This window comes from Cryptomeria japonica, chromosome 5 (genome assembly GCF_030272615.1).
Source record: "Cryptomeria japonica chromosome 5, Sugi_1.0, whole genome shotgun sequence".
NCBI classification, from domain to species: Eukaryota; Viridiplantae; Streptophyta; class Pinopsida; order Cupressales; family Cupressaceae; genus Cryptomeria; species Cryptomeria japonica.
In genome coordinates, this window is record NC_081409.1 from 39,199,963 (window position 1) to 39,272,051 (window position 72,089).

Below are 72,089 nucleotides of genomic sequence, written 5' to 3' on the forward strand. Positions count from 1 at the left end.
TTCCAAAAAGAGCATGGTTCACTGAGCAATGTTGTAACTCTTATGTTCTCACCATGAACCCAAATTTATTATTTGTAGAAAGTTTTATATTTCTTGTATTGAAAAGCTACATGTAATTAAAGTAAAATTATTACATTTCTCCTACCAAGATTGACTGTTTTGTTTAATCTCTTAGTTCAAATATAAATATGTTTTATTCAACTATTCCAAAATAATCAATCTTGTTTGTTTAAATTTTGTTCAAATATTTTTTGAGTCGCATTAAGTCCCTCAACTATTGTATCATTCCCTCAGTTACTAGCTTAATTCAAAGCACTGGGCCAAGATTAAAATCCCTCATCCGACTTTTCTACAATAGATCGTGCTTGTTACTCATATTAGAAACAATAAATAATGAGTAAGTGCTAGTCAAATTGAGCCATTGAATTTTATTCCTAATATCTAATCATCAAAGTACTAGCCCTAATCCAAATTTTCTACAAAGCTCATTCTTAGAAAAAATAACAAGTCACTTGCTCTTCAAGTCAAAGAACTCTATTTATATTCGAAAAATCTAGTTATGTTTTTAAATAGCACAAAAGTGAAAATAATTTTAATCAAAATAATGTGATCTAAATTATTATATTAAATTTTATTTTAAAATTAAGGATTACATTACACTGTTGTATTTTTTCTAGATTTTAATTTCGATCTCAATGGAAATGTTTAGATTATATTTACAATTGTGTACAACAAATAGAATAAATATAATATTAAAAAAAAATCTCAAAATTGAATTTCAACATTTCTACATGTATTTTAAGTTCATAAAGATCATTCCAACCATTAGTTATTGTAAAGTGGAAAACTGGATCCTAGTGACTCCCCACCTAGGAGAGAGAAAGGAAACCACTAGGATGATTTTCACTTGGAGGAACTCTACATTCAAAAGAAGGGCTTGAATCCACTAGATCCAAATCGAAGGGAAACAAAGATGTGAATTCCAAATGGATTGCAAGTGGTTGAAGTGTGATTTAACCTCTTTTGTAAATGAGAAAGTTGACTTGTTGACTACGTGGAAAAGAGAGACGAAATGAGTGAAATGGGGAGCTACCAGTTCAGGATCGCATTGTAACTTCGGATCTGAGCTAATTAGACTGATGCGGATCTGCCCTACAAATTTGGAGAAAAGTCGTCAGGACCGTGGTGGGAATGTACATGGTTTGCCACAAAATCCGCGAAACAAAAAGGGTTCTTCCGTCTCTGCAAATGAAGCCCAAACCTGCAATTACAGTTGCGCACCTGCAACCTACACACAGAAAAGAGAGGGAGAATGGTTGTAGATAGGGGTTTGCCTCAGTCAAACCCCGGTTGAGGAATCAACCTTGAAAGAAAGTAATTGCAAATGCTTGAATGTAAACAATGGAAATGTATACCTTGTAGATCTGCAACTTGTTGTTGATGATTGCTTTTCTTTTTTAATGTAACCACAAATGTTGTATGAAATGGCATGTAACATGACAAAACCCTAACACACACACATGCTTGCAAATGAATGTTGTACTATTGCTCCAATGGATGAATGAAGAAGACTTGAATGCTTGAATGCTTGATGATGACCTTAAAATCCTGTATCTTCTCCTTATGCCTCTTATCCCTTATCATCCATCTATCTGTCCTCCATGAATGAGGGTATTGAATTCCTTTTTATACATGCCTCAAGGATTAATTTTCAACCACTGAAGGCCGACAAAGAGGAATTGCAAACCCCAAAGACAAATTGTGCATAGGAGACTGGGCAGACCTGACATAGGGCCACCCTAAGGGGTGGGGACAAGGGCGCCACACCCCTGTCCTGCCCTATTTTGGGGCCCGGACGGGGTCTAAAGCAGACACAGGACATGAAGGAGGAAGGGTGAAAGGGTAAGAATGCAGAAATAGGTCTCAGTTAGAGAAGGAGATGTCATCGCCAAGGTGAGGACCTCAAATGTGGTTAAAATTGCAGGAGGCGCAATTTTATGACACTACAATTATTATATATCAAATTTTCTTTTAAATTCTATTTGTGATTGCGTAATATATGTTTATTGTATTTTCTTTTAAAATCTATTCCAATCCCAATTGAAAAATTTAATTCTATTGACAATTATATAAAATAAATAGAATGAAAACAATGTCCAAAAAATTCCAAAACCAAATCTCAACATTTCAACATGTATTTCAAACCCATAAAAATATTCTACCTCTACTTATTATATTATTGTCATTATAGTTCAAATTCAAATGATAATTAAAGTTAATTCCTAACATTTATATGAAACTAGAGTATGATCAGCTCTTTTATTTTATGATTGCCTTTGTTTTGTTAATATTAATTATGACTCCAAAATTTTCACAAAACAGGTGGAAAATATTGAGAAGTAATTTTTTATAGTAATAATATAATAATAAACATCAACATTGCTAATATTAATTCATCTAATATCTTCTTTAAAAAAATTAATTTTTTACCATATAAATCAAAAGATGTAGAAGTGACCTCTTGCTTAAACCCCAATGTTACAATTAACAGTTACATAACTATTTATTTATTTATTCTATAAAATAATATGTTATATGTCTAAATATAATAATAACAAGTTAGTGAAGGACATTGAGTACTTCAAATAGTTTCCATGTGTGTTCATTCTTAAGTCACATTATTTATTTTTTTTAACTAACAAAAAAAAACCTAAATTTCTTGTTCTCTCTCCAATCCACGATATTGTTTATGAAATTAAAAAAATACATAATTTTTTTTTTTCTCCCTACAATCTTCATTGGTAACCTTAAGATAAGATGGTTAGCTTGATTCTTAGTCCTATTATATTATTGTCTTCAACTAAGTCACTAAATTTTCTTTCAAAGGATTTGACCATACATTTTTTCCTAAAAGAAGTGCTTATCATAATAGTTCAATAAATACTTCAATTATTGTGATTTTTAAACTTCAAATTAGAATAATTAACTTTTCATTTACTTGTAAGGAAATGTTGCCAACTTGGTTGATAAGATAATTGCCATATGAAAGAATTCAAGTTTTAAAATCTCTTCTTGATATCCCTTAATGCCTTTTTGCCTTACCTTTCCGAAATCATTTAATAGAAAAATTTATAGCAAATAAAACCTCAAGGTATAATTCAATGATTTGAGTAGGTTCCAATAGGAATTCCAACCATTCATACTACAAAAATTAATCTCTTAAATTTTCTAAAAATATTTTTATCCAAAATCTGTTCAAATTCTATTTATAATTCAAAAAGTCTCTTGCAAGTTTTTTTTCTTTCCTTCTTTCTTTTTTATTAAAAAACAATAATATTTGATCTAATAATATAATTTCTTGTAAATTTGAATTCTACATTGAATCAATTGTTTGAAATAGAGTGATTTCACTTCAAATTCCAGCTTTTAAGTATATGTTTAAGCATCTAAATAAATTAAAAATAATTTTTTATTTTATTATAATCATGTTTTCAAGTATATGTCTAAACATGTAAATAAATTATTTATTCCACTCTTGTTCAAATTCCAGTAACTTTTTATCATTGATTGATTGGAGTTTCAACTATTGATGTTATGCAAACAGTCAGATATCTGAGCCGTTATTAAGTTAATAGAAGATTATATGCATCAAAAAGCAACTTGAGAGACCAGGTTATGGAAAGATTGTAAAGTATTCGATCGTGGTAGTTATTTATGCGAATAAACAACTAAACAAGCTTTGATGGAGCAGTCCAATTAAAAATTATGGAGAAAACAAAATTGAAGAGAGATTGAAGTTAAGGAGATTACCCACGTTTGGATTCCAATTGCATGTAGCATGCTGTAATCAGTATTATGGGTACGAATGAAAATTTGTGTAACAATACCCATCATAGATACTAATGCTTTTATCCAGTGTCTAGCAGATCTGGGATTTTGGCAGATTTTGGACATCATAAAATGTCGTGCATATTCTAAGATGTACGTACATTATGTGCGCAAACAGAGATAGAATAGTCATTATTGTTCATCAATGACTCTTACGGAAGGTAATGAATGCCCAGCAATGTGAAAAGGTAGCTTCCATATTACTGGGGCACTGAACACCTGCTAGCAGTATAGCACTCATATTCAGACAAATCTCTATGTTAAATGTGGCGTTGCTACCATGTAAAGTAGCTAGCAAGGAATTTTCAGTTTATCTGTGCAAAACAATCCTAGTTAATGAATAATCTAGGCATGTCATTCAAGAATTTTAAAGGCAGATTCTTCAATCAAATTTACAGTGTTTTATAACAAGAATATGAATAAACTCTGCTTAACTTGTGTCCAACTGGCATTCTAGAAAATAGAACATAAATCTTGCCACTATCATCTACCACATCAAATCATGTTAATAATTAGGATTCAAGATCCCTAATATTTGCTTTGAACTTGCTTTAAAATTATCCGATAGATGTGCCCAGGAAAAATTCTTAAGAACCCTTGCTAGCTGGAGGTGTCTTTGACAAACATTCTCTATCTACACCATACATAGAAACCCACAGCAGAGAGTCATATGCCGATGCCAGATATTTTTGTAAACCATAACAATTCAAAGCAAACGGGAATTATTCACATTACTCTTAACAAATATTGAAAAAAATAAAGCACCGGGCCATTTGTCAGGCATCAATCTGCTAATATTACTTAGTGCCTAGCATATGGATGAATTCTCTACCTTCAAAAAGATTTTCTCTTCGATGTGTAATCATTTAAAATAACAATGTCTTTGAATGCACTCGTTTGGAAAGCTACTTAGAGCTAGTTGTAAGGCATTTATCTTCCAAGATTAATTAGTTTCTAGCATTCTATGCATTTGCCTACCTTCAAATGATTTGATATCTTCAATTTTTTAACAATTTACAAGAGCAATTTGTCTTCAAAATGGAATTATTCGGGGAACTTTGTGCTTCCAAATAAAATTTATAAAATTGGGCTGTCCCTACATCAGTATTTTTATCCTTGTCTATTTAATGTTTGACGGGATTGACATCTTTCTTGGGGAATGAACGACATTGACGTATAATCCGTACTATTGGTAGTTAAGCAGTATTGTATTATTCATGTTGGTAACCATGTTTTCTTTTTTGTTTTGACTGGAGTATGATTTCTTGAGATCTTTATATAATATACAGTTGAGAATTCGTCCTTTTCCCTTCTAATTTCAATCTTGTATGACTACGGACTTGCTAAAAAGGAATTTTGTTGATATCCATGTTGCACTGTATAATATGTTGCTTTAACAATAACTCACGCATAACCATGTAAATTTAACCATTAGGATTTAGGAACTTAAAAAAGTTGAGAGGTATTCTCATTTGGAAATAGAAAGCCAATTTAAATCATTACTCCTAACCAATTTGTCCACATAAGTAAATACTAATTAGTAAACATCTCCAGAGACTTGTGTAGATCTATTTATATCCGAAATAAAAGGACATCCCTATATAGATGCCCAATTTGAACATATTTCATGACAAATTTTTCATGGAAGCAACACTGCTTTCATCTACCATCTAGTAAATGACCTGTACAATGTATAAAAGTATATGATCAAAGCAACTAGACTCATCTGATTTTCGCTTTTTGTCTTATGGCAGGGCTCCTAATATTGCTTTTTGCAGCCTGTTGGCTGGCAGAGCTGCTAATCTTGCTTTTCACAGATTGTTGGCCAGCAGCACTTTTAATCTTTGTTTCTGCAGCCTGTTTGCTGGCATCACCAATCGTATTTTCAGGTTTTGTGAACCAGGTTGAATACAGAAATTGCTTATTACGGCCAACATGATTGCATATCATGTGCAATTTCTGTCTCTCTTTCATCCATCGCAGCATTAGTTTCAAATGGGATTTGCTGTTGACACCATTTATCCCTGCTTCCTGAGTAAATAAAACTTTAATTTACAACTAGCACAGAAATTATATCACATTTAAATGATTCAGATATCATATTGGCCAAATTCATCTAGACAGCATGAAATGCATAAAAGATCATATCATAAAGTTACTTGACAAAAGCAATGCCTGATTCAAATAATTCGAGCATTGACATATTCTATTATTATTAGGAAAAACAAATAGAAATCTAGACTATATAGAATGGACAAGCACATATATAATAAAGCTGCATAAACACACTAATATTTAACTTCGTTCATTTGGAACTAATCAGCTAAAAAACATATTCTTCCCTGATTTAGAAAATGAAAACAATCTTCAAACTGGCAGATACATTAAATTAGGGACACGATCAACTACATGTAAGATTAAATGATCTTGATTCTTAACAATGGTAGATTGTTTTAAGGACCTAACTAATGTAAGACTTAGTATAGAATGCTCAGTCTATACCATGCAAGAGTTGGCTGAACATTGTAGCCACCCAAGATCTAGGAACTTCATGAAAGTGCAAGAAAGATCAGCTATGACAGAGTAATGCTATTCTATCAAAGGATGCAAATGATAGATTGATAAAACAAAATATAAGATTACAAAGGGAACCCCTTGGTTATATAGGCCAAGGTAATCATAGGATTGCATAAGATTATGACATGTGTCTTAATCTTAGGATTTGAGACATTAAGTGATAATCATCCTATGGCCTATATACAGAAGTATACTTTGGCATGAAAGGTATAACCACTTGAACTATTGATATTTGTCAGTACTAAGTTTAATAGTCCCAAATGGGAAAACAGAGTCAACACTCAATTGATAACAGTAAAGCATGAAAGGCCAAAAGAGTCTTGGATCTGGCTCATGCTGATTTGTGTGGCCCAATGGAAACGCCCATTGTGTCTACAACCAAGCTTCTTGATGATTGTTGAGAACTCTTCAGGAACATGTGGGTATACTTCTTGCTAAAGAAATCTGAGCGTTTCTTTCATTTCCTAGCATTCAAAGCCCTGATTGAAAAGCAAGCGGATTGACCTATCAAGTCAATGAAGTTGAATAATGGGCGGGAGTTGCCTCCAATCAGTTCAAGGAATTCCCTGAGGATAATTGTATACATAGACAATGTACTTAATCTGCACACTCCACAGAAAAATGGAATTATTTATATAACAATGGAAGAGTATGGTTATAGAGATGACTAGGTACAAGGTGCATATCCAGAAGGTAAATATTGGTACTAAGGGAAAATTCTGGATACCGTTCTTCACATCCTTATCCAAGGTCCTTGTTAAGGCATTGTAAAATATCACACCTAAGGAAGCATGTTAACAAGGGCAGAACAAAAGTAAATTAGATGCCAAGAGTAAACGGTATATGTTCGTTGGCAACAAGAAGCAATCAAAGGTATACAAGTTATTTGAGGCATCTATGAATAAAACTATGATTAGGAGAGGCGTGGTGTAGATGAGAAAATGTCTTTCTTCTTGGATAATGGTGAATAAATCTATAAATAGCCTTGTCCGGGAAACTGCTTTTGAAAAATCTAGTGTGAAAACGAGGAACACTTGAAATAATTCATAGAGCTGAGAACATCAGACAAGTGCAGTTCTGATGATAACACTCAAAACCCAAAGAAAGTCGAACACAATAAACCTATCAGTGCCATAATGTAACTATTTTGAGCAAACGATTACACTGAGAGTGGGGGGGAATGAATAAGTATAACAATTTTTACCAATTCAAACTTTATCAATTACAATAGCATTAGTTACTTAATTTTAGCAATCATGCACATGAGAAAAACACAATAACATAATATTTACGTGGATACCCTTACGGGAGAAAACCACGGCATATTACTTGCTTATATAATAATCTCTTACAAATTCCATAGGCTTAATCTACTACAGGCACCAACCCCTCATTCAATTCGTGAGAAGTTTCCCACTCGAGGCACCAAACCCTCACTCAATTCGTGAGCACCTGCCCACTAGAGGCACCAACCCCTCATTCACTTAAGAGGCACCAGACCCTCATTCAAAAATTGTCTTCACAAGAGCTATAACTCTCTTCTTTAAACTTCTATAATTTCCTTCTCAAATCTGCTTTTAAGTCTGATCATAAATCTGCCATAAAGTGATCACAAACTCCACTTGAAAATCTGCTTTAATTTGCTCATTAGGTCTGCAAATGATCTTCTTATCATTCCCTCATAAATCTGAAAATTTCAAAATAATCTTTTCATATATTGCTCTTCCTTAGACCTGGTGTATATGCTTGATATAATTGCTTTGTTCACTCATCACACACACCTCAATCTCACTTCACAATCTCTTTATATATCTATTTGATAGAGGGCAACTTCAAAAAGACACTACTTCAAAAAGGGGGGCGACTTCTATTTTATATGCACCTTTTTAACTTCAGCACTGCTGGGGCGACTTCTATTTTATATGCACCTTTTTAACTTCAGTGCTGCTCCAAGAGAAGCGACTTAAATTCTTAAGGGAGTTTGCCTAATAAATAAGTTTATAACTTCAATTCAAACTTTAATATGATCTCTAATCATAGTCGGCCTTCAAACTTTACTAAAACATGGTCAGCTTTCAAACATTATAATTTAAATTAAATTGTTTTAAAACTAGATTTAATTATCCAAAGGCGGCACTGAACTACGTATTAGTCGGCCAGCATAAAGCATTTGACTTTGATTTATTATATATTCTTCATCGCCCATGACATGATCATATTCTGATTTAGAAGTTGGCTCATGAGAAAAGTTGGTCCAGACCAGTTTGTTTCCTGATTTAGGAGTCAGCCATAATAATTAAAGAAGTCGGCCACATTGTAAGTAACTTTCCTAGCATTGAGGTCAGCCATAGATAAGATTGCTTCACATATCATAGGATGAATTGGTATACAAAGTTGCTAACTGCTATATAAAGTCACTGACTTAGGATTTGCTGTTCACTAATTTACTGTTTCTTTTCTTTAATCACTGTTGCCTTTGTATGTGTAATCGCTGCATGTGACATCAATGATAAACTTTTCAACAAACTATTCATATAGGCACCACAAATAGTGCCAGCTACAGATAGAGAGTGCATGGTATTGTTAACATGCAAGCGTACAAATAGGGATGATAGTGAAAAGACTGTATTTAGGGATACAACGTACTTTGGTATTTTACGATACATGCAACTTGTAGTTACACTATGAGCAAGCCCACACTATAATTGGAGTTGACTGTGATTCTATAAATAGGTTAGACAGCACAAGGGGGCAGGCACCGATATATACCCTATATGTAATCATACAAAAAATGAGATGCTGATGACAATTGAGATATAAGTATGTATACATTGATTCATGAAGAGAGAGATATAGAGAGAGAGGTGTCTGTACTTTTGGTTCAATCTATGCATGCGCTAGCTTAAAGTTACCTTATAGATTGTGATATGTAGGTCATAGCAAAGGGGTGAAGATCTCTACCTGTACCTTAGAGATCATAAGTGCTTATCCATCAGTCTTTGCATGTAAGGAATGGTTAATGTTTGGTTCTAGTGACAGAACCCAATCAACATTCTATTATGGGAGTGAATTGTAGCTATTGGTTTTCCAAGTTCTACACAATATGACAAGGACAAGTGATGTTAAGAATGTTAAGGTTTTACATGGAAAAAAAAACGTAATTTTGGCCACAACATGAGTAATTATTGGTTTCGAAGTTTCTAATGCTTGGCAAATTGAGTTTTTGTGGATGTTATAGTTTGAAGGCATACATGGGCAAATCTGTAAAGGTAGCCTAGGAAATCTGTATATACATGCATGGAGAATATGGAAAGTGGTACATTGATTGTGTGATATATATTTTTCATTTTTGAAATAGCTGCATTTGGACAAAATTACATATAAAAAATGTTGAGATTTGAGCTAAAGCTAATTATAGATGCCCGTGCAACTAAAGATTTGTGATTGCAGATTGGTTGTAATTTCTGGTTATGCACACTTCGCTCAGAAAGAAACTTCTAATTTGAAAGCTCAAGCATGTAGATTGTACTCAATGGAGAAAATAGTTGTATATTAAAGCAAAAGTAACTAATGCCCATCATGTTCATTGAGAATAACTATTGTAATCGATTCAGGAGCAAAGGAAATAAGATTTTTGCAATTGAAGATCTCATGTGCACAATGCAAGGGAATGGCACTAGGGGGCACTATCTCATAATAATGAATTTGAAGGATGACATGTGAAAGGGCTTTAATGGTCATGCACCAATCCAAAGTTATCAACTAAGCATAGAAAATGGACAAAAGTCTCTGATATGCATAAAAGATGAAACAAAAAATATAATTATATCCTCACAATTATGGAAAGCCAGTGTTTGAGTAATTAGATATCACCTAACTTAATTATCTAATGAGGTCCTTATTAATTTATCAATTTATGCTAAACTTAGGAGTGCTTTTCTTTAAATAGATTAGACTAATAATAGCTTGTGTTGTCTCATTCATTATGATGTGGACACTTGGCACAAGCTGATTTAATCTTCCTCTAGTGTTTAGATCTAAGTTTGCATTATCCTTTATATAAGGATTCATTCTTTCATTGTAATCAATCAATCTTTTGTGATCAATACAATTTCTCATGTGGTTAAGCAAATCTATCTTGATCCCAATTTGTGATAGGTGTTTTGCTTGCAGGTGATTGTTGGGCTTGTGGGTTTGAATCAATAACTCCAACATGGTATCAGAACTCCAGATTTGTAAGTTCCTATTTAAATACTCAGGGATCCAGCCTTGAGCAAATTTTTAATGTGCTTTAGGCTCAAACAAGCATTGCCATCGTGTTCAAAGCAGCCCAAAACCTACAAATCGACTTTCGTTTCATCAAAATCCGAGCAATTGACTTTTTGGACTTTTTTCTAATGGCACAAGATTTGAAGCAAGTACAAGGAGCTGAGAAAAAAATCAGCGCATCTTGGGGCGAAACAAACCTTGCCATCGTATCCACAGTGGCCAAAAACATAGGATCACCTTTCATTTGGCAAAAATTTGATACTTCAATTTTTGGGCAATTTTTTAGGTGGGCACATTTTGTGAAGCACAAAATTTGTAATTTTGTACAACTATATGGATTCATATAGTTTTATGTCATACTATGCTGTGCAAGTACTGTTGCGATTAAAGTTGCAGACTTGCACAACTTTCTGACGACTGACATCACTTCGCGGACCCCTGTATCACCTTTCAGTCACATCGTACAATTTTTTTTGTCAACAATTTCTGAGAATATTCCCACAAAATATTCTTCTAGTCATCCATTTAAATCCTGCCACTACCACACCACCACCTACACTCTGCCAACACTCAACCAATGCACTACCCACACCTGGTCAATATTCTCTTGTGCTACCTGCACCCCAAAGCCCCCATCGCGGTCATATTGGCAACCAGGGGCTGACCCCGGCTACATTGGGCAGTTTCAGTAAATTGGGTATACCTCAAATGAACAATCTCCATTTTTTGCTAATGAGATATTGTTGGAAAGCTAGTTCCCAGCCCGATCCAATGTTGGAAATAATTTTTCCAGATTTTTCTCCTGAGATTTTCTGCAAGACACTGAACTCAGATCAAGTTGTTGCACTTTCGAGGCCATTCTTACACATCTGAGCTCCGTTTTTTGTGGTTCTTGCAACATCGAAAAGCTGGTTCCATCCTCTACATAGATCTTAGGCCTACTTCCAAGAATATTTATCATGTACTTGTTATTTTAATCAGATCTCAGATCGTTTTTACACCATCCAAAAAAATCTAAAATCTGATCAAGGAGGGATTTTTTTGCCTTGAAAGGGTCTATACGACTTTATCAATTGAATTCTATACTTTGTTTCAACCATTTATCATGGATTGAAACCTTGTTACTCACCCTCACTCCATTTAGTTACTATAGTTGGAAAAAAAATGGAGATTAATCTAAAGAAACAGGGTTTGTACAAAGTGACCACAAGTACAGAACTTGAACCTACAAGTGCTATTGAGGAGAGAGAGTGGTTTAATAGGTGTAATGAGGCCTTTGGGACATTATGCATGTCTATGTCTCCAAATTTCTCTTTCATGTTGACTCTTGCACCATACCCAATCAAATCTGGACTCAATTGCAGTCCTTAGTTGAGAAGTAGGATACTTTAAGAGGATTTTAGTTGGAGAATGAATTTATTGGCTTGAATCCGAATTTATCGGCTCGAATCCTATAGATTTTGACAACATCTAGGACTTCTTTACCAAACTCAAGTCTCTCAGATTACAATTACAGTAGTGTCGTATTCAAAAAGAGGACTCTCAATTGATTCTCTCCACCCTTGCCAAACTTAATCTTGACTGTTCAGTTTTTGTGTCTACCTTCTATGCCACTAGAGATGCACTTGGTACCAAGTTCACCATGCCTTCACTTGATGATTTTGCTTCATCCCTCACTCGGGAGAAAACGAAGTTGGTTCAGATGGGTCGATTGCAGTCTTCCAAATCACAAGCTCTTCTTGCATCCCAAGGCACCAGAGATCAAAAGGCTTCAAATGGCAAAGGCAAGAAACATAAACACAAGGATTCCAATTTACATGAGCAAGCCAAAGTACCACAATCACAAAATTCTTAGGATTCTTCTTCCTCTTCTAAGAGGTCTTCTCTATTAAGGATAAACGAAAAGTGTCAATATTGCACTACGACAGGACATGATGAGCATCGTTGTTATACAAAGCAAATTGATGAGCCGAAGCACCCTCCAGAAGAATAGCATCTGGCCACCTTGATCTAGTTCATAATCTTCTTCCACTTCAGTACCTGCATAATCCAGGTCAACTTCTATGGCACATAGAGAAGAAAAGATGGAGGGCCATACACTCTTTGCATCGACACATCTCCAATCCAATCAATGGCTTCTTGATTCAAGAACCTCTTGTCATATGGCCACATCTACAGGTATGATCTCTTCATTCGAGCCTTGCACTTTGCCACACATTTTGATGGGTAATAGCACTTATATGAGTGTTATTGGAAGGGGTTCCATAGAGGCTGATGATTGCACATTTCAAGATGTACTTTGTGTCCCTTCATTATCTTCCACTATCCTTACCAAATTACTCATAGTGAGCAAAGTTGAATAGAGTTTACACCCGATTCAATGCTTATCAAAGACCTACATGGTATAGAGATTATTGCAGTTGGGACAATTGATCATGCATCTCAATTGTATGAGTTCTCTCATTTTGCTCCTAATGAGATTGCAGTTCCATTGATTGGTCCTCACTCTCATGCATCTAGAGTGGATCAGATATCTAAGGAGAGGTTTGGTCACTTGAACCTATGTGTGCTTCCCTCATCCACCTTGGTTCCTGAAACTTATGTTGAGCCTACACCTCCTCCTCCTTCAAAGATCGGTTCAGTTCAACAAGATCATACTTCCCTTCCAGCTTCAGCATTGTGTGATGACTTCTTGCCAGAAATTGCAAGGTTATTTATTGACACATTGTCAGCATTGGGGACATGCTTGAGGATATTCACTTCCTCTTTGATGGCAACTTCAACTTTCTTGTCATCTCATCTTCAGTGGCTTATGAGTTTGTTCTACCGGTATCTTCACAATTGTTTGGATTTGTTTCATTTGTTTGGCATCCTTTGATTCTAAATGTGGACAATTGTGCAGTTCTCCATGGCACACATCTTGAGACTTTTCCTCCCATCTCCTTTTATGGAGTTGCTTCTACATTGACCATTGAATTTGTTTCTTCCTAAGGGAACACAATATGCCACTCTTAGATCATCATCAGAATTCATCTTCAAGCATTCACCATTGGCATTGGAGTTGTTCCTATTGGGGTGATACATTGTCTCTTCTTTTCTCTCCTATGGAGGGGATGTTGATTTTACTTATGTGACTAAATCAATCCTTGGGGGGGGACATATTGCGTCCTCCATTCTTAGTCACGTGTACTCATTTTATGTCTTTTTTCTCTCATTTGGAGAGGAGTTTTTCCCCATGTGGTTTTATCCTTTTCCCCAGTTTTGAGCGATTGCATTGATTTGTACATGGGTACCTAATCAAACCTTATTGTCAAGACCCATTCATTCTTGCATTCATGCATTCATGCATTCATCATCAACTTTTTAGAATCTCTACAAGTTAATTTTAAGGGGGGGTGTTAGAGTAATAAGGATATCACCTAATTAATTATCTAATTAGGTCCTTGTAGACACCTATTTCTGGCCACCCAATTCAATGAATTTTATATTTGTTTAATTATCATTCATCTAAATATCAATTAAATTCACATTTAATTAATCCCTTCCCCTTTTTCAACTATTAATTAAATCAATATTTAATTAATTCATCTCAACACCCTTCTACTGTTAATTAAATAAATTATTCAATTTATTTGATTTAATTCACCTAATCAAATTCAAACCATTAACTAAATAAATCATATTTGTTTAATTAAATCCCCCTTTCACATTTAATTAAATCCCCCTCACACATTTAAATAAATAAATATTTATTTAAAATCCAATGCAAGTTGCACATTTAATTGAAATCAATGAATTTTATTTTAATTAAAATCCTATTTATCCTCACCCACTTCATTCTCCTACAATGCCCACTTGCACACTAACCTTTCTTCTAATTTCTTCTAATCCCTTCTAAATTAGCCTAATCCTCTTCTAAGTGTTCGCACATTCCTAACTATGAGATTAGTGAATAGTCACTTCTCAAAATATCTAAGGCTCTTACAAAGCATTAAAGGCCTTCTCCCTTCAACAAGTTAACCCACATGGGTCCTTGACCCAGCTAACCCCCTTTTGACCCTTAGTTAGAGACTTTTTCTCTAACTCAACCATCCATCCAACCCTCAAGTCTCTTCAAGCATTTAATGCTTTGACTAAGGTAACCCTTTAACCCTTGCAAATTCATTTATCCCTTGGATAAAAGTTTTTTCCATTAATCTAATCCTAACCAAACCACCTAGGGTAACCATCATGTCTCTTCAGGCATTTAATGCCCCTTCCCTCTCCTCTCAAGCCTCCTCATGATGCCACTTGTCACCATGGCATTGGTGGAAGTTGCAAACATGGATTGAGGACAAGCCCTCCTCATGCAATCGTAGCCCTTGCTAAGCCAAATCCATCTCAGCCATCCAATTGCTCATTTCTTCTATAAATAGGGCTCATTTGCTCATTATCAAGGTGCTAAACACATTGTGTTCTCATTATCAAGGTTCTTTCATTGTCAAACCATGCAAGTCTCTCTCACTCAAGCATTTTAGAAGCACTGTAGTTTCATTAGCATAGCAATTATCCATGTTAGCTTAGCATTTTCATTATCATAAGCATAAGATTTCCATTATTATAGATCAATTCTAGTAGCATGGTTATCATCATATAAGATCTTTAATTGCACGGCATGTAGATCATTTCATCATAGCACTCATTCTTTAGGTTGTCATTCTGAAAGTTAAGTGCTCAATAATCTGAGAGCAAAACCATAACTTTGAAAATCCTTATAGATAGAGAACAATGGAATGCTTTTGAAGGATTGTTTGTTTAATTTGTTTTTCTTGAATACATCCTTCAATATAATATTTTATTGGTGAGCCACTTTGTGCTTAATTGACTGATCACACTTATGTGACTAAATCAATCCTTGGGGGGGACATATCGAGTCCTCCATTCTTAGTCACGTGTACTCATTTTGTCTTTTTTCTCTCGTTTGGAGAGGAGTTTTTCCCCATGTGGTTTTCTCCTTTTCCCCAGTTTTGAGCAATTGCATTGGTTTGTACATGGGTACCTAATCAAACCTTATTGTCAAGACCCATTCATTCTTGCATTCATGCATTCATCATCAACTTTTTAGCTTCACTCCAAGTTAATTTTAAGGGGGGGTGTTAGAGTAATAAAGATATCACCTAATTAATTATCTAATTAGGTCTTTATTACTTTATTCACTTAAGCTAAACTTAGGAGTTCTTTTTCTTTTATTAGATTAGGCTAATAATAGCTTGTGGGGTTGAATCAGTAACTCCAAGAATCGGATCAATTGTGCTCCACGCATTGGTGAAGGAAATTGTATCAAGGGGAGTACCTTTGGAGGCTACATTATGATAGCGAGTTGCATAGAGGTTTCGAATAGGAACTATCTAGGAATGCATGACCATTCATTGATAGATGGAACAAAGGATTTGCAAAGAAAGATGGACAAATTAGCTAACAAAGGGTGCAAGAAAATAATTATTGTAAAAGTGGTGTAGGGTCAAACAAAGATGGTATAAGCACTTTAAGACAATTGTACAACACTAAAACGTTAAGTCCAGTGCATGGCACAATATATAATTCTATCATTTGAGCCACTTTGTTGTAATAAGGCATATCGAAGGATGCAACTAATCACTTTCCTGTGGAAAAATCAAGGTTCTCCAAATGCAACCAAAATACAAAAGAGGCACTAGGTATTAGGGGGTTGTGCAAGTGTTGGAAGTGTGGCAATTTATGGATGGCACAACCTAAATAGGATATGATGCACATACTATTTGAAAATCAGAATTGTGTTTACTTTTCGCACAATATTTGTAATGTCCACTTTTTGGGATGATCCTCGAATTTGCCCTAAAATCACAAATTCAATTAAAATAAGGAGTGTAATATAGTTAGAATTATATCTTTACCAATAGAATCTTGTTATCGAGATTCAAAATAAATCATGATTTAGGTCTTGCAACCATGTTAGACAATATTTGAAATATAATTCATAAGACCCATTATTTCTATTAGGGTTAGGGATCCGAACAAGAAATATAAATGCATATATATCCACAATCATCTTAACCAATTTAGATAAACCATGCAACAGCTTGTTGAACTTTAGAAATCAAGCATCAATAATTTCATTTCCCATAATCAACCATAGTAGGATTTGGAAAGGGAGAATCACAAAGGGAGTCCAACGACATGTTCAACCCAACTAAGCAAATCCTCTTCCATATGGCATCTCATGTCCTGATGTTGCAACACTTTGATTAAGTTCTGTTGATATTCCTGATTGATTTGCACAATTTTTTTCATCATCTTAAAACAATCTTCCAAACCATCAATAGTATTTTCCATCTTCGACTCTCACCCTTAGGCTGGCAGGATGCACAGCTCTGATACCATTGAAAGATACCTGGTTTTAAAAACTAAGAGATACCTGGTTTTAAAAACTGAGAGATCCCTGATTTTAAAGACACTTGGATTGCATAAAATTTATAAGATAGACTCATACCCATAACTTGTTGATTCTTTAAATTGGTGCAAGCTTAAAAATGAAATACCAAAAATACAAACGCCAAAGATAATCAACTTCTTTTGCAGAAAAGTATCTGATTTTCCTATTATATCACAGGATAGAGATTCACACATATATTCTTGAACTGTGTTAACCCATACATTGAACTGGTTCAGAAGTTGAACTTAGACCTATTCCCGGCTTATCGCATACTTACTTGCAGGTGTCGTAGACACACTGCCAAGCAAGGACACATACATCTGGTCTACCACAGCTTCCAGAACTCTCTGCTGTTATTGAATTGAGTGTGTATATTGCCTCCCACCCCAGAAGTGAAGGATCTGATATTGTTGCCTTTCTGACCAAGAGCACCTGTGTGCTATATCGAATATCTTCCTCAAAGCCTGACCTGAAGTTAGAATTATTATTCAATCCCTTAGCTAGCTCGATTACTTATCTCTCCAATCAGTTGTGAGCCCTGCGATCTGCTTAGTCTCCTCCTTGAGTCAAAAAACTAGTGTAACTGCCTTTAGGAAATATTAATATTTTGCTGCACCAATAATACTATGCCCCACAACCTTGGTATTATCCTTTACAAATATCGGCAGTATAACAAAACTCAGAATTAATATATATCTCTCAACTTTAAGAGTAATCACTAACTTGGCGTCAAAGGTGAGAGGTAGTGATTTAGCCAAGAAGGAAGCTGGCCCTTATTTTTGCATCACAATATCATTCAATATCAAGATATAAATGTGGGGGTAATCTCGATAATTTCCCTTCAAGGAAATTGTTCTCAAAGTCCTCACAATTGGAAATATAATGAAGCAGCATACCAAAATCAGATTTATTATTTGATCAAGCAGACAGGCAAGCACCTCGATAATCATATAAAAGATCCCACTATTAAAGGTAACTGAAGTCCATCTTAAGTTAATATTGAACCTCTGTATTTGCAAATCCCTATTTCTGCAAATTTGTCTTCGAAGGAAGACTTCAAAAATTTGGCCTAGCTGTGAACTCCATCACGAATCCACCTCTTGGAAGAGCTAGGTTTTTGTCCAACACTTCTGTCAATTCCTGAAGGCTTTTGTCTCCAAAAATCATAAAACATTTATCAAATCATTAAGCATACCCAATAGATCACCAAGAACCCCCTTATAAAGATCTCAAGAAGTATCTAGAAGATAGGCCAGCGTGCTGGAGAAATATATCTAATAAAGTGACATTAAAATGATATTGTTTTATTGTTTAATTAATTTAATTAATTAATATTAAGTCATCATTGAATATTTTATTTATTTTTGACAATTTAATAAAAATCAATTTAATTAATTGTAAACTTACAAAGGACATTACACAATATCAATGGAAGGTTGGTCTACAAATCAAGAAAACTTGTGCAAGGTATGAAGCAATTTAATTTTTCTCTCAAGTATGTTGTTTTGTGGGTATCTAAACCTTGCATGTAGGACAAGACAAGGTCTGAGGCAATGTGGTTGGAATGGATCTCGGTCTATCTTCAACATGGCCCCACTACACCGACTTTACTCTTTTATGATTATTAAGTAATCCTTGGGATGATGAAGAATCTAGTCTATTATGCCAAAACCAAACAAATTGAAGTTCATCACCATTACAATTGATAATTGGTCAATATTGAAGATGTTTGCCTTGTTATTATTATCTTATGAAGGAGCAGATTGCAGACATAATGACTAAACCACCTAGCTGATAAGATTAAAACCGACATTGCTTGAGGACAAGTAATCTTGAGCGGGGCAGACTGTCATGCCCCTGATCTGATTCATACCTGTTTTGCCTCATTGTGGTAACATGATTACAACCAACGGAAGAATGAAAATACATCAAACGCCTATGATTTGATCCTAACAGCAATTGACAAAGGATTAATAAAGTGATTAATGATTTAGCATCCCATGCAATCCATTCTGTCTGTCCTAGTTCACCATAGTAACCTGAAGGTATTTATCACGGAGGAAGGACATAGAATACATTTGGTTCAGAAAATAATTGTCAACACCATGTATTAAGGTAAAGCGTCAAGTGTGATCCATTAAGATTATGGATTGATCACGAAACAATTCGTTAAGTCAACAAATTAGGCAATGGCTAAAGCATCGAATGAGAAACCACCCTTCAAGGGAGAAACCTTCCAATAGACACGACCTCTTAGCATGAAGAAGTTTATAAGAACAAGGACAGATGGCAGATGCAAGCAGCATGGGCAATCATTCCTAATACATTTGCAGACATGAGTGTCAATCATCACCAATCAGAAATAATCAATCAGCAATCAAGACAATAACAAAGGCAGATTGGGGCCTACGGGGACAGTCGAACTGCAACAACATCATCAGCAATCATTCAACAATACATCTTCAGGATCATCAACTAAGAATTAAGCATGGCAATTAGTGAATAAGCAGATCCAGAAGGTGTGTGAACAGCATCGAACAATAAGAGATCTTTGAATACAACAAGAGGAATCATAAATTCACAAGAAGCAAATCCGACTCTCCAGCATCAAATAATAATAGAACTTCTCCAATCCATGGGAGACCAATCTGTGTAATAATATTACTGTAGTATGCAGAAATAGATACATTGCTTATCTATATACTTATACCAATTATATATATGATTATATGATAGATAATAATATTAATGGTAGGCAGATTTTATTGTCTGATCTAAGCATCTATGCATTTAATAATATGATTATAATTATCCATCATGTAGGGTAAGGAAGGAATCTGCAATTAAGGAGAACAGCTTAGTACACCCTGATACAGTGGCCAGTGGGGACAACAGCTAGTAGGGAACCCTATTGCACTGTGAAAGGAAGAGAACGGCAACGGCTAAGGGCACCCTATTGCAATTTCCCTTCCAAACCCTACGTTGAGGGATTGTTAATAAACATAAGGATCTACAGCCATGGATGTGTGGGGGAGGACTGCATGGAGGGAGAACAGTTATCTTAGGGCACCCTACCCTACCTCCTTACTCCATATCTTCTATGGGTGAGATTCACTTACAAATCAGACTTGCTGTGTAATGAGGAATATATAATTTCCTTGCTCTAACCATAGATTTATTCACAAATGATGTTTACAATATTACCTAACCCTAATGTATAATATATATGTGTGTATTTGCATATGTTGTTCATGTTATGATTGCAGGACTAAAAATCTAGGATTGCATTATTAAAGAGAGATTTATTTGGTAGGATGTAACCCTAACCCTAATTTGTTGCAATTGTGATTTTAGGGAAAATTCTAGGGCAAATTAGGAAGGGGACATTACACCTTGGGATGGTGAAGAATCTAGTCTATCATGCCAAAACCAAACAAATTGAAGTTCATCACCATTACATTTGGCAATTGGTCAACATTGGAGATGTTTGCATTGTTATTATTATCTTATGAAGGAGCAGATTGCAGAGATAATGACCCAACCACCTAGCTAGAATAAACTTGAATTGTATATGGTTTAGTAATTAAGGAGTGGGCCTGACAGGGGAGAAAGTGTTAGATATTATTAGCATTAGATATGTAGTCAGTGATTTAAATAAGCAGCTAAATTTGGTGCATTGTTGAGATTTCATTTTTGTTTGTTTCTAAAGTTTGTTTCATGGATAGCTGACTTGGCTTGCCTATGTAAACCTATTTAACAAGCATGATGACAATGAGAAATACTGCTTGTTTGTAGCCTTGATTCTGTTGAAAGCCTATTGCTTTAATATGCATGTTAGCCAGTGAGATTGTCATGAATAGTCTTTTTATGCACTCGTTCTCCTTCTGCCTCATTTTTAGTATTCATCTAACTTCATATGCATTGTTCTTCTGTTTCTATTTGATTTAGAGAATGAAGTGTGCCCAAAATCATTAATTTGCAGTAAATTAAAGCCCAGAGATGACAGTCGTATTAAAGGTTTAACCCTGTCTGTATTTTGGCATTAAAACAGAGCGTGAAGAAGTTAAAACTTAATACATTCAGTGAGTGTTCAACCTAGGGTAGTTTATAAAGACCAGTGCTTCATTTCATAATCTAGAACAGAATTTGATTTAAGTTCCTGTAACGTTTGCACTTTGCAGCATTGATTATTTTTACTTGGCCCTAGAAATCTAACATATAACTGATCATCTTTCTAACACTTCAAAAATCCCATGTGAATGATACAGAGAGATTTCTAACAGCACTTTGCTTTGGTAACTTATCATGCTCCCTCCAATGCATCTTTCTATCTCTGGTTCAAGCTCACCCAGCTGTGACAAGCACTAACTTCTATTGGTTTGGACTCAATCATTGTAAAATAGCATCAAAAGATATCATTTCTTGCTGCAGGCATTAAGAAATTCGCAAAAATGCCACGATATTTTGATTGAAAAACAAATCAACGACATTTTGACTGAGAAGCTCATGATTGATTGCAATATTTAGGTGATATCATCTTTTACTTATATATGCTTGTGGGCCATGATTTATAACTCATTCTGCTCTGCAATTTTGTACCATTCTGCTCTGTAAGTTTTTACTGAGTTGTTAAGTTTTTAGGGTGCAGTTTCAGTAAACCTTCGAGGACTTCAATGTTGGTTTGCCCAAGCTTGAAAAACTCGGATTTTGCAATAACTCGGCAAGGCCAGAAAATTTTAAAAACTCGGGACTCGCCAAAACTCGGCAAAAAACTCGGCAACTTTATCGAACATTTGAAAATACATTTTTTTTTAATATATAATTCAAAAACACACATTTACACCAAATTTGTATAACATATATGATTTCCATGATATATAAATCAAATTTTTTTGGTAATACATAGCAACAAATGCAAGTATCATAGCATAAACCAAAAACCAAGTGCAACATATGTATAAGAGTTCAATACATATCAACGTATCATAGTGACAGTCTCATAGAGTTATAAGTCATAGACCACAAAACAAGAACCTCTGAAATTCTGATTACATATCAATTTCAAAGTTTGGTATCAATGAAAATAAGAAATCATAAATTGCGTCTACGACTAAAGCTCAAAACAGATTGTGGCCGCTGGGTGGGTGGTGCTGAAGTAGTGGCAACATCCTCAACACTAACAGGTGCCTCTGCTGCATGATCAACCTCCTGCTCCTCCTCACGTGCTGCCACTTCCGCATCCCATTCCTCTCTTGCCCTCTCCAACTCACTCAGCTGCTCATTAGTAAGGAATGGATCCAAATCATTATCAACATCATCAGGAGAAGCAACCCATTCTGCTGCATATGGATCAATGTCATCCAAGTCAAGTGCTTCATGTGAATCTTGCCCTAGCACCTTCTTCTCATGTAATCGAATGTTGTACCGCACATAGACAAGATCATTCAAGCGTTGTTGAGTCAACCTATTGCGCTTTTTTGTGTGGATGTTCTCAAAAACACTCCAGTTGCGCTCACAACCAGAAGCACTACAAGGCTGTGATAATATGCGGATGGCAAGCTTTTGAAGATTAGGCGTTGTGGCACCATAATCTTCCCACCACAAATCTGCAAGGATACAAAATGTGATTTATAACTTGTAAAGATTTCAATAATCTTAAAGAGAGAAATAAATGGTAAAAATTAAACATATGTTTTTTTTTACCTGGTCGTAAGGTGGCTCTCCTACGTTTGCAATCAGGTGAAGAAAACAATTCCCCTAAGGCCTTCTTATAACTCTGCAACTCATCAAGTATCAGGTCTCAAAGGATCTCATCATCAACTAATCTCCGAATGCATGTGTCAAGGCCAATTCTAACCTCTGCATCTGCTCTGAAACTCGGAGAGTAAAAAAACTTGGGATTCAAGAAGTAGGCAGCAGCATGAATATGTTGGTGGAGTTGATGGTTCCACCTCCGATCAATTATGCGCCATATGGGTTCATACTTGGTCTTGTTTGACCCATACAAGTGTTGAATCGCCTCTTTGGCCTTATCCATGGCCTCATATAGATACCCCATGGAGTTATGATCCCCATCCACCATTCGTAGCACCCTCACCAACGGTTCCGACACCTAGATATAAAAAATCTAACAAAATCAGCAGATTGAAATATTAGAAAATTAAATAATAAATCATCAATTAAAGTTTCAAAACTTACATTGATGATCTCCTCCACTATCTTGGCAAAATTAGTATCAAAAATGGCAATCACAACCTTCTCTGCTTCAAGCTTTGTAGCATAAGGACTCCCCAACCATCTTTCACTCACGAACATCCGCTTCAGGTTGGGCAATGTAGCAAGTATGCTCTGCAAGGTGAGGAAATTGGTAGCAAAGCGTGTGACCCCCGACCGCACAAGATCCTTACCTTCAGTGTGCTCTCTCATAAGATTCAGGACCCATGTGTGATTGTAGATGTATTTGGTGATATTCCTTCCATCTTCAACCACTTTCTTTACCCAACTTAGTTTCCCTATGTCCTCAAGGAGCAAGTCAAGACAATGGGCAGCACAAGGGCTCCAAAATAATGTCGGATGTCTAGCCATTAGAAGTTTGCCGGCTGCCACATATGCAGCTGCATTATCAGTCACAACTTGGATGACATTCTGCACTCCCACATCCATCACCACTTCATCCAACATGTTGCACAAGGTCTCCGCATTCTTCACTTCATTGGAGGCATCAATTGATTTTAAAAATACTAACTGTCCTCCTGAAGCAACTAGAAAGTTGATGAGTGTCCTGTTCCTACCATCTGTCCATCCATTAGAAAGAATGGTGCAGCCATTCTTTTCCCAAATAGTCCTTTGCTTTTCCACTAATGCATGAGTGTTTTGGACCTCATCCTGCAATAACGGTCCACTTACCTCGTAACGGCTTGGGGATTTGAACCCCTTACCTGCCACAGTCAACGCGGTGACCAATTGGTCCCAAGATGGACTAGAAATAGCATTGAACGGAACATCGTTGTAGATAAAAAATCTAGCACACGCCACCTTGGCTTGTTGGTGAGCCTCTTTATTCCATGCAGTGCCAAGCAATCCAGGTTGTGCACCAGGAGTGTTACGTGGAATAAAGAAGTTTTCCGTGTTGCTGTCCAAAGTTCCCTTTGCTCTTATCCGTGGCCCAAGGGAAGAACCAGATGTCCCCACATCTGTATGTGACCCCATGGAACTCAAATCTGCCCTTGGGGCTGCCATTGCCTCTGTTGTTCTCTTTTTTGTTGCCTTCCTTTGATCATATGCTTCAAGCGTTGCTATTGCATCTCTCGTAGCCTCTTCAGTACATTCCGTACAGCTTGTGGTATCTCGGCATTGAATTTTTGCAAGGTGATATTTGAACCTATTAATGCCACCATTTACAATTTTTTTGCAATGGTTGCAAAAAACATCTCCTCGTTTTGGACCTGGTCTCCCATGTTTCCAACAAGGGTCTCTCTTTTTGCCACCAACTTTAACTGTAGAAGCTGAATCTATTTTCTTTCAAAAAGATGTGGAAAAGAACCTAGCAAAAGAGAGGCAACATTTAGAGATAAATAACATTGTTACCAAAAAAAATCACAAACATCCAAAAATTACAATGACTGTATAACTGTATTTTATTTACAGTCATCTATTAATAGATGACTCTCTAAAATTAAAATTTTTAGTTGGTTGTGTATTTTTTTAAGTTTTTAACTTCAAATTTAAATTTAAATGAAATACTTTAATACATATTACACATTGACATTACACAGTTGACAGTCATTTCAAATGACTATGAGTATTTCACAATTGACTGTGTAATACACAGTCATTAATTACAATGTACATTAATGATTAATGTATTACACAGTCATCAGTCATTTGAAAATGACTATGTATTACACAGTCATTTCAAAATTTCAAATGACCGTGTATTACACAGTCATCAGTCATCAGTCATTTGAAATTTTGAAATGACTATAATGACTGTGTAATACACAGTCATTTCTCATTTGAAATGACTGTAATGACTGTGTATTACACAGTCATTTCAAAATGACTGTGTAATACATAGTCATTTGGAAATGACTGTGTATTACACAGTCATTTCAAATGACTGATGACTGTGTAATACACAGTCATTTGAAAATGAATGTGTATTACACAGTCATTTGAAATGACTGTGACTGTGTAATGATGACTGTGTAATACACAGTCATTTGAAATGACTGTGACTGTGTAATGATGACTGTGTAATACACAGTCATTTGAAAATTTGAAATGACTGTGTATTACACAGTCATTTGAAAATTGAAATGACTATGATTGTGTAATGATGACTGTGTAATACACAGTCATTTGAAAATTTGAAATGACTGTGTATTACACAGTCATTTGAAATGACTGTGACTGTGTAATACACAGTCATTTTGAAATGACTGTGTATTACACAGTCATTTGAATTTTGAAATGACTGTGACTGTGTAATACACAGTCATTTTCAAATGACTGTGTATTACACAGTCATTTCAAATGACTGATGACTGTGTAATACACAGTCATTTGAAATGACTGTAATTACTAATGATTGTGTATTACACAGTCATTTGAAAATGACTGTGACTGTGTAATACACAGTCATTTTCAAATGACTGTGACTGTGTAATGAATCTAATGATGACTGTGTAATACACAGTCATTCGAAATAAAACAATACAAAAAGATACCTGGTCGTGCGTGCAAATGCAAACAATACACAGTCATTTTGATTGTGTAATACACAGTCATTTCAAATGACTGTGTATTACACAGTCAAAATGACTGTGTATTCGAAATAAAACAATACAAAAAGATCACGAATAAACAAGTAAAAACCTGGTCGCGCGTGCAAATGCAAACCCTACTGCAAATCGCGTGGCGTTTTTTGCCTTCCGGAGTCGCGCGAGCCACGAAATGGAATAAAGACTTCGGTTTTTTTTTGCCTGCGACTTAAGTCGCGTTTTTCTCGCATTTTGTGCCGCGTTTCGGGCGGGTTTTGGCCATTAACGGCGAGTATTTGCCAAAAAAATCGCGGCGAGTATATGAAAAAATCGCCCCAAGTATTTCCGCGATTAACTCGCGCGCCATTATGGATCGCGATTACTCGCGAGTTTTTGAATTGCTCGCCGAGTTTTGCAAGTATGGGTTTGCCTGCAGCAAGAAAAATTAGCCTTGTTTTGTATACGTAACAAACCAATAAATTAAATTTGATTATATCAGGGAGTGTCAAGGATGATCAGCCGATTGGCCTTGACAAGATTGATCCAGACTAAGAATTGCTTTCAGATCAAAAGCCACTTCTTCAGAAGAAAAACTTTGATATCTTTACGATGGCTGAGGTATTTGATTAAGAGCGGTTGAATCAAATTACAAGTGAGCAGAATGCTAGAACCTCATCATCAAGAACTGTAACCCCCAATGGTGACACTTCATTGCAGCTAACTTCATTGGTTTCATCCACTTTGTAATGTCCCCTATTTAATCTGAACACTGAATGGGAGTTCTGTCAGTAGTTAAATAGTTGTAAAAATTCTGTCAGCAGTTAGTTGGTTAGGACTGAGTCTTCAGCTTCAATAAGGTGAATAAGTTTCCCAGTTGCTCGGTCAGTTGTCACAGCAAAATAAGGAAGTTGATGTTCAGTTAATACCCATAATTGGTGGTTTAGTTAGGAGTTAACTCCAACCATTTATGGAATTGATTTCCATTGATTGGGATCGCTGGAATTGGGGATATATGGAGTGCTGAAGTCAAGGGAGAATGATTTTTTTGGGAAAATGAATAAACGAACTTCAACTAGAGCTTCAGGAAGATTGACAGCTTGAGGACAAAACCCTTCAAGTTTGCACCTGTTTACAGCCTTAGGGCCAAAAATCCTCTAGTGTAGAATAATAGGAGTACCATGCAGAACGTCCAGGACCAGCAGGGCGATCTATTTGTAATTCGCTGGGTGCCTAGGGCACTCCAGGATTCAGATCTGTATGCTAGGTATTCTAGTGAGTTATATTAGATTAATTATTTCCATTTGAATGTATGTGTTATCATAAAGATAAAAGAAAAATTCTGTTTTATCATTTTCTAGGTTGATTTCTGTATGCATTTAGCATAGGACATCACACACTGTGTGTTACTTTGTAGTTTGTACTTTGTAGCATGACATTTGTATTTTCAAATATATAGTTTATAATTTTACTAATTCAATTTGGGGGCTCGAACTTCAAAGTCAAACCATGTAGTAATGCACAATGATGTGTGAACTGTAATCAACATCTCAAAATTTATGAAAAAATTCCATATTATAAAATTTATTGTCTACACAGTCTTGCTATGTAATTAGGAAGGCTTTTAACTATTACAAACATCAGTTATTTCTCTCTTTTTTCTTTCTGCATTTTTAAAGGTTTCCGATATTTTCTCTGTTCTCTGATTTTATCCCAGGAAGTTGACAATATTTTTATGTTTTGGTTTGCTAAAAAATTTGCTTCCACGGATTATTCAAGGCTTCCTTTGCACATAAACCAGAATGTTGGTCTTTTTGGATCAATGCTTGGTTGACTACCTCCTCAATGTACTGCATTATCAATTTCTTCAAGTGCTATGAAGGTTTTTCCTAGAAGCATGTGTCTGCCCACGATTGCTACAGCTTGAGTTATTACTTTTCTTTAAAGTACAGTGAATTCAAATCATTAATCCTGTATTTTCCATGTACCTTCATTTGATTCAATGCATCACATGAAAACAAAAACTAATATTTATGGAACCTTTCTTGTCTAATTTGTAAATTGATATCAATCTGGCAATATATTGATTCCTGCTTGTCCTTTCTCTTCCAATATTCATCTCAAGGCCACTGACTTGTTGGAACTTGAATAAGCCTCAATACTATTAAGACACAGGTGGTTTATCTTACATGTAGCATAATTCTCCAAGGAAAAGTTTCTACAAATTATGGTTTCTTAGTAAAAGTCAAAGGAGAGCATGTATCTGTGTGCTATGTTTTATGTTTTCAAAGGAATGAAATTAAAAATAAATCTCTCAAAAACAACAAAAACAAGCAACAATCAAGATGAGGCGAAAGGAGGGATCAAACCAACACAAAACCTGTCAAAAACGAGGTATGATGTTCTCCTTGATGCAACGATTTGCCCTGTGATAGTAGATTCAATGTGTGCTCACGATTTTAGCAGCATAAGGGTTCAAAGATCAAATTTGCATGTAGATAGTGGTTGTTGCATATGGAGAAATGGCTAAGTGTTTTGGTAATATGAATGAGGGGAGATGGAATGAAGGGCTAAGACTGAATGTTGAAGATCAATGGTGGAAATGGATTTTGATCTCTCAAGGCATGAGAGTTTGACACTTGTTGAGAGGCAGATGAATGAGAAGAGGTGATGGTTGCAAGAAGGTACATTGGAGAATGGAGAAGATCTTGCCATAAAGGCATGTCTTGTCCCCATACTCTAAAGTACATGGGGATGAGGAATAAAGGAATTTTAAATTCCTTGGAAGGGTCAAGAGGGGAAGGTACCCATGTAAAGGTGGATAGCCCTTAAGGCCAAGTGGGGCATGAGTTGGCCATTTATGGCAAGGGTTGACCCTCTCCCTAATCATATAGAAGGAAAGTGCACATGGTTAGCAGAGTAATTAGGCTGATTAGGAAGGGGAATTAGAGACAAGGGGGAAATGATGGAGGATGTGACAAGAGGAGAGAGAAAAGGCATGAATTAAAAAAATTATTTCACATATGGAGGAAAATGAGAAAAGCGAATTTAATTAAATAAACATGGGGATTTATTTAATTAAATAAATCCCCATGATGGAGGATGTGACAAGATGAGAGAGAAAAGGCATGAATTAAAATTTTCTTTTTAATTCGCATATGGAGGAAAATGAGAAAAGTGAACTTAATTAAATAAACATGGGGATTTATTTAATTGCATAGTTGAAGGGTTAAGAGATGTAGGCAATAAGACCAATTAATTAAATTAATTGTCTCGAGGAGCATTAATTGTCTAGAGGAGCTTAGTTAGGAGATTACAAGAAGTTATCGTATGTTAATTAAATTATTACAAATTATTTAATTAACAGGCTAGGGGAAGATAGTCGAATAAGGAGAATAAAATTGATCAAATGTAAGTGATCAAGTTTAGGTGTCTACAATATCATACATGTCATGCTATCTTTAAAAATTTTTAAATACTTTTTTGAAATCTCTACTAGTAAAACCCACTCAACAATTTATATCAAACCACAATCAGAGAAGAATACTAGGAGCCTAGCTCATACGATAATTTGTTACTCCATGAATGCCTTATCAAACATTGTAACAATGATGGATTTAATAAAACAAATTATTATTTTATCATTTTAAGAGCAAACACACCAACCTTATCACCACCAAATATGGATTTGGTTGATCAAATTCCCCAAATTCGATGCTTCAAAACTAAAAGGACACAAATGATATCATAGATTTATTATTTTAACATTTGTTAAGCACAACATCCTACAGCACTCCTCCCTGGAACCTTGAAAGAATTACAATGGCTTCAAGATTATGTACTATAATATTTGCATCTGTCATGCTTGAAAGTTGAAATATTTATTAAGTCTTTTGATCCCTAAAACCTCCTCAAAATACCACTTTAACATTTCTACAACATCATTTCAATAGACATGTTCTCCTACTTCCTTCATCAATGAAATTCTTTGTCATTTCCAGTTGATCGTCAGCCTAAATGAGAATGGAATCTAATAGGATTAAAGAATGCAATCATCAAAAAAAACAGATTATAAAATAAGTTTGATCTCTTGAAACAAAGCATGCAGGCATCGAGGTTGTGTCAATTTCTACATGCCAATTACAGAAGTAAAACAATCTCCCTGTCATTTCTTCTAAGTACAAGATCCACATCTAATGTTTTATTGAACATTTAGAATGCTTGACAAAAGCCGTGAAGCATAAACAATCAATAACCAAGTTTACATTTGGCAAGCAAAAAGCTCACTAAGAGTTCAAGAACTCCAAAAGAATAAAAATGATTTTGGCATATATTCAACAATGCATAACCTACTCTATATGTATAGAAAACCCATCGCCTAAGAGCTAAAACCTTGCAAATGAATGAAAACATATTGTAGATAAGGTGTATCACTGCAAAACAAATTGCCAATCATGAAGAGTCACTGCAAAACAAAGTGTATCATGCAGAGTTGAGCTATTGAAAGATGACGGTAAACGTAAATAGAATCTGGAATCAACAAGCAAAGATGAAATTCACCAAATTTGCCTAAAAAGTTGATTAATTTCCATTTTTAAAACATCATCTAAAACAAGCTGTTTTGCGGTTTCCCCAACTTAGTACCTGATTATGAATGATACAATTTTTTCACATGGTAGCCAAGATGGTTCCAACTGTTTGCCTAAGTTCTAAATTTGTCAAAGGCCAACTAGAATAACTAATATAGTAATTTACAGACCTGTGCAATGTTAGATTCAAAATAGCTCTTGAAAGTATCAATATTGAAGTTAAATAATCAACATTGATCTAAGTGTACATTTGATAAAAGGATATAAAAATTAAAACAAATTACATACATTATGATGCCTAAAGAAAGGGCACTCTTGTGGTAATCATCAACAATGGAATAAAAATGTCAGAATCTTGTGTCAGCTATGCAGTCATCATTAGAAAAAAGGCAGTTACTCATTGGACATGTATCAATATATTCTTTGATAGGAATAAATCACTTACAATAAACTGACTTCACAAGCAGCAAAACAGATGATTAAAGATGATGAAGTTGTACAAACCCTTTGAATCTCAATGGCATATCATTTTAGGAGTTTTGTAGGAGTCTTACAGGCCAGGCAAAAGCAGCACCCACACCTTGTCAAAATCCATTCCATCTTTTGCCTTTCTGCTGCGACTCTTTGAATCTCACAAAATTATGTTTATCTTCTGGAATTTCCAGTGTATTATTCCAACATTGGTCTGTTGGGTTAATCATGTTTAATTTACCAAAAAATCTTTGTATATTTAATCCTTGTCTTGTTTACCTGTCCGTGATTAGACATCTGCTTATTTATTCATTTGCTGCTGCTAGGAAATTTTTCTAACACCAAAACAATTGGGCCCATACCATACCGCTGGCATGAACGGGATATATTTTCTAACAGGTTTACCTGTTAGTTCCTATTCACACTAGTTCACTTAAGTTTACTTGGGGCATTATTACTTCATGTCTCAAATCATAAGACTAAAACACATCATTATCTTATGTTGTTCTATGTCTCACCTTCGCCTATATAACCAAAGCATACATTGTAATCTAAATCCAGTATCAGAACTTGTGGGATTGCTTCTCGTTAGTCTTTTAGAGAGATCTAAGGTGCTCTTGAAAAGTAGGATACACTTTTCTCTTGCATTGAAGAATTTTAAAAACGATAAAAATGCAGTGTTCAATAGGGACGCATCCCACCCTAAAACCCCCGCATTTCTAAGACAGCGACAAGGACGGCCATTGGATGCAAAACCTTGGAGAGGACATTTCCAAGATGCCCCCTAGTTTGAGGATGGCTTGAGGACTCTAGGACGTCCCCAAGAAGTCTAGGAGACTCTAAGGAGTCTCTTATTCATCCCAAGGACTTCCAGGCATCCATCATGGCAATGAAATAAAAAATTCAAGATTTTTTAAAAAACAAATATGCTTTTCAATTTGTGTGATACAAAATCTTACCCTAATGGTGTATGGGCTCAACCCAAACCCTAAGCACTCCCAAAAAACTTATAAACGGACATCTAACTTCTAAGCCTCATTTCGAATCACTCTTAAGTTTCACAATTAGTAATGACTTGGTCTAACAAAAAATAAGTGATAGAATTGCGAAATTGAGATTCACCATAGAGGTTTGTCTAGTTTTAAAGGCCTTAATTTGCACTTGGTAGTGAGTGATTTGCCCCTTGACCCTGCCTTATATCACAACAAGGAACAAGCCCCTTGACCCCGCCCTTTATTGTGACGGGGAATGCAACAAAGAACTCCATTGTGGGCTCTACCCCCAAACCCCTACAAGGGGCAATACCTTTTTGACCCCATTGTGAGATCTACCCCCATGAGAGGCACTACCCTTTGACCCTAATAGGATATTTGCTCCCAAACCTCCACCCACCATTGTTAATATTCAATGCAATGATTGCCATGTTTTTAACATTTAATAGTTTAAACTTTACTTAGTGTGCTAAAGTTTCATTTGTAATTCTTATACTTATTCTTTACACATCTTTTTATAACTAATTTTTAAAGTACTATATGTATTTGCACCACCAAACTATTGCCCCACCACCCCTGCACCACCATTTCCTCACCATCCCCTTGCCATCCCCAAACTTAGACCCTTGGTCCCCCCGCCCTCCTATCTCCTTGTCAAGAAGCTTCATGGAACTATGTAAAAGTACCAAATTTTGGGCAAGTTCGACTTTGTGGCTTTGTATTGCAAGTTCATTTTAGAGCATGTCAATCAAATATGAGCTCACCATTGAGTTTAAAGTATCTATTAAATCAATTTAGCTTTAATTTTTTTCCAAATCAGACATTGGAGCCTAGATCTACAAGAGTTTAAAGTTGGAAGGTGGTTGTCAAATCTTGAAGATAGCTACATTTGTGGAACATTTGGGTCAAATTTGACCCCACCATCACGTCCAAAAGGCCCGAGAGCATACGAAATGATTGTCAATTCATCAAATTTAAACACTTTTACCCTAAGCCCTTACAAAAAAGTTTAGCCTCTCCATCATACAATTTGAACAAGCGCAAATCCTAGGCAAGTGTTGGTGTGTACAGGTGTCAAAGTAGCCTTTTGTCCACTAGTTTTCCCTTCAATCTGCTAGTTAATTTTTTTAACAGGCTTTTTCTTTACCCACAAGTCGCAGTCCATCCCCTATTTACGCAAGTACACTACCTCCCTCGTGGTGCCACATGGTGCACAACCCGCCGTCACCTCCAATGCCAATAGAATATTTCAACAGTTTCAGCCGCAAAACAATTCCCAATTATTGCTTTACCACCTTGTCCATTGGAAAGCAATTTTTTGCCACAATAGGCAATTTCAGATTCAAACATGGCAGTCTTGGAAAATGGAAAGTGATTTTGTGAAGTCCATCGGTGGTTTCAACCTTCAAGAGACTATTCCAACCCCTAGGAGAATATTTCTAATATAATCCAATTTCTCCGTCCCAACCTGCCCCCTCACAGTTAGTGATTTGATTTTGACACACAAACTTTAGATTTTCTATTCTTAGTCATACGAGCTCCTTTCCGCAAGCAATTTATTTGGGGTAGAATTTTATGAGCTTCATAGTGGTGCAAATGGTTTTTTTGAATATGCATGATTCTGCATACTACATAGTGGTGTAATCAAATTGATCTCATTCTCTATTAAAATTTTGCACTTTCATTTCTATGGCCAAATTTGGCATCTATAATGTATTAAGATCAAGACCACTTCGTTGATTTGGCAAGTGGCAGTCGTAAATGTATTAAAAAAAATTGCCAAAATCATATATTACTAGGGTGGATTCTTGATTGAGTGAATTGGGTAAGAGGGGGAGGTGAGGGGCTAATCTTGTGATTGTACCTTCTTTCAATTCTTTGGGTTGCAATTTGTTCTTCAATTTATGTCATGAGGAATTCTAAAATCCCTCACCTAACTTCTTAAAACCATTCAACATAGAGAACATTGATATGCAATCACTTAAGGGTGAAGGTTATACTAGGTGTACATTGGAATTTAACCCAAAACCCACAGATGCTAAAGAAACGAGGGTATGGCTAATTGAACATAACAAAGCCCTTAGCTACTTGCTCGCCAATTCAATTACAAAAGTGTAATGCACCTAAGGAGGCTTGGGACAGACTTGCTAATTTGTATGGTCAAACCAATAAGCTTAAGGATTGTCAAATTGATAATGAACTCATGAGCCTTGATCCAAATAGTTTTGACAATATCCAAAACTATGTCACAAAGGTCAATGAGCTAATAACACAACTATGGTATTGCTAAAAAGGGCACATGATTGGTTCTAAATGTTCTGTCCAAGCTTCGTCAAGAATATGCATTTTTTATTTCTAGCTTTCACACTTATTGGCTTTTATGGAGACGGCATAGCATGCCTACATTTGATCAATTTTCTGAAATTCTAATTCAAGAAAAACGGAAGTTATTTCACATGGGTCTCCTTAAGTTTTCTAAGTCCAAAGCTTTGATGGCTAGCAAGCCTAAGGTATAGAAATAGGCAAAGAATCCCAAAAAGAAACAAAAGAAAAAGAACAAACCACACAAAGGCAAAGCACAGTCACATTTTGAATCTCCATCACATGGGGAATCGTTTGCAAAGGAGAGGCCAAGTGTGCATGTTGCAAGAAACCATGACATGATCATATCAATGGTATTCAAAACAAATTAATGAGTCGAAGCATCTTCTTAAGAAGAATCAAATCTATGTCTTCAACTATGTCAAAGGGTTCATCTTCTTCTTCTTCATCAAAGTCAAAAAGGCAAATGAGGCAAGCACTTGTTGCAGTTGTAGATTTTGAGTTAGAGAGATTTCACATCATATGGCTTCATTGTAGAGTATGTTCTCTTCATTTGAGTCTTGTTCATTGCCACACATCCTAGTGGCTAATGACACATACATTCATGTTTGTGGAAGAGAATCTATTGATATGGACAAAGGATCAGTTAATGACATTCTTTGTGTGCCATCATTGTCAACCAATATACTTTCTATCTATTAAATCACACATGGTGGAGCAAAGAAGAGTGTTGAGTTCACACCAAATTCTATGGTTACTTGGGACTTGGTTAGCAGAGATATTGCTGCAATTAGGCAGGTAGATCATCAATCTCAAGTGTGCACCTTCTCTCATTTTCCTCCTATTGTTAATTCAGTTGACGTACGCACTCAGGTATCTCTTCAAAAGAGATACAATATGGTCATTTGAATCTTGAAGTTCTTTCATCAACTAAGATTTTAGAGACGTGTTGCTATTTCATCTCCTCTATCTATTGTTGCTTCTAATGAAACTAGTATTGTTACATCCATAGCTTCCAATGATTCAATATGACAGGACATTCATCATTTTCCGAATACAACTACTTGGGATGAGTACTGGACAGAAGTTGTAGGCTTTTTTTGTGAGTCCTATCTTGTAAACTTAGAAGACACTATTGAGGATATTCATCTTCTTTTTTATGTTAACTCTTATGGAGTTGCATCTTCTTTGGATGTGATGAGGGCAATTTCAAACCCTCTTTTTCTTCCTCCACATGATTATTTGTCAAATACTTGGCATTATCATGGAGATCCTTAAGCAACATTGGAGAAGTCTTCATCTTTATTTTTGGATCATGTTCTACATCTATTTTCACAAGGTTCAAGATTCTTACATTCATCAGTATGGCCTAGAACACTTGACTTGTTAGTGGCACCTTTTGGTACCAACATGGCAATATTTGAGCAAAATTCAGAGATATCACGTATCTTAATCTTTCTTTTGTTAGTTTTTAATTAGGGTGAAGAGCGGATTCCAATTGCCTAAGGCAACATTGGAATCCGCCCTTTAGGGCTGGGCCCTTTCTCACGCCACCCTCCAATAGGGCTGGGCCATTTCTCTCACGCCACCTTCCAAATAGGGCTGGGCCCTTTCCCACATGCCACCCTCCAATAGGGCCGACCCTATATCCCACGCCACTTAATGTGTCTCTCATGAAACGTGTTAAAGAGAAATAAATTAATAAATAAATATAATTATTGCTAGCCAACCTAAAGGTCTACCATCAAGAGGAAGATATATATGTATGTACTTCAAGATGAAGTAAATGAATTCATATCTCACATATATCAGTAAATGCGATCTGCTCTGCTCCTAAATGCAATCTGCCCTTCTACACTTGGCGAATCTGCTCCTTGGTGAACTGCAACAAACATTTGGTTATATGCTGCTTCAGCCTGTTGAAGTCATCTTCTGCTGATTGGTGTCTTGGTCATCTACAGCTAGGGCATCATTCTACATCACCTTGGCAACTTGCTGTTTGGACAGCAATCAGAGATAAGTGTTGTAATCAGAACATTGTGCTTAAATCATAATCAGATCTGAGGATCTTTCTTGCTGGGTTTTTCCTCCTAGGAGGTTTTCCCAGGGTACTTGTGTGTTGTGAGTTCATTCTGTTCATTTCTCTACTTTTGCTTAATTCTGGAAAATCCTAACACTAACAGCAATTAATATTAATCTAGAAATTAAGATAAATTTCTATTTTCTGAGTATTGTCTTAATCTAAAAGATTAAATTCAACATCTTCCCTCATTAAATTCAAGAATAAGAAGAAAGCCTGCATAGATTATTGGTTTGTTTCTTTCTAAGAGGATGAATATTGTTCAACGAGATTGAATGATCTTCAGCATTCAATGTCAAGTATCTACCAACACTCAAGATTATACTTTAAGGGGCACTTGCATGGTGTCTCTTCCCTCTTATGAGTGGATATTTTCCTCACATGGGGTTTTGTCCTTCTCATTCTTCTAGAGAGCACCTTGTGTTTTCTCTTTTTTGGAGAGGATTTTTTTCCTACTAGTTTCTCTCATTTTCTTTGTTTGTGAGAGATTGTTTTGTACATGGGTAACTAACATGCCCTCATAGTCGGGACCCATCATTGTATCTTTGAATGTTTTCTCATCCTCCCTAAATTGCACTTAAGGGGGTGTCAATGTGAAAAAAGTATATTACCTGATTGGTTTACCTCTTAGGTGCTATTTGCACTAGTTTACTTAAAGCATCCTCAAGGCATTATCACTTTATGTCTCAAGTCACAAGATTAAGACAAATGTTATAATCTTGTATCGTCCTATGTCTCACCTTGGCCTATATAACCAAGGGATCCTTGTTGTAATCCAAATCCATTATATTGAATCATATTTACATACACATATTGTGCTTTTGCATCCTTTTCCAAAATAGAATTATTCTCTCATGTTTGGTCTCTCTCTTGTGCTTTCATTGAAGCTCCTAGATCTTGGATGGCTAGCTCCATAGTAAAATATTGTATGGTATAGAGTATTATATCATAGCACAATTGATGATCATATTGAACATTGTCTCATCCAACACAACCCCAAGTGTACTGTGTCCAACAAACATTTATCAAAATGAAGGAAACCTTCCTAGACACAGATTTGTGATTGGACTAGAAATTAACAAACAAGAAATTCTCAATATTCATTCCCCACCAATCAAGATCCTCACCACACTCCCCAGTTTCTCCAGGTCAAAGGTCAATGCCTCATGATCCGAAAAATCCCCCAAAGGTTCTATCAATTATCCAAAGATTCAAATCCACTTGAACAAGGGTTTAGGGCATAATGATAATAGAAACTCTCAAATGACATGATTCGGATACCAATCCCCTTCACTCCAATAAGGGGGAGCATGCCCCAAAATCCTACTAAAGGTGGTAGCAATTACCTAATCTTCTTAAATAACTAATACGTGCTTGTGGTCTGATAACAATGAGGATGCTCGCAATAGCGTTATCCAGATTAAAATCCCTTCACTGATAAGATGACTCTTGATCCTAATGTGAGGTGCACATGACAATATTGTGGTGTAATAAGCATATGTGCATTTGAGCATGGCCGGTAAATTTACGAAAGATTAACCACGCAAGGCAAGTATCTGAACCATACAAGTCAATGAATTTGCTAGGATTTCCAAGTCGCTACAGTGCAAAGCTAATGGAGACCACTTGTAAAAGTGTGACCCAAGTTCAACTCCCTCCCACAGCAATAAGGTGACACAACGCCAACAGGTACATGGGGAGGTTGCGATGTAATGAATACATAGTACGTTCCAGTGTGACCTGTGTTTGATTGGGTACATATGAGTGAAGAGATGGCACATATCATTCATGGCGTGCGGCCCGATTATCATGCAGTAAATACAGGCACATTCCAGCATGCCCCGGTTTTGAATGGGTACATTTTTTTAAAATGAACCTTGTTTGCGTAAGAATGTAACCCCAGCTAGCCTCGCCCAAAATTCACCAAGCAAAAAGCATGAAAAATTTCTGAATCTGCTTGGATACAACTCATTACTGTGAAGCTCAACTAGTTTAATGCAAGTCATTCCCAAACCCTAATCCAGCGCAATCTTGAGAGGGACGATTTAAACATGTTTGGTAAGAAATACTTTTAAAAGCAAAATATCAACTGTAACAGATAACACTACAACTTTAGCTGCATACACTGAACCCTGATATGTGGAATTGAAGAATGATCTAAAATGTCATTTATAAAATATCATTTGTCAAAGCCTGGGAAAGAGTTCAAATCGCTGTTAAGGATTAAGAAAATGAATGAGGATAACTATAAAAACTGGAAAAACGAATGTGAGTGAGAAGAAAAATGGACTGAATCAAAGAAAATTATGTATAAATATCCAGAAAAACTAAAAAATGTATGTGTGCGTGTCTCTAAACTTACCTGGACACGATCCCAGGCGTTTGCTATGTTAAGAGGGCCATGCTCCTTCACGACATTAAAGATTGATCTGCTAACAGACAATGCTTGTTCGGGAGGGATCTTGGGATTAATAGGTTTTAGCTTTGGCTTGGGTTTCTTCCCAACAAGCCTGACTGCTGTAAAAAACATTTTCGATCTCCTCCTCCTTTCTTTGCTGTCGTTTTGTGCTCTTCTTTGATGTTTTAATTTTAGAGAATGTGGCGACTTCTGTAACAAGTCAGTTCTTAGGAAATGGTAACGAAGTTACAAGGGAAATTCAATATTTATTAACTCAAAGTTGGTCTCTGGAAATTCTCTATCATTTTGATGGATAGAACTGGTATATTTTGCATTTTTTACTCTTTGTTTTATATTATTTTGTGGTGATTTCTTGAACTTTTTTGATTAATTAGGTTTTTTTTTACAAATTCTTAGATAAATATTAGAATTTAATTAAATTCTTTATTAATATTTTTTATTATTTAAATGATTTTTTTGATGTTTAAAATTAGATCTATATTTTGTAAGATTAATCTAGGTTAGTTGTATAATATAAATAAATGAACTTCATTTTTAAAATTAAAATTTAATTATGGATCCAAGTTGAATGGGTTCTAATTAGTTGTTATATGTCTAACTCTTATGTCAAAACTTTCAAATTGTGTATCTCAATCAAGTGTTAAAAAATCACCCTATGCCTCATTTGGTATCTTCATCTATCTATCTAGTATTCATTGCAACTATCTGTGCAAGCTTACAAAGGGGTCCATATCCAAGTTTAATAGCATTCCAAATCATTATTGGTTTCATTGCATCTACACCTTTGAAACCCTAGTTGAATAATAAGTATTTTGTGTTCCATTTCGAACTACAAGTATTACTTTCCAATTTCATATTACCTTTTATTTAGGGTATTCCTTGCATTCATAACATTTTGTTTGGTGTTATTTCTATCAAGTTGTTGACTATATATCATAAGGCATTGTCATAAAGAGAAGGTGGATCTTAGTTAATAAGTTTACATATGCTTGTTCAAATTTCATTCCCACGTAGAGTTCAAAGTCGCAATTATTAGATCTAATTCAACCCTTCATTTTTGTAATTTGTGAATTTGGCCTACCAAAATTTTCTAGTATGACCCAAATCATATTTCATGATCAAAACTATACACCTTTATTTACCAATTGTTCAACTAAATACTTTTATTTATTGTAATTTCTTACTTTGAAATTTATAGCATGCCTCTAATTAGGTTAATTGGATTATATTACTTCTCATGCTCCTCAACCTAATGCTTAGTGAATAAATTATTTTATCTCTTTACATTTCAGTGAACTTGATTTTCAAGCCCTCTAGAAGGTGTTAGTATTTTATTTTATTAGTTTTTGAGATTTGATATTTATAATTGTTTATCCTTCCTTTCGTATTTGATTAGAGCTTGAATCCACCCTTATGTTTCATTGTTTTATTAATTAAAATGTGGACTTTTGTTGTTTAATATATTTTTTATATTTTTTGTCCTATCTTTTTAATTTTATTTCATGGTTAGATCATGCATTATGGTTTGTGATCAAACTTGGAGTATATTCAATTTATATCAAAAACTATCATGTGTTTTGTTGATTTTGGTATCTTGTCTACAACTCCTTGAGGAGCCAGTATTCATTCATCATGTGGAGGGTGCTTCATGCTCTATTCATACCTTGGTTGATCATCTCATTTAACTTCCTTCAAAAAAGTTGTTAGTCCTTCCTCTTCAATGCTAGAGAATTTTCTCTATTTTTCATCATGATTCGCAATGATTGTCCCCTTCATATGGTACATGATGATGAGAAGTCTAATGCAAGGAATTAATCTTTACTCAATAAAGGTTAATTCCTCTTACCTAGTTACTCGTAGGAATATTTCTAAGAAATCCCTACAAGTATTTTTATTATTCCTAATATGTGAAATATTAGAGTGTGTGTAGGTTCCTCTTTACAAGGATTGTGACACTTTGCATACACATAGGATGATAAGTGGAATGCATAAACTTGGGAGTTACATTTGTAACTCTTATCTTGCCTCTATTTATTTGAGTTGCTCTCTCTCTCTCTCTCTCTCTCTCTCTCTCTCTCTCTCTCTCTCTCTCTCTCTCTCTCTCTCTCTCTCTCTCTCTCTCTCTCTCTCTCTCTCTCTCTCTCTCTCTCTCTCTCTCTCTCTCTCTCTCTCTCTCTCTCTCTCTCTCTCTCTCTCTCTCTCTCTCTCTCTCTCTCTCTCTCTCTATATATATATATATATATATTCTTAGGCTTTATGCCATCTTGATAATATTAGGGGTTTTTTCTTTGCTTTTTTCCCCCTTACAAAATATTGTGTCTCTCCTTGGCTTTTGGTGTGACTACTCTTGGTTATCTTGGCTTCTCAACTTTAATGGTAATATTGTCCTTACAACATTTTCTCTTTGATTAGTTCATTTTGGTATTTCATGCATTTTTTCCTTTCACCTAATGACGATATATTATGTATTTTATCTTTGTTTGTGCATCATGATTATGTTTTATAATAATTTTTTTGCGTTGTAAAATTGCAACCCTTGCAATTTTGACCACATCTTAAGACATCGCCTATGCGACTGCATCTCCCTACTCGATTGAGACCCTTCTCTGCACCTTCATTCTTAACTTCCTCCCGTCTCAGCCCTGATATCACCTCAAGACCCTGTCCAAGCTCCCAAAATAAGGCAAGACAAGGGCGTGGTGCCCCTTTCCCCCCTAGGACAAGGGGTGTGGCAACCCCTATCCCCCCCTCTTTGGGTGACACCCTAAGATGGGTCCATCCGACTCTTGAACCCAGTTTTGCTTTTCGAGATTTAATCTCTCTGATGTCGGCCTTTGGTGAGATGAATTAATTCTCTTATGCTAATATAAAGGAAGTTAGTCTTCTCATTTGTAGACAGAGAAAATAGGCAAAATTCAAGCGGAAGGTCTTCATTATCGTCATCAAGCATTCAAGTCTTCAAACATCTCCCTTTTCATGTGTCTTTTCATTCATCCATTGGAGCAACATTACAACAATCATTTGCAAGTATATGTGTGTGCTAGGGTTTTGTCATGTTACATGCCATTTTATGCAACATTTGTGATTACATTCAAAAAGAAAAGCAACCATCATCAACAAATTCTAGATCTACAAGGTATACATTTACATTATTCACATTTAAGCATTTGCAATTACTTTCTTTCAAGGTTGATTCCTCGACCAAGGTTTGACTAAGGCAAACCCCTATCCACAACCCTTCTTCCCTTCTTTTATGTGCGTAGGTTGCAAGTACGCAGTTGTAATTGCAGGTTTGGGCTTCATTTTCAAAGATGGAAAAACCCTTTTCGACGCGCAAATTTTTCGAAGGACCAAGTACACTTTCGACCTAGTCACGATGACTTTTCTCCAAATTTGCAGGGCAGGTCCGTATCAGTCTAAATACCTCGGATCTAAAGTTACAACGCGATCCCGAACCAGTAGCTCCTTATTTCATCCATTTTGTCTCCCTTTTCTTCATAGTCAACATATCTATTTATAAAAGAGGAAAAATTGCATTCCAATCCTTGCAATCCACTTGGTATTCACATCCTGATTTCCCTTGGATTTGGATCCAATGGAATCAAGCCCCTCTTTTGAATGTAAAGTATCTCCCAAGTGAAAATCATCCTGGTGGTTTCCTTTCTCTCTCCTAGGCGGGGAACCACTAGGGTTCAATTTTCCACTTTACATAACTATATAGTGCATCATGGTTTATCACATGATGTTATTGTTATAGTACACATATGCTCTCTATAACACATTCTTTCTCTTCTCATGGTAGATGTTCTCTTGCAATTATTGATACTTCATTGTGTGATGAAAGTATAGATCATGTTTCTTGTGCTCCTATTAATTATGGTTTAATACATTGTGATGTGTTCATGTACTTAAATATGATGATATATCCCCTCTTGACGATAGGTAGATTTATATTGCTTATTAGCTTGATAATATTTTACATCATGTTATGAACAATGCTCATCCTCCTCTCCAACCACATATGTTGTTGGCACTTTTGTAAGGCACTCCCTTATTTTGACACCTCTATAATGTTGTGCTTCACAACTCACACACCACTTTGCCACTTGGTAAAGTAGGGACCCCCTCTTTTTGCTTGTTTTCCTTTCCCCATAAGAGTTTTTCCTTTGGGCCTCTTTTTTCCTTTTTCCTTATGTTTCTTTTGTTCTAGTAGTTTGGGCTTTGGGATTATTGTTGATCCTTATTCTTTCTAGGGATACTCCATCCCTAACCCTCAATCCCTACCTTGTCCCCTACAAAACAACAATGCAAGATATTTTATGGATGAATGGAGGAATGATGAAATGGCTAAGTACGAAGCAACTTGACTATAGTGTGGATGCTATGAGAATGATTCTAAGCACAAAAGAGCACCATAAGATTGCATGAAATTAATACCCATGGGGGTATTAGTGAGGAAGAAATTTCAAAAGAAAGGCAACAAAAATGCCTATTCTTATCGAGCATATTAGGATAAAATAAACCTTAAGGCATACGTTTCATTATTTTGCTTTCTCCTCTTTGTTCTCAGCCACACCATGAGGGTTTTTGTGAAGAGTTTTCCTGGAAATCCTATGCACATTGAAGCCGAGTCTGGTAAGTTTGTCCTACTATATCATCATTGTGATCATTATATTTTACTGTTCATGTCTTAATTTGGGCAATTTTCTCATTGTGTTGAAGATGGTGTTGTGGCTTATGAAAGCCTTCTCATATGTTATGACAAAAACTAAGATGGTTGCTATGCTTTCCACTTGTGAATGAGACAAACTCTTCTTTCTCTGTGTTGGTCTCGTTGTGCTTTTGACTGCTACAACTATTCATTTCTATGCTTAGGCAAGAAGTTATTTTATGCCCACACTATTCCTATAAGCGCTCTGATATTTTATTGCCATCTTTGGCTTGTGACTATCCTTAGATATGAAAATAATTGTGACAGTGACATAAAAAAGTCTCTTTATTGGCATATATGAATGTGCGAGACCTTAGCTACTGTGATTTATGACTGCATATGATTGATTCATGTTGCTCGTACCTATTGTAGGCATCTAAAAAATGGTCAAAACTTACGGTATCATACTTTAACATGTCTGCGTGACCTTATTTTAGGGTTTTCGTATCCTATTAACATTTCTTCCATGTCGCACACTTGATCTTTATTATTTGTCGATATTTTGTCATTCTTCTGTGTTTCTTGCATTTGTCGCATTTTCAATTAGGTCTTGTCAACATTATCATCATCAATTGTGATCTTTGATCATTATCAATATTATCATGTCAACTGGACATCGTCAACCCTTCTCAATGTCAAATTAGGGTTTTGTCATGATCAATCATCAATTTATCAATCTCTTATCAATTTGCGATCGATTTTTCATTGGTCTTCGATCATTTGACCTTCATCAAGTCGACCTTTTATCAATCTTTGATCGATCTAATTCAATCATCATTTCTTGTCAATTTGGATCGATTAGTCATTGGTCCTCATCAATTGGCGTCTATCAATTTTATCCTTGTCAATCTTGATCAATTTATCATTGCTTTATCAATCAACATCGACACCTTATCAATTATCCATTTTTCATCATTGAATCATGATCAAATCAACCCTTTATCAATTATCTTTTGTCATGACCTAATTATCGTCCTTGCATTTCTAATTCATCTAGTAGGGTTCTGTGATTTAATCATTTAATCCTATTTGTCATTTTCCCTCTAGGTTAAATAATTTATTCACTTATCCTAAGTCTTCTTGTCACAATTAAATATTTATTTAATTGGCTAATTAATTCCCCCTCTTTTGTGAATTAATTAGTGAATGAAAACACATTAATTAATTCACCTAATTTACTAATTTCCTGATTTCTAATTTCATCACTTTCTAATTTCCTAATTTCTAATTCATCATTTCCACCTAATTTCCTAATTGCTAAATCCTAATTTCCAACTCATTATCTCTCTCAGATGGTTCCTATTTTTGTGCTTTAATTTGGAAGCATGTTTCCTTATTCGTCATGAGTTTGGATATGGCATCCTATCCTAACATTATATTTGATGGCTAGTCTTATCCTCTTGCATGGAAAGTGTGAAATGGTATTTCTTTCTAAATCTGATTTTTTCCCATTTTTTATTCCAATTGCATCTAATATAGATTGCTTGCTAATTGTTATCCTCTCTCCAATCTGATTTTTCCCATTCTTGAATCCAATTGCATCTAATATCCATTTCTTTTTAATTGTTGTCCTCTCTCCAATTTTTCTATAAATTGGGTGCATTTCTCATCATAATCAACCACGCTTCTAGTATCCTCACGCTATCAAAATTGATCTTGCTTTCATACTTTTCTCTTGCACTTGTAGGTGAGATCCACAAATTTGTTATTTGGAGGAGAAAGGAGCACAATGGAGAGATATGAAGGAGATGATTTTCTTCTATGGTTTGCAATTTGATTAGCATTTTGTCTTCATAGCTTCATTGCATGTAACAGGATCAATTTCATTGCAATCTAGTTTTTGTGGTTGAGCTAGTTTAGTATTGCTTTGATGTATTCCATTTTACTATCTACACCTATGTATCTTCTAAGTATCTATCTTGGGACTGTAATTGCTACATGACTATGAAGTCACTGTCAATGCAATGATACATTCTCATATATTGTTCATTGTTTCACCCCCAAAGGTAAAGGACTACTCTATACAAATAATAATTCTTGAGAATGGATGGTAACTTGATGCCTTTTTTGCAGTATATTGTCCTTGAATTGTCTTTGATCCTTAGATGGTTGTTGTCCTATGTTGATATGGAAGATCCCATCTATGCCTTTGTAAAACTATGAGTGCACCATTGACTGTCCCAAGCACTGTAACTGTACTTTTCAACTGTGATTATGACTGAATTTGTTTCCCTTAAAACCTGTCATAAAAACCTACTCTCTTGTGTTCACCATCCTCTTACTTCTTGATTGTGCCTTAATCTATTGCTTGCCATTGTTCATTGCTCTTGCAATCTGATGCAAACTTCTCATTATGGGAGTCTTTTAGATGGGATTGCCTTCTTTCTTTTTAAACAATTATATTTGGTTCTTTTGTCTCATAGTCCTCTTCATTTTGCAATGGTATTTGAAGAGGGGAAAATAGATTGGAAAGGTAAAATGATCAAAACATAATGAAATAAACATGCAAAATGCTAAAATACCATGAAAAGACCATTTCACCTTGCTATTTTACCTTCTCCTTCGGATTGAGCTTGATGAAGTGAAGGCGCCCCTTGATAATGCTCCACTTGATGTGCTCCTTTGATTGCTGAATGTGGATGGCTCTCCAATATTGTGCACAAATGATAAGGATGAATGATAAGGATGAGATGATCAAGTTGCTAAGATGATTTCCTGGGCTCAAAAGGGCAGCATAAGCTTACTTGATTTCAAGATGTTGTAGAATGAAGGGATGGAGCCCTAATTTTATAGGAAGAGGAGAGAAAAATGAATGGCTAGGATGGATTTGAGATGAAGGGCTAGGATTTACTTGTGAGCTCACACAAGGTCTAAGAGAGGGTGTGGAGACCAAGAAATATGCCTTAAAGGCATTTCGTATCTCCACACTCCACAAGATGCATTGGAGGAATTAAAAATTCTCCAAAAACGGATATTATGGGGATTAGAAGAATAGAAAGGAATACAAAATTCCTTGGGAGAGGGAAATGCCTAGAGGAATGTGAGATTTCGAAAATCTTACATTCATCTAGAAAAAGAGCATTTAAAGCTAGTGGCTGGATGAAAGGACAAAGAGTTGACTTTGTGGCTAATCATGATGATTAGCCATTAACGACTCATTAGGAGGGGGATTAGAGGAAATGTTAGGTGGGATTTATATTTGTAGGAGAATTTGACTAGGAGAAAGAATGAGTGGAGGGAATAAAAAATTAGAAGAATAATGTTAAGTGAGTTTAGGGAGTTTCTAGAAGAATTTATTAGGTTAATGATGAATTAAGAAGATGATTTGTAGGAATCATGAAGGTTAACTAATTAATTGAAATTAATTAGCTAACAGGAAGATTTGTGAGGATTTGATTTTTTAGAAGAATAAAGAAAGGGATTGATTTATTAAATAAATCAATCACATGTTATAGTGACAATATTAATTATATTTAATTAATATTGAGAAGAATTTGAATTAACATAATTAATTAATTAATTATGTGAGGAATTAAAAATAATGAAAATAATTATTTTTAAGTGTCTACATTTTGCCCCTCTTTGAAGCGAGGTGTGATGATGCATTGATTCAAAGAATAATCTTGTTTTGATGTTGATATTTGTTTGATAGGATGCCCTGACTCTTGATTGATAGATTACGGTATGGTGATGCCCCCTCGGGAGATCAATTGAGGTAACTGATCTTTGAAGTTTTTGCGAAATTGATATCCTGATAGATTTGATTTGATTTGATTGATAAGATCTAGATTCAGTTTGGTTTCAGGAAGAATTCATCCTGTATAAGATAAAGATGATCAAAGTGTCTGGTTTCAGGAAGGATTCATCATGTAAAAGACATGATTGATCACAATATCTGGTTTCAGGAAGGATTTATCCTGTATAAGACATGATCAGAGTGTTTAGTTTCAGGAAGGATACATCCTGTATAAGACATGACTGATCACAACGTCTGGTTTCAGGAAGGATTCATCCTGTATAAGACATGATCGATCACAACATCTGGTTTCAGGAAGGATTCATCCTGTATAAGACATGATCGGAGTGTCTGGTTTCAAGAAGGATACATCATGTATAAGACATGACTAATCACAACATCTAGTTTCAGGAAGGATTCATCCTGTATAAGACATGATCAGAGTGTCTGGTTTCAGGAAGGATACATCCTGTATAAGACATGACTGATCACAACATCTGGTTTCAGGAAGGATTCATCCTGTATGATCAGATCACAACATCTGGTTTCAGGAAGGATTCATCCTGTATAAGACATGATCAGAATCAGAATTGATTATGTGAGGAAAAAAAATACAGGAAGAAAAATTAGGGTGGAAGGGATAAATGAGGAAGAAATATGAAGCAATCATGAGGTATTTGGAAAGAAGAATACGAGATGTGAGACCGTGGAGGAAAATGGGGGCAATTGAGAACTCCATGGGATTATTGAGTTTAGGATTTGATGGAATGATGGTGAGATTTTGTGCACAACAAATGTGGAGAGCCAACCTAGTTTGATGTTGCCCTGAATGACTTGCACCACTGATTATAGAAATCAGTTATAGAAATCAGGATGCCATGAGAAATGCAGGGCGTGGACTGACTCTGCAGACAAATGGGAATTTCTTGCACACAACAATGCAAGTGTTAAGAAACACTAATACAAAGTCGTGGGTTCGTGCAAGGAAACCCTCAAACACACCGATACCTCTTGTACACGAGAAGGTAAGTGTTGATAAACACTAGTACCAAGTCGCCGGTTTATACAAGAAGGATCCAAAACATGCCATACTATGAAATATGCTCCAGTATGCACCTATCATAATATACCTGGATATGGAAGAACCCAGGCAGTCGTAAATAGTGGCAGTCGTAGGGCAAAAGATGCAAGCCTATATGAAAAGATCTAACAAAATCTAACAAGTCTCTTCCTTGCGACCAAATGATACCTCTTGCCAAGAGTAGAACTAGGATGGACTTGGGATTGTTTCTCAAGACTTCTTGAAGCTTACACAAAAGCATAAAAGCTCAGTTTCACTAGGACATTTCTTGTTTATGACTTAGGCGAAGACTCATCATCATACGCATGTTTTATTGGGAGGCAAAAAAGAAGGAATGTTGTGCATCGGTGGGCTGGATGGCAGATGATTTGTAGTATCGACATGATAGACAGTGGATCCAGTTATTTACCTTGGCGCCTGCACATAGGTTTTCACCAAGATACTTGCCCATAGCGCCACGAATTGTTTTTCTTTCTTTTTCTGATTTTTTAAAAAAAAATTTGTATAATAAGGTGCCTGTTTGCCAGGTTTGCACCAAAGTGACGATTTTTTCAGGATCTTTTTTCTCAATTTTTTTTTTTTTTTTGATAATTTAAGACTTTCTAAGGACTAAGCATAAAACCTTTTGAGGTGCATGATATTCATTGGATCATCCAAAGGATCGCCTTCAAGAGTAGCCAACTGATAAGCTCCTGATCCATATTTCGCTGTGATTACATATGGTCCAAGCCAATTAGGCTCGAACTTGCCTTTCTTTTCTCTTTCTTGTAGATTTTTCTGATTCTCCATGAGGACAAGATCACCAACTTGGAATTCTTGAGTTCTGACTTTTTTATGATAACTCATGCGCAAATGATTTTGATATACCCAGAGATGATTCAAGGCCTTGAGGCGCCTTTCATCTAACAATTCTAGCTCTTGTAAGCAGGCAATTCTGTATTCTTCCTCTGGTAGGATGTTTTGCAACGATACCCTTAGAGAGGGGATCTCGATCTCAAGGGGAAGGATGGCTTCGGAGCCAAAGACCAGGGAGTAAGGAGTGGCACCTATGGGGGTGCAGATGGAGGTGCGGTAGGCTCACAATGCAGGATGGATTTGGAGGTGCCAATCACAGCCCACTTCATTGACTGTCTTTTTGAGGATTTTTATTAGGGTTTTATTAGAAGCCTCAGCTTGGCCATTGCCTTGGGGATAATATGGAGTGGAGAAGCGGTGTTGGATGTTGAATTTTTGGCAGAGTTCTTTGACATCCTAGTTTTTAAATTGTTTACCATTATCTGTGATGATAACTTTTGGGATGCCATATCGGCAGATAAGGTAGTTCAAGATGAATTTGGATATTTGCTTGTCGGTGGTGAAAGTAAGAGGGATAGCCTCTACCCACTTGGTGAAGTATTCGGTGGCGGTGATAATGAATTTATGTCCGTTGGAAGATGAAAGGTGGATTTTCCCAATGAGATCGAGCCCCCACTACGAGAAGGGCCATGGTGTAATGAATGGCTGCAATTCTTGTGACGGTGCATGAATCTTGTCACCATGTTGTTGGCAAGGGATGCATTTCTTCACATGGTTGTATGCATCTTCTTCCATTTTAGGCCAATAGTATCATGTTCTCAAAAGTTTTTTAGCCAATGTGAGTCCACTTGAGTGTGCCCCACAGATGCCCTCGTGTACTTCGCATAATGCCCATTCGGCTTCTCGTTTATCTAAACACCTTAGGAGGGAACCATCAAAATGCCTTCTGAACAAGGTGTCTGCAAGGATGGTGTAACGGGCACATCGGCGGATGAAAGTTTGTTGTTGGGTTTTGGTGAGATGTAGGGGAATGGTGTTGTCTTTGAGGAAAGCGAAGGTTTCTTGGTACCAAGGGGACTCGGGACCAACGAGAACACACACCATTTCAGACTCTGGTAGGTCATATGCCGGTATAAGCAATTGCTCGACCAAGAACTCGCACTTCTGACTGTGTGTTGGCATTTGAAGGAGGGAGCCAATGGTGGCCATTGCATCTGCAGCCCTGTTGTTTGTTCGTGGGATTTGAGCAAACTTGATTGTCATGAAATGTTGCTTAAGATCTTCAACCATGGTATGGTAGGGAAGGAGTTTATCATCTTTTGTCTGGTATTTATCATTGACTTGTTTTATGATGAGATGGGAATCGCCATAGACTTGTAATTCCTTTATTTTCCAATGGATAGCCAAGCGTAAACTTGTGATGAGGGTCTCATATTCTGCTATGTTGTTGGTACATGCAAAGGCTATCTTGTATGATTTGGGGATGTCATCTCCTTGAGGTGTGACCAATAATATTCCTACCCCGATCCATTTTGAGTGTAGGAGCCACCAAAATACAATTTCCATGTGGAGGATGTGGTAACAGTCATAATGAACTCATCTGGTAATTCTGTGAGAAGAGGATGGTCACCTAAAAGTGGAGCTTCAGCCAACTGATCTGCAATGACTTGTCCCTTGATTGCCTTTCTGTCCACATATTCAATGTCAAACTCGCTTAAGAGCATGACCCATTTGGCGGTTCTACCAGTGAGAGCAGCTTTTAACAAGAGATATTTAAGTGGATCAATTTTAGCAATTAATTTTGTCTTGTTGTTTAGCATATAGTGTCGTAGTTTCTATGTGTTGAATACTAATGCCAAACATGCTCTTTCAATCGGGGTGTAACTGAGCTCATATCCTACCAACGTCCGACTGATGTAGTAAATGGCGCGTTCCTTCCCTTGATCATCTATTTGTGCCAGTAATGCCCCCAATGCCACTGTAGTAGCACATATGTACAAAATGAGGGGTTTTCCAGGGGTAGGTGGCATCAATACCGGAGGTGATGCTAGATATTCTTTTAATTTCTCAAAGGCCTTTTGACATAGGCAATCCCATTTGAATTTTGTGTCTTTACGTAACAGGTGTGCAAATGGATGACACTTGTCTGCTAGCTGTGAAATGAAACGCCTGACAGATTGGAGTTTTCCCTGGAGAATACGTAGTTGTTTGAGAGTTTTTGGTGGAGGCATTTCCATAATAGCTTTTACCTTTGCGCGATCAACCTCGATGCCTCTGCGGGAAACAATGAATCCTAGTAGTTTTCCCGATGTGACGCCAAACACACACTTTTGGGGATTTAGGCGTAACTTGTATTTTTCCAATCTTTCGAAGATCTATTTTAGAATAGGGATGTGCTCTTGTCTTGTCTTGGATTTGCCTAGCAGATCATCCACATAGTCCTCCATAATTTTGTGCAAGAGGTCATGAAAAATTGTTGTCATTGCCTGTTGATATGTAGCTCCAGCATTTTTAAGGCCAAAAGGCATGACCCAGTAATAGAAAGTACCCCATGGTGTTGTGAATGCGGTTTTATGCTGATACTCATCTACTATCCTGATTTGGTTGTATCCAGAAAACCCATCCATTAGCGATAGCATTTCATGTCCTGTTGTAAGATCCACAATCATATCTATGTTTGGGAGCGGGAAATCGTCTTTAGGACAAGCTATATTTAGATCTCGAAAATCTGTGCAGATGTGGATGCCTCCAGTAGGTTTGCCGACAGGTACAATGTTGGAGACCCATTCAACGTAGTCTATGGGTTTGATAAATTTTGCGTCTAACAACTTTTGAAGTTCTGCCTTGACCAAGAGAGCAATATGCAGGTGCATTTTGCTGAGTTTTTGTTTTACAGGTTTTGCATCTGGGTGGACGGCGAGATTGTGAACCACCAAGGCAAGATCCAAACCTGGCATATCGAAATAGGACCATGCAAAATTGATTTTTACCTCTGTAAGGAAGTTGATGAAGTCTTGTTTCTCAATTTCTGTAAGGGATTTGGCAATGAGCACATTTTTCGGAATGACTTCGGTGCCCATGTTGATGCTGTCTGTTTCTTCTATCAACAAATTTGATGTGTCCTGTGGAAGGTAACCAATGGTAGGGAGGTCAAATCCCTCATCGTCAAGTACCTTTTTCAGGTTTTCACTTTCATACACGCCCTTTATTTTTATTTCTTGTTCATCCAAAAGCGCCTCAGGGAGGTTTTCACCTAGGAAATCATATCTTTTTCTTTTATTATCTTTTTTGTGGATAAGGGCATTGACTTGACTACCAAAGTATCCCTTTTCGTGTAGTTGAATACCCTCGATTCTATTACAATCTTCCATATTTTGCGTTGTTAGGAGAGCAATGAGAGCATTATCGTCGGCACAGATATCTAAAGTGGGTTTGTCTCGTTGACCCCAGTCAATGAGTTCATGATGGACAAGATGTAGCTCATGTGAAGTGGGTGGGGTTATGGGGGTGATGGTATTGATGTAAGAGTTGAAGAAGGTATCTTTCTCGTATTCATAAGGCATTTCGTGGAATTCCTCTTCGTCGGCGCTTTCGATATCCGAAGAAGGACTAGAAGGGGCACCAACGATAGTAATCTTAGGCACCGAGGTGTACCCCAAGCCTCTGTTATATCCATAGGAGATATGATTTATGGGTGCTTTTCTTCCTTTCTCCTCTGGTCCCAGACCTTGTCCTTTGTAACCCATTTTTTCAACTATGGAAAATGCTTTTGGGTACATTTCTTTGGATATTCTTGTTGGATCATCATCCTCTTCCCGTTACAGCCATGAAGAGATATTTGCTTTGAGGTTCTCGTTATCAAGTGGGCCCCATTGCTGGAAGGTGGTGTTTTGGCATTGCATGACTGGTTTCGGGTCCTTTTTTAGCTCTTTTGGTTTGCCAAATGACTTAGGAGAGAGAGGGAGGTTGCCTATTAATAAGACGTTCTCCAATTTGTATTCTCCATAGCCATTGTCCAAGATCTTGATTTGATTATTTGGTTGGGATGATGTGGAGGCAACATTTGATGTGTCAGATGGAGGCATTGGTGAAGGTCTATTTAGTGGGCAATGATACGGATGCTTCCCCTCTAATAGTTTGCAATATTGAAAAGGTTGGGGATCACCTTTGACAGTGATCACTCTTCCATTATAGGGGAATTTGATGCATTGGTGATAGGTGGAGGGTATGGCCTACAAAGAATGAATCCATGGCCTCCTGAGGAGAATGTTGTAAGGGAGATCAAGATCTAGTACTTGGCAAGGGGTTTTAATTGTAATGGGGCCCACTTGAAGAGGTAATGTGATCACGCCCTTTGAAATTCTTTCTGCATCATCATATGCTTTTATTGTGATCCTTCCTGATGTGTCTATCAGATCCTCAGAAAGCCCCAATTGTTTTATTAATTTGTATGTACACAGATTAAGTCCGGATCCACCATCTATCAGGATATGTTTGACCTTGTGCTTGTGGATGAGAGCTTCGATGTGCAAAGGTTTGTTATGGTCCTCATCTGTGGGAGCATCTTTGGAGTTAAATACAATGTGTTGTTGGGCAGCAAGGTTTCTAATGAGGGCTTGGAATTGGGTGGCGTTGATGTTATCAGGAACGCGTGATTGGAAAAGGGCTTGTTCCAAAATCTCTTTATGGACTGGGGAAGTCTTGAGAAGTTCCAAAATGGAGATCTGCGCGGGTGTCTTCCCAAGTTGATCAAGGAGGTCATATCGGCGGGTGGAAGACATGGGTGGGGGGTTTGGTGGGGGAGAAACTCCTTGGATGGTGACTCTTCCTCGACGTGTAGTTGCATTGCAGTCATTTTGGAAGTGGGAGGTGGAAGGCATGGCACCTTGAATGACTATCCGAGCAGGATTTGGTCTGCTTGGGGAAGAAGGAGGATTAACTCCTTGGATGGTTATGACATTGACATTATTGTCTGCAGGTTCAATGCGAGCTACTAAAAAATCAAAACTGGTTACGTGATTAGCGTAGTCATAACCCATTGTGTTAGATGATGAGCCTTTTCCTTTATCATGCTTCGGGAAGGGTTCCTGGTACATTTTGAGTTTGTCATTGTTATTACCAGGTTTTGCATTTGCTACCTCAATCTCGCCTCTATCAATGAGATCTTGTATGTAGATCTTCAGTTTCATACACTTTCGTGTATCATGTCCATTGATACGATGGTATTCACAATACTCATTTTCATTATACCATCTTGGTTTAGGTTGATTGGGATCAAACAGGCGAGTGATTGGAAAAACCACTATACTTGCTTGGACAAGTTTTTGAAACACCACTTCAATAGGTTCAGCAAGAGGAGTGAAATCTCTTGGAGTCCTGTTATTCAATCGGGGTGGTCGTCCCTGGATTGAGACATTGTTGTGAGGTTTTTAAGATTGATTTTGGTTGTTGAATTGATGATTATTGGTGGTGGATTTTGGGAGAGCGGCCACGGTTTGGACCCGCTTTGCATCAGTTACACCATCATTGACCACGTTTTTATTCTTAGCCCAGAATTTTGGCTTGTCGTTATGATAAGAGGAAGAACTTTGTGATGACTTCTAGTAATGTTTCAAGGTTCCTTCCTCCAACAAGACACATTCGAGGGCGAGGCCCTTATCAGTCAATTTTTGGAAGGATTTGATACATTGAGATATTAAAGGTCTTGAAAGTTCAGGCACCAAGTTCTTATGGAATAGTTCAATTTGATGTTGTTCTGGCATGTCCCACTGGAATTTCTTGATAAGATGTCACCATCTTTGTAGGAAATTGGTGAAGGTTTCTCCGGGCTTTTGTTTTGTATTACATAGGTCCATCATAGAAACGTCATTACCCATGTTGTATGCATAGTGGGCCACAAATTTTTTTGCCAAGTCTTAAAAAGAGACAATGAAACCTCGTGGTAAAGATGAGAACCATGCCAGGGTGTCTCCCGTGAGACTCTTGGGAAAGAGTCTACGAAGATAAAGGTCACTATAGGAGACTTCTTGGCATAAGATGTGGAATTCTTAGACATGGTCACGGGGGTCTCCTTTGCCTTCATACTTGGTGAATTTGGGGATCTCAAATCCTGGGGGATAAGGTGCAACTGATATAGACGGGTCGTAAGGACAAGGGCAAAACTCTTCGAATGAGTAAGTTTTCCTTTTATTAGTCTTTCCTTTCATGTTCTTGATGATATTCTTCATGTCTTGAATTTCCTTGATGAGGTCTTGTTGTGGACTTTGATATTGATGAATTGTATTTGCCTCAAGAATTGGATGAACCAAAGAAGGAACACCACCACCAATATATTGATATGATGAGGAGGTGGGAACATGGGATGTGATGACCGATGTCGTTGGGATTTGAGTGATAGTTGATTGTGATCCACAAGATGTTGTGATGGGATTGAATACTACCCGGATAAAATTTGCGACATTGTTGGGAGGAAGGGAAGTTTGTGGAATAGAAATGTGTGGTTGAATGAGGTGGTATAGAAGTTTGTTGGAGAATAGATGAGATCGGATTTGATAGTGGTATGGATGGTAAGGAGGAAGAAGGTGGGATGAAGATCACGGTGGGAGGTACCGCGGGTGGCATTGATTGAGCTTGGATGATTGATGGGGCTGCAATTGATTGAGTTTGAATAGTAGGTGTAGCACTTTGTGTGGGAGCGAGGTCTCCTTGTGATTGTTGGGTGAGAGAAGATCTATTAAATTCAGGCAAAAGTTGAGCTCCATGTTCAAAAAGAGTTTTTAGAAGTGTAGTAAGATTATGTTTAATAAACTTTTTCATCATCTCTTGGTTATAAGAATCCGCTAGAAAAGTTTGCACTTCCGGACAAAGTTCATCTTGGTTAACCATGTCAAGATTTTGGCTTTGATCTTGATCACTTGGTTGCCCACTTTGTGTATGATCTTGCGTGGGATCTTCATATAGGACACCAATGTCTGGCATGCCATATTGTTGATCAGCCATCTTTTTCTTTTGGGATCGAGTTGCAACCATACACGATATTTGTGATGAAAAGACTTAGAAATTTGTGATGAAAGGATTTAAGAAATTCGAGGATGAAAGGACTTAAGAAATTTGAGGATGAAAGGACTTAAGAAATTTGTGATGAAAGGACTTAAGAAATTTGAGGATGAAAAGATTTAAGAAATTTGCGTGATGAAAGGACTTAAGAAATTTGAGGATGAAAGGATTTAAGAAATTTGTGATGAAAGAAAGGATTTAAGAAATTTGTGATGAAAGGATCTAAAAAATTTGAGGATGAAAGGACTTAAGAAATTTGTGATGAAAGGACTTAAGAAATTTGAGGATGAAAGGATTTAAGAAATTTGAGGGTGATTGATGAAGAAGGTATGGTTGTGATGGTTTAGAAGAAAACTTGATGACTAGGTTGTCTTTGGCATGAACATGAAGGATCTATTTAAATGGCAAGTTGTATGAAGGGATATGACCACCCTGATTTGGATGATAGTAGGTGTTTCAAAGGACAAACTTTAATGTTGACGTAGAGGATAAACTCTTAGCTTCTCTCTTAGGCTTATGAAAAATGGGACGGACGGAGTTTTGACGCAATTTTGGACTTGGTGTGGGTAATGACTTGGACAATTTGTTTGTGTCTTGACAAATATTTTTGCAAAGTGTTTGGGGATAGTGATGTGTTTTTAGTCTACTCTTGGCAAGTATGTATCAAACAAAGTAAACACATGATCAAATGCATATTATCTCAAAGACACTCATGCTCATATACAACATTCTTAAGGCTGGCAAGGACAATAGTCATTGGATCCCAATTGGTTTCCCATCTACGCTTACCCAGAGCGGACACTTAGATGCTTGACCCCACTGGCTCCCCTCCACGACACTCACTTCTTGGGGCAGCCAAGCATCAATTCCCATGAAAACTCCTCATGGCGAACTTTGTGTCTCTACTAAGGGTCGTAAGAATATGGGCCGCTTCGGAGGTCCGACCTCCTGCACCAATGACTAGAAGGTTTTTGGCCACTATGAACAAGGTGTTTAGTAAGTCTTCCCATTAGGAGCTACCCTTCGAAGTTGCGCAAGCGCAATTGAGACTTATAGCCCAACGAAGCACCAAGAACTTAGTAGTCACGCAAGCATGATTGAGATCTCTGAGATCCTACTAAGCACCCAATGTAAGAGTGAACTCTCATATAGCCCCAACCATTAACCCTTTCATAGTCAATGGCCTATTTATTATAGTGAGTTGGGAACCCCAGGTCCGGGTGTACTCACTTGGGTCGTTCCCCTCTTACCTTCTAAAAGAGCAAGTTGGGAGGGCAGACCCGCTAGAGGTAAACACGCAATCAAACAAGAAAAGGTTGGAGGGTCTGGATTTCTAATTGTCTAGTAAGACGAGAGCATACTTTCCTACCTTTACGCTTTTCTTAAAGACACATAAGACAATGATTCATTCCATTTTAAATAATATCTAGGTGCCTAATTTAAATAAATGCACAATATTTGGTTGAATCAGCTAGGCAACCTGCAAAACCACTTGATTAGTAGTTTGAAAAATAGAGTCTTCAAAAAACGTCCTACAAAACAACTTGATTAGTAGTTTGAAAAATAGAATCTTCAAAAAGCGTCCTACAAAACAACTTGATCAGTAGTTTGAAAAATAGAGTCTTCAACAAGCGTCCTGCAAAAGGCAACAAAATGACAAAAATATTAATTTTTTTAATTTTTTGGGAATGAATAGAAAAACATGAATAAAAACTTTTTTACTAATGACAAATGTGGATTTGAAGGAAGTTTTGATGGGTAAATGGGGTTTGACTAGGTTTTTGTCACTTTCCAAGGGATAGGCAAGCGTAAAATGAGGATTTTGGAGGAAAGATGAAGGAATGGGAAAATTTGTCCAAGAGGGACAAAGAAGCAAAAGTTGGAGATGGATAATATGGAAAAAAATCGGAGGTGATTGGATAAAAGGGGAAAAAGTTATGGCAAACCTTAAAAATAGAGGAATATGGGATTTTGGGCTTCAAAAAGTGGTTTTTGAGATAAGGCCCCCAAGGAAGAAAATGTGGAAAATGGCAATGCGGAGAATCTGGTGAAGTTTGGAGGAAAATGGAGTCAAGATAAAGAAGATATGGCGAAAAAACATTTTTTTATTTTTTTTAACCTTAGATTTAACAAAATAGAAACCCAAAATTTAACAGAACAGAAACCCTAAATTTAACAAAACAGAAACCCTAAATTTAACAGAACGGAAACCTTAAATTTAACAGAGCAGACAAAAACCCTAGATTTAACTGAGCAAACAGATGCACTAAACAGAATAAAAGAAAAAAATGCCAAAGGTATGGATTTCTGATTGTCTAAATAGACGAGCATACTCTCCTGCTTTAACACTTTCCTGCGGTCAAACAGATTATATTTAAATAGAGCAGACAACAGGAAATGAAAAAAGAAATGCAGATTACAGTTAGCACCTAAAAATTTCCGACAAATTAACAGAGCAGACAATAGCACTAAACAGACAGAAAAGTGCCAAAAGTCTAGATTTCTGATTGTCTAGATAGACAAGAGCATACTCTCCTATTTTCACACTTTCCTGCGGTCAGAGCATACAGTCGCGCTAAATAGAATAGAAAAGTGAAAGGTCTGGATTTCTGATTGTCTATATAGACAAGAGCATACTCTCCTACTTTCACACAGATTTTAATTAAACAAAGCAGATAACAGAGCAAATAACAGATCGGATTCCTGCTCGCGCTAATCGCGGAGCTATCGTGCTGAAACAGAAATAGAACAAAAAATAAACAGAAAAGAAACAGAATAAGAAGTTGTCACGCAGAAATGCAGAGCCGCTATTCTAGAACCTGCGAAAAGATTTTTTTATTTTTTTTGCAATCGCTCTATTCTGGAACCCGCATCTCACAACTCACAAAAACCTAAAAAAAAAAATAGTTCTTAGGGACATGGGTCCCACCGAGCGTGCCAAAATGAAGAGGGGAAAACAGATTGGAAAGGTAAAATGATCAAAACATAACGAAATAAACATGCAGAATGCTAAAATACCATGAAAAGACCATTTCACCTTGCTATTTTACCTTCTCCTTCGGATTGAGCTTGATGAAGTGAAGGCGCCCCTTGATAATGCTCCACTTGATGTGCTCCTTTGATTGTTGGATGTGGATGGCTCTCCAATATTGTGCACAAATGATAAGGATGAATGATAAGGATGAGATGATCAAGTTGCTAAGATGATTTCCTGGGCTCAAAAGGGCAGCATAAGCTTACTTGATTTCAAGATGTTGTAGAATGAAGGGATGGAGCCCTAATTTTATAGAAAGAGGAGAGAAAAATGAATGGCTAGGATGGATTCGAGATGAAGGGCTAGGATTTACTTGTGAGATCACACAAGGTCCAAGAGAGGGTGTGGAGACCAAGAAATATGCCTTAAAGGCATTTCGTATCTCCACACTCCACAAGATGCATTGGGGGAATTAAAAATTCTCCAAAAATGGATATTATGGGGATTAGAAGAATAGAAAGGAATACAAAATTCCTTGGGAGAGGGAAATGCCTAGAGGAATGTGAGATTTTGAAAATCTTACAGTCATCTAGAAAAAGAGCATTTAAGCTAGTGGCTGGATGAAAGGACAAAGAGTTGACTTTGTGGCTAATCATGATGATTAGCCATTAACGACTCATTAGGAGGGGGATTAGAGGAAATGTTAGGTGGGATTTATATTTGTAGGAGAATTTGACTAGGAGAGAGAATGAGTGGAGGGAATAAAAAATTAGAAGAATAATGTTAAGTGAGTTTAGGGAGTTTCTAGAAGAATTTATTAGGTTAATGATGAATTAAGAAGATGATTTGTAGGAATCATGAAGGTTAACTAATTAATTGAAATTAATTGGCTAAGAGGAAGATTTGTGAGGATTTGATTTTTGAGAAGAATAAAGAAAGGGATTGATTTATTAAATAAATCAATCACATGCTATAGTGACAATATTAATTATATTTAATTAATATTGAGAAGAATTTGAATTAACATAATTAATTAATTAATTATGTGAGGAATTAAAGATTATTAAAATAATTATTTTTAAGTGTCTACAGTATTCATTCATTGATTGTCTATTATAGTCTTAGAGATGCTCTTTCCTATGGGCACTATCATCTATTGCTTGGTTGGAAACCTCTGTGTCTTCTTTCTTAATTGTTCTTATGATTGTCCTATTCAAGATGTCTTTCCTGCAATATTCCGAGTCTACATACTGAGGATTGTCTTTACAACATTTCAATGATTGTAATTTAAGAATTATTGCTTGATCATTCTTGACATTATGGTTCCATTGAGCATAAATTTGTTATTTATAACAATGAACCCTATGAATGATGAGTTTCATCTCAATTGAGCTACCATGTCAAGAATGACCCTTAGCTCTGTTAAAACACAAAATTGCAACATGTTGGGCTCAACCCTTATGGGAGCCTCATTTTACTCCACATGTTGTGATATCTGATATATCATAATGAAATATAAAGTATTCCAATAATGAATTACTCACCTGTACCTACACAGTGAACAATCGTGTTAGATAAAATAATTAAGTTCAAATTGTAAAGGATATTGATGATAATTTCTTTTCTTTTCTCTCTGATACATGTGATGATTGCATAACTGATTAGATGCTTTATGATAATAATTATGCATTTTTTGATGTTCCATATGAACTGATTAGGTATCATGAGCTCTAGCACCACTTTTTATCACTTGCAGACACTTTCAGAGTAGCAAAGTGTAAGGAGCATGAAGACAAGCGATAACTCATCCTCAAGGATTTTTCATTCAGGCAATGACGGATCCCTACTCCTTTTATATGCTTACTTTTGTAAATGTATATTTTTCTCTATTATATGCATTCAGATAGTTAGTTGCACAGTTTGTGTGGAACACCATACATTTATACTATCAATAAAACTACATTTTGAAAAGATTGTGCATTCTCTTATGTTATATGCATTTGCATAATGCAATGTAGTAGTGTAGTCTTCTGATATTTCTTTATGCACATGAATGTGACATAACAGAGTTAAATTGTACCTTTTTCTCACTTGTAAATAATCAAATAGCTCTACCCACTTGAACTATTAGAGAAATTAGGTAACAGAAGCAAAGAGGGTTGAGCTCGAAAATGTGAGGGTTGGGGGGTTCATTTCCTCTAGGCAACAAATGGTGGCACGGTCTCATCTTGAGAAATTGATAAGGCTCCTCTCTTTGAGCTCTAGGTCGGTGTATGTTTTACATGTCATACTTAATTTAATAGAGGAGGTGGATATGGAGATGGATCACAATGAAAGGGTGTTTTCTAGGCTAGGGTTTATTGGGCATTTAGAGGTTTATGGTCGGATCTTTGTGACCTACACAAGTGGATCCCTATTCATTGGGAGCCCATTTTAGAATGATGTGTTCAAATTTACCCGCATGCTCGAGGATTTTTTGTTGTTGTTTTTTAGAATGAGTTGGATAGGAATAAGATTTTATGTCATGGTCAATGGTGTTTGGAGGACAATCGCCCATTGATGTTGAAACCTTGGCATTCAACCTTTAATCCACTGTCCCAATCTTTCGATTAGGTGCCCCTATGGGTGAGGCTTCTGAATCTTCCCATGCAATTTTAGTTTGAATCTTGTTTTGACGTTGTTGGTAATTCTCTAGGTAGCTTCTTGATGATTGATAAAGGTTCTAAATCTATTGCATACTACCTCTGCTTGTATTTTGGTGGAGATCGATGTGTCTAAGGAACTTCTATCAACTATTTATATCAAAAATTTGAAAGGAAGTTGTGTTCAGCCTGTGGACTTTGAAGAGGTTCCCTTTCAGTGTAGGAGATGCTTTAAGACTAGGCATAATACTACCTTTTGTGACAAACATAGAGTAGAGGAAAATGCAACTTAGTGGAAAGAGATGACTTCTCAACATTACATAGTGGATTAGAGTATGAAAAATAATATCACTAAGGGTTTGTATGGCGGGAGTAAGGATGGCAGTGAAAAGGTGTTGGAGATTAAGGAAAGCAAAAGTCCAACTATGGGTAGGGAGGTGACACAGGGATTGGCAGAAGATTTTGGGGTTGAGGTGAAAAAGGGTGGTAATACCACTTGTTGTTTTTATCAAGTAAGGAGGGATAATTTTTATGAGCTAAGGGAAAATGTTGGCTCAAAGATAGGGTGTGTCTTGGGGGAGAAAACTGAGAACCAAATTTGTTTGCAAAGCCTAGAGGAAGGAGGGGAGAATGGGTTGGGTGCTTCTGAGTTAAAATTGCTAGAAAATGCAAGACAAGATGGATGGATAGAGGTTAAGAGGAAGATAGATAAGAGAGTTAATAATGAGAATATTAGCATGTTCCTTCATTCTCAAGAGATGGGGGGTTGTGAATTAATATTGTAATATATGGTCCCTTATGGGATCAGATATTCTAGGGAGGTGGCTTTCTGATTGTAGCCCCACCTGGTTCGAACCAACTTAAAACCTGATTTCTCAATAAAATCAATCACTATTATCGATTAAAAAAATACTTGACATTTAATACTAGTCATTTATTATAGTATATTGTCACAAAATAGCATTAACTAGTTAGACATACAAATGTTGATCTATAATCATTAATCATAATTAATGCTTTCAGAAATCAAGGTAACACTGATAAATGTATTGGAATTACATTATAAACGAGGCAAGTTTCACTTGTGGATAAAGAATATTTGCTTATTGACTAATGTGTTTGCTAAATAAAGGGATTGACAATTGGATTGAGACCAAGACAAAGCGAGTTTCCCCAAATACAAAGCAAATTCACCCAAGGACATATATATTTGCTTGATTACAATTTGGATTCACCTAATGATGATCACAAATTAGAATTAACAAACTAGACATACGAATGATGATTTCAAAATACTTGGCATTAAATATCAACCATTTATTATAATATATTATCACAAATTAGCATTAACTAGCTAAACATACAAATGTTGATCAATAATCATTAATCGTAGTTAATGCTTTATGAAATCAAGGTAAAACTAATAAATTTATTGGAATGACATTACGAAAATGGGGTATAGTACCATAAAAAATGATATATACATGACAATTTATAGGCTCATCGAACAATACTAGGCCCAATGCCAATACTATAAGAATGAACCATGGAAGTGGCAACCATGTGGCAACAACAGATTTAGGAGTTGTATTGGTATACCCCAAGGGAGTCTAAGAGAAATTAATGTTAGGAGTAGTATTGTAGATGTATAAAAATGACCACTTCCCTAAGTCATTTCATTGAACTGCTTTTCCCGCATACAAGTATTACCAAACAAAGGATTTATTGTAGGGCATGAGTCCAACATATGAATCGACACCCTAGCCATAACAACACCAATACGAGGACCAATGATGTCAAAATGAGTGTGTAGAGGCTTAAGTTCAATAGGAGGCACATGAGTCCTCACAATCATAGATAATGCATTGAGAACCTTGAGACCCTAACTCTGAGATGAGAATCACTCTTAGATTATTGATTACAGAGCTGACTTGAGGGTGAACATTCTACTAATTTAAAAAACCTTCAAAATCCTGTAGGTTCTTCTCAAGGGATTAAATTTGATTGAATGAAATCATCATAGAAAACTCATGATAAAAAATAGGAGGAGACCTCAAAGGGTATTTGTCGAAGTAATATTTCAAGAATTAGTTTGAAAATTAGATGTATTCAAACCTCCCAAATTTAAACTCATAGGAAGATATTAAGGAGAAAAGGATCATTACGGTATGTAGTCCTCAAGAACATTAGATCATATCTATAGAACATATCAATAAGGGGGAATATTGGGTCTAGAAGCCCTCCTCAGGATAAACCCTAAATCAGTAAAGCTTTACAACGCTTCGACAACCTCGAGAATGAGTAAGAAAGAAAATAAATAGGAGAATTGATTGTTTTGGGTTTATGAAAAGTTTTTTTGCAACAATTTTAAATTAGAGGTGAGTTTACGTTAGGCTCACCAAAATATAGAAGATAAAATTTGAACCACTACGAAGGGTGGTCAAACCCCACGAGAACTCAATATACTTCTCTCCACTCCATGAAAACCTTCAAGGGACTTTGACCTTTGAATTTTCTCACCGAGATGACAAAAGTGTGTGAAAATTTGCAATGCTAAAAGGTCAAAAATATATTTTGATTATTGAAGCTAAAAGTACTAGTCACTAAGACCACCTCATAAACCCCATATACTCATTGTCCAGGACATACGTGTGGGTCGAGAATGATAACACAACATGCAAGAGTCCTATGTGGATGAGGTACAATAATTCATACCAAAAGGTGCAAAACAATAGATACTTCCTACTCAGTTATAAATGCGATAAAAATAGTGAACTAGCAACTAATAGAATGTAAAGGATTGATGAAATGACAAGGAAAATGTAGAAATATTTATAAGTAGTCTAACAAATGGAGCCTCCAAGATATACCATGTTCTTCATTTCTAAACATGCACACATACTGTTAGCATTATGTTATATGTGGGTATGCGCACGAAGTTGTGGTACCAAAAAGGTGCCACACTTCAAAAAAATGAAAAATGCTCAAAAGGCACACGCCTTATAAGGCGAGCACACTATAGGGTGCGCGCCTTATAGGCTTGGTGTGCCAGGCCTTAGGCTTAGCACACCAAGCCTATAGGGCGTACGCCCTATAGTGTGTGTGCCTTATAAGGCGTGCACCTTATGAGAGAATGTGGGCTTGGATCACGGGTCAAGGGTCCCATATAACCATTTTTTAGTGCAACTCATTTGGCTAGCGCCAAATGACTTCCATTAAAAAAAATTAACCTTTGATAAATTTCTACTCTATACCCTATAATCTATAATCTATACCCTATGGTTTGATAGCCACAACCATAAAAATTAAACCATTTCAAACCTATAACAAATACCCTAGATCGTATAGTGTCATATAGTGTCCTATGACCCCTTAGGATACCATATAACCTCTTACACGTCATTAGGGTTCACATTGTGTCCTAAGGTGTCATATGGTGTCCTATGACCCCTTGGGACACTATATGGCCCCTTAGGACACCATATGGTGTCATTATTGGTCGTATCATGTCCTAAGGGGTTATATGGTGTTTTAAGGGGTCATAACACACCATATGACTCGCTAAGACACAATAGAATCCCTAACGATACCTAAGTGGTCATATGGTGTCTTATGGCCCCATAGGACACCATACGACCCATAACAACATCATATTGTTTCCTAAGGGGTCATATGGTATCCTAAGGGGTCATAGGACACCATATGACCCCTTAGGACACCATACGACCCATAACGACACCATATTATGTCATAAGGGATCACACGGTGTCCTAAGGGGTCATATAGTGTCCTATGACCCCTTAGGATACCATATAACCCCTTACGTGTCGTTAGGGTTCACATTGTGTCCTAAGGGGTTGTATGGTGTCTTATGAACCCTTAGGACACTATATGACCCCCTAGGACACCATATGGTGTCATTATGGGTCATATGTTGTTCTAAGGGGTCATATAGTGTCTTAAGGGGTCATAACACACCATATGACCTGTTAAGACACGATATGATCCCTAACGACACCTAAGGGGTCATATGGTGTCCTATGGTCCCATAGGACATCATAGGACCCCTTAGGACACCATATGACCCAAAAGGACACCTTATTGTGTCCTAAGGGGTCCTATTGTATCCTAAGGGGTCATAGGACACCATATGACCCCTTGGAACACCATACGACCCATAACGACACCATATTGTGTCCTAAGAGGTCATATGGTGTCCTAAGGGGTCATAAGATACCATATGACCCCTTACGACACCATACGACCCATAACACGACCATATTGTGTCCTAAAGGGTCACATGGTGTCCTAACGGGTCATATAGTGTCCTATGACCCCTTAGGATACCATATAACCCCTTACGTGTCGTTAGGGTTCACATTGTGTCCTAAGGGGTCATATGGTGTCCTATGACCCCTTAGGACATCATATGACCCATAACGACACTATATGGTGTTCTAAGGGGTCACATGGTGTCGTAAGGGGTCATATGGTATCCTAAGGGATCATAGGACACTATATGACCCATTAGGACACCATATGACCCCTTAGGACACAATATGGTGTCGTTATGGGTCGGACGGTGTCGTAAGGGGTCACAGGGAACCATATGACCCCTTACGACACCATACAACCCATAACGACACCATATTGTGTCCTAAGGGGTCATATGGTGTCCTAAGGGGTCATATGGTGTCGTAACAGGTCATATAGTGTCCTATGACCTCTTAGGATACCATATAACAACTTACATGTCGTTAAGGTTCACATTGTGTCCTAAGGGGTCATATGATGTCCTATTACCCCTTAGGACACTATATGACCCCTTAGGACACCATATGGTGTCGTAAGGGGTCATATGGTATCCTATGACCCCTTAGGACGCCATATGACCCCTTACGACACAATATGGTGTTGTTATGGGTCGTATGGTGTCCTAAGGGGTCATATGGTGTCCTATGACCTCTTATGATACCATATGACCCCTTAGGACACAATATGGTGTTGTTTTGGGTCGTATGGTGTCCTAAGGGGTCATATGGTGTCCTATGGGGCCATAGGATACCATATGACCCCTTAGGTGTCGTTACAGATCATATTGTGTCTTAACAGGTCATATGGTGTGTTATGACCCCTTAAGACACCATATGACCCCTTAGGACACTATATGACCCATAATGACACCATATGGTGTCCTAAGGGGTCATATAGTGTCCTAAGAGGTGATAGGACACCATATGATCCCTTAGGATACAATGTGAACCTTAACAACACGTAAGGAGTTATATGGTATCCTAAGGGGTCATAGGATACTATATGACTCGTTAGGACACCATATGACCCCTTAGGACACCATATGACCCCTTAAGACACAATATGGTGTCGTTATGGGTCGTATGGTGTCGTAAGGGGTCATATGGTATCCTATGACCCCTTAGCACACCATATGACCCCTTAGGACACAATATGGTGTCATTATGGGTCGTATGGTGTCCTCTGACCCCTTAGGACACCGTATGACCCCTTAGGACACAATAAGGTGTCGTTATGGGTCGTATAGTGTCCTAAGGGGTCATATGGTGTCTTTATGGGTCGTATAGTGTCCCATGACCCCTTAGGTGTTGTTAGGGATCATATTGTGTCTTAACGGGTCATATGGTGTGTTATGACCCCTTAAGACACCATGTGACCCCTTAGGACAACATACAACCCATAATGACACCATATGGTGTCCTAAGGGGTCATAGGACACCATATGACCCCTTAGGACACAATATGAACCCTAATGACCGTAAGGGGTTATATGGTATCCTAAGGGGTCATAGGACACTATATGACCCGTTAGGACACCATATGACCCCTTAGGACACCATATGGCCCATAATAACACTATATGGCATTCTAAGGGGTCACATGGTGTTGTAAGGGGTCATATGGTGTTCTATGACCCCATAGGACACCATAGGACACCATATTGTTTCTTAAGGGGTCATATGGTTTTGCAAGTGGTCATGTCATGTACTGGGATGTTAAAAGGGGTCATATGGTCTCCTAGGGGGTCATGGAACAACATATGATCCCTTAGGATACCATATGGTGTCGTTAGGGGTCATATGGTGTCGTAAGGGGTCACATGGTGTTTTATGTCCCCTTAGGACACCATATGACCCTAGACGATACCATATGACCCATCATGACACCATATGGTGTCCTAAGGGGTCATATGGTATTCTATGAGCCCTTAGGACACCAAATGACCCATTAGGACACCAAATGACCCATTAGGACACCAAATGACCCCTTAGGAAATCATATGACCCCTTAGGACACCATACAGTGACGTTAGGGGTCATATGGTGTCGTAAGGGGTCATATAATACCATATGACCCCTTAGGATACCATATGATCCCTTAGGACACCATATGACATGTACCAAGGGGTCATATGGTGTCTCAAGGGGTCATAGAGCACCATATGAACCCTAAGGGAACCATATGACCCCTCAGGACACCATATGGTGTTGTTAGCGGTCATATGGTGTTCTAAGGGGTCATAGAACACCATATGACCCCTTAGAACATAATATGACCCCTAACAACACCGTATGACCCCTAATGACACCATATGACCCCTAATGACACCATGTGACCCCTCAGGACACCATATGGTGGTCTTAGAGGTCATATGGTGTCCTAAGGGGTCATAGAACACCTTGTGGCCCCTTAAGACACCATATGACCCCTTAGAAAATCATATGACCCCTTAGGACACCATATGGTGATGTTATGGATTATATGGTGTCTTAAGGGGTCATAGAATACCATATGACCCCTTAGGATACCATATGACTCCTTAGGACACCATATGACATGTCCTAAGGAGTCATATGGTGTCTCAAGGGGTCATAGAACACCATATGACCCCCAAGGACACCATATGACCCCTTAGGACACCATATCATGTTGTTAGGGGTCATATGGTGATGTTTTATGACCCCCTAAGACACCATATGACCCCTTTTAACATCCTAGTATATGACATGAGCACTTGTGACACCATATGACCCCTCAAGACATAATATGGTGTCGTTAGAGGTCACATGGTGTCGTTAGAAATCATATGGTGTCCTAAGGGGTCATATGGTATCCTATGACCCATTAGGACATAATATGACACCATATGACCTCTAACGACACCATAAGGTGTCGGTAGGGGTCATATGGTGTCGTAAGGGGTCATATGGTGTCGTTAGGGGTCATATGGTTTTCTATGACCCCTTAGGACATCATATGACCCCTAGCGACACCATATGATGTCCTAAAGGATCATTTGATGTCGTTAGGGGTCATATGGTGTCCTAAGATGTCATATAGTATTATATGACACCTCAGGATGCCATATAACCCCTTAGGACACCATATGGTATCGTGAGGGGTCATATGGTGTCGTATGGGGTCATATGGTGTCCTACAAGGACATAAAACACCATATGACCCCTTAGGACACCATATGGTGTTTTTAGGGGTCATATGGTGTTCTGAGGGCTCATATGGTGTTCCAAGGGGTCATAAAACATCATATGACCCCTTAGGATACCATATGTTATCATTAGGGGTCATATGGTTTTCTAAGGGGTCATAAAACACCATATGACCCCTTAGGACACCATATGGCATCATTAAAGATTATATGGTGTTGTATGGGGTCATATGGTGTCCTAAGGGGTCATAGAACACCATATAACCCTTTAGGACACCATATGACCCCTTAGGAAATCATATGACCCCTTAAGACACCATATGGTGATGTTAGGGGTTACAGGACACCATCTGACCCCATAGGACAACATATAACCTCTAACAACACCATATGACCCCCTATGACACCATATGGTGTCATTAGGGGTCATATGATGTCCTAAGGGGTCACAGAATACCATATGACCCCTTAGGAAACTATATGACCCCTTTGGACACCATATGATTTTGTTAGGGGTTGTATGGTGTTCTATGGGGTCATAAAACACCACATGACCCTTTAGGACACCATATGGTGTCATTAGGGGTCACATGGTGTCCTAAGGGGTCATAGAAGACCATATTTCCCACTAGGACACCATATGACCCCTTAGGATACCATATGGTGTCCTTAGGTGTCATATGTTGTTCTAAGGAGTCATATAATATTGTATGACACCATATGACCCCTAACGATACCATATAACCCCTTAGGACTCCATATGACCCTTAATGATACCATATGACCCCTTAGGACATGATATGGTGTTGTTAGGGGTCATGTGGTGTCCTAAGGGGTCATATGGTCTCGTAAGGGATCATATGGTGTCTTAAGGGGTCATATGGTGTCTTGAGTATCAACACAACCACTACCCTCAACCCTATCTACCCTAAACAATGTTCCATCAATCTTGTACCCCATACCATAAACCTTATATCCTACAACCTATTATCTAAATCCTATAATGGGAGGGAGAAAAAAGAGGGGAGAGGGAAGAATAAAGAGAAAGAGAGATCTACGAAGATATGGAGAGGTGGGTAGGGAGTAGCTGAGAGACCTAGAGAGGAAAGAGTAGATAGGTGAGACAAAGAGAGAATAAAATAAGAGAGATAAGTGAACAAAGAGAGAAAGAGGGGTAAGAAGGTGGAAATGAAAGAATTAGAGGAGAGAGATCTAGAGGTGAGAGATCTAGAGCCTAGGAAGAGAGAGGTGAGAGACCTAGGGTGGAAATATAGAGGTGAAGGAGATATAGGGAGATTACGAGACAAGGAGGGAGATGTAGATAAGTAAAGATGGAGGGAAGGAGAAAAATCAGTATGGAAAGAGAGGTTAGGTGAGAGAGGTATTCATTAAGAGAATACACAAAGAGTGGAGAGAAATAATAAGAAGAGGAGAGATGGAGGGAGAGAAGGATAGATATGGAGATAAGGAGGGAAGGTGAGAGAGAGAGGGAGAGAGTATAGGAGAGACCTAGAGAGGAGAGAGAGAAAAAACAAAGATAAGAAAGGGGGAGTAATAGATCTAGATTTTTTGGTAGATAAAGAGGTGATGAGAGAGATAAGAGAAGGAGAGAGTTCATAAAGGGAGATGGGTAAGGGGTGGTGGAGAGAGAGAGGCGGAGAGGAATGGAGAGAACTAGAGAGGGGATAAATAAAGAGATGAGATATGTAGAGCATGAGAGAGAGATTAAATACCTAGATGAGAGAGATAGAGGAGAGATAGATAGAGGGGCTTAAAGATAGGTACCTAATGAGACATTAATGGATAAGTATAGAGGTGGAGAGGGGATGAGGGAGAAACCTAGAAATTTGAGAGAGGGAGGTAGAGAGAGTAGGAGGGAGAGGTGACAACCTAGACAATGGAGAGAGGGAATAGATAGAATATAAAAGAGATGACTAAGAGGGGATGGATGGAGAGGTAGACATGGAGGGATTCAAAGACCCAAGGAATGAGGAGATAGATAGGTTTGGAGAGAGAGAATACAGGGAGATATTTCATAAATGGATAGGGGTAAGGGAGAGGGAGAGAAATATGGAAATGGGGGGAGAGAACTAGAGGGTGAACAATTAATTAGGTGAGATACCTAGAGGGGGGGAGAGAGGTGGGTAATAATAAAGGGACGGAGAGGTAGTGAGGTGAATAGGGAGGGAGGAAGAGACCTAGATATGGGGAGAGAGAAGATAGAAGGGATAGTTAGTGACCAAGAGAATGGAGAGGGAGGGGAGTGAAATAATAAGAGAATGAAAGAGAAGAGAGAGGGAGGGAGTGAAGGATAGATATGGGGTTAAGGAAGGAATGAAAGGTAGAGAAGTTGGGTTTACCTAGAGAGGGAGAGAGAAGTGAGAGAGACAAGAGATGGATAGATATAGGTCTAGAGTTTGGGGACGATAAAGAGAGTGAGATACATAGCTGAAGAATGCTAATAGGAACATGTTGATTACTAAAATTTGACTAAGTCTCAAATTTTATATGATCCTCTTAAAACTAGAATCTACATTATAAGTCTGAAATTGTGCCCAGATTGGAAAACTACACACTCACAAAATATTCACTTTGGACAATGCAAAACATTTGGCGCGCGCTAAATTTGGCGCTCGCCAAATGCAAAAAAATGATTTTTCACATTTGGCGAGCGCCAAATGCGAAAATTTAAAATTTTGCATTTGGCGAGCATCATATTTGGCGCTCGCCAAATGGTTTGGATTGGAAACCACCAACCCTTTGGGTTGGATTGTACTTGGGCATCCAACCCAAAGGG

General features: G+C 37.1%; 2 protein-coding genes across 2 annotated transcripts; both read right to left on the reverse strand.

Annotated features, from left to right (window-relative positions):
- Positions 1–5,331: 5,331 nt before the first annotated feature.
- Positions 5,332–39,088, reverse strand: LOC131057417 (uncharacterized). The gene is made up of 2 exons (XM_057991596.2): positions 38,761–39,088; positions 5,332–5,919 (listed from the first exon to the last, which is right to left on the reverse strand). Exons 1-2 carry the CDS (start codon positions 38,926–38,928, stop codon positions 5,611–5,613), a joined length of 477 nt encoding a protein of 158 aa, XP_057847579.2. The 5' UTR covers positions 38,929–39,088; the 3' UTR covers positions 5,332–5,610.
- LOC131876274 (uncharacterized) lies at positions 22,895–23,613 on the reverse strand. The gene is made up of 2 exons (XM_059221180.1): positions 23,384–23,613; positions 22,895–23,297 (listed from the first exon to the last, which is right to left on the reverse strand). The coding sequence occupies exons 1-2, from the start codon at positions 23,609–23,611 to the stop codon at positions 22,986–22,988; spliced, it is 540 nt and encodes a 179-aa protein (XP_059077163.1). The 5' UTR covers positions 23,612–23,613; the 3' UTR covers positions 22,895–22,985.
- Positions 39,089–72,089: the final 33,001 nt, after the last annotated feature.

What these genes read in the sequence shown, in the direction of transcription:
- LOC131057417 (XM_057991596.2), bottom strand. Translation starts at nt 38,928, where the DNA reads ATGTTTTTTACAGCAGTCAGGCTTGTTGGGAAGAAACCCAAGCCAAAG. An exon ending in ACGCCTGGGATCGTGTCCAG is followed by an intron (nt 5,920 to 38,760) that starts GTAAGTTTAGAG and finishes TTATTTACTCAG; the next exon opens with GAAGCAGGGATAAATGGTGT.
- LOC131876274 (XM_059221180.1), bottom strand. Translation starts at nt 23,611, where the DNA reads ATGAGAGAGCACACTGAAGGTAAGGATCTTGTGCGGTCGGGGGTCACA. An exon ending in TAGTGGAGGAGATCATCAAT is followed by an intron (nt 23,298 to 23,383) that starts GTAAGTTTTGAA and finishes TTTTATATCTAG; the next exon opens with GTGTCGGAACCGTTGGTGAG.